Source organism: Hyaena hyaena, unplaced genomic scaffold (assembly GCF_003009895.1).
Source record: "Hyaena hyaena isolate Hyena2069 unplaced genomic scaffold, ASM300989v1 scaffold_3, whole genome shotgun sequence".
Lineage (NCBI taxonomy): Eukaryota > Metazoa > Chordata > Mammalia > Carnivora > Hyaenidae > Hyaena > Hyaena hyaena.
In genome coordinates, this window is record NW_024080635.1 from 5,545,947 (window position 1) to 5,618,035 (window position 72,089).

The following is a 72,089-nucleotide window of genomic DNA, read 5'->3' on the forward strand; positions in this document are numbered from 1 at the left end:
AGTTCCAACCCCACCTTGGGCTCTGCTTGGGATTCCCTCCTCTGGCCCTCCTCAGCTTGTGCATGAACACACTTACCCCCCCAACCTCTCTCTCAAAACTAAATAAACAGACATAAGAGAAAAAAAAAGAATGTGACATCTTAACCTAGTACCGTATATACACATATGTAGAAAATGAAAGCTTCCTGTAATAATATTACCCTTTATTACATGGCATACATGTAATTTTTTAAATGTTTTTATTTATTTGTTTGTTTTTAAGTGTTTATTTATTTTTGTGAGAGAGAGCACAAGGGAGGGGCAGAGAGAGAGAGACAGAGACAGAGAATCTGAAGCAGGCTCTGCACTGACAGCAGAGAGCCTGATGCGGGGCTCGAATTCAAAAACCGTGAAATCATGACCTGAGTAAAGCTGGAAGCTTAAGTGACTGAGCCACCCAGGTGCCTGTTTCATTTTTTTAAATGATGATCACAGCACATTAAAATTATTTCATGTCCCTCCTAGCCACAACTCAGAATGAAAAACAATCCAGAATAGGGAAGTTGTAGGTCTCATCTTTAGAGCCATCAGAGATAGAACATCATAAAAAAATTCAATAATAAAAAGCAGAATAAGCCAAGTGCTCCCAGGGACGGTACAGAAGCTAAAAGCAAAATGGAATCACAGTAGGCTAAAGCAGATGGAGGTTTTTCTTCCTGGAAGAGAGGATCTGAGGCAGACCATGAATGACAGGTAAGAACAGGTCAAACCACAAGAAAGAAGGAGGTGCACTGACTGCAGGGATGTGTGAAGAAAAGGCCTGGCACTTCAAGGGAACAATGAACTCCAGTAAAAAGTATGTGTGTTTTTGTTTTGTTTTGTTTTATTTATTTCTAGGAGAGAGAGAGAGACAGCGTGAGCAGGGGAGGGTCAGAGAGAGAGGGAGTCACAGACTGAAACAGGATCCAGGCTCTGAACTGGCAGTCAGCACAGAGCCCGACGCAGGGCTCGAACCCACGAACCGCGAGATCATGACCTAAGCGAAAGTCGGACGCTTAACCGACTAAGCCACCCAGGCGCCCCAAAAGTATGTGTGTTTTAAAGGATTTCAATGACCACTGAATAAAATAACTTGAAAAGAGACATCGTTTCCCCTGAGCATTTCTTCAACCTGAGACCTATCAGTGACTTATGATGGGACATGAAAGTCACTGCAAAATATAAAGGAAAAACATTCGATTGAAATCTACAGAGACTGAATACAAAACAAACTGGGATCACCAAACGTAAAGCCACCAGCTAAACCCCAGAGATGCAAACACTGAGATTCTTTTTCAGTTAAGCTGATGTTATCAATATATTCATATTATTATCAAAAATAGCAGCAGACATTGAGTACCTACTAATCTCCAGGCACTCCACAGATCTGGTGCATACATTCTTCCTACCGTCACAAAAATCCCATAACCCCATTTTACAGATAAGGAAACTGAGGGTCAGAGAAGGTCTACCTAGCACCAAAGGCCAAGTCATTTTTGTTTCACACACTGCCTTCCCATTAAAACAAAGTCCTTTCCTGTTCAACACACACACACACACACACACACATAGCAGAAAGTACCTACCTGTTCCGAAGCAGATAAGGGAAGAGGCAAGGCCCCTAACTCCTTCAGTAACTCATTCGTTTCCTTGGCAAGCTGATTCGTGGAGTGCTGTAACTGCTGCCTGAGAGAGAACAGACACGATTCAGGGTATTTCCACTGTTTGAGAGCTGTCACACTTAGTACCAGCTTGTGCTCACAGCGCCTCGCGATGCAGGGAATGGAACGGTACTCAAAGGAATGGGTTCCTAGAGGCCCAGGTTCACACACACACACACACACACACAAATTCCACAAATACAACTCAGTCAAAAACCCACTTCATGTCACTCAGGAGAAAGAACGTGCCTCAGTGAAACCTACTGATCAGGTATTTTAACTCTTTCTGGAGACAAGGAAAGCCTTGGCAGTTCTGATGGAAATTTAAGAAGAGCAGCTGCCCGCACACCTCAGTCGAACAGCCGAACACATTAGCTCTCGCAAAACTCTAATGCTGACCTGCCGGGCAGTGCCGTGCAGCTGCTGCCTGTCACAGGCCTCTGCCTGGAGACAGAAGCCAGACGTTGGGGGCCAGAGGAAATATGCACTAACAGCACAGCTTCCATCCTAGAGAGCAACCTCCAAAGATCTACTCCCACGTTCTTGCTTAAAGCTGGTGCTTTTTCAGCTTTGTACTTGGCTCCCTACTGTCCTTCATGCTTGAGTCTCTGGCTCTTCCCTCCAAAACAAAGAAGCCCTGGACTGGGTAAAAACACATATGTGTAAGAGGAGGGAAATTAAAAAGGGAAGAATATGCATCATATTAAGTGGGACTGGAGAGTAGTGGAAACCCAAAAAGAGCTCCTTTGAGTCATGGTTTCCTCTACTCTCTCGCCATTTCTACAAAGGTTTTGAGGGAGGACAGAGAAACCACACTACTAATCAGTACTGCCTTTTCACTGCAAAGGGACCTCCAAGATTAAAAAACAAGGGAGTCAAAAACAAGAGGCAGTCAATCAGGAGCCTGAACCTCACAGACATGACTAACACATCCCAGATTTTTCACATCTCCCTGGAAAAAAGCTCAAAGTAGTAAGTCAGTCTCTCACTTCATACCTTCAAGGACAGGAAGCAAAGAATATCCTTCAGTATATCTTAAACATGAAGAATAAAACTTCTGAAAGCAGAAACGGGGTCAAGAAGGATATAATAAAAAGATTCATGAGGTCCTACTACCAGTCCGTTCTCGTCTGCCTCAGATGCCCCTCCGGTCATTCCGAACACATTTTTCTAGTGTTTATAGGTAGACATCCCACGAGACTGGATGACCTCTGCAGAATTTCTGGGGTCCTGTGCCAACAAGGAGGCTCACTTAGGCAGAATAAAGTTTAATAGTGGTAGGAGTTCCCTTCTCTCCTTCCTCAAATTCCTAAACTCCCCAAGGAAGAAAGAATCAGAGTTCAAGGATTTTGAAAGGCAGTGGAGACAACAAACCATGAATATATGTTGTTGCCCCTCTTCTAGATCCAACTCTTACATCATGTCCCACTGCCTGTCATTCTGACTGCACACACCTGAAACCTAAGTAAGGTGTCACACAGTAAGGATAGTAAGTGCATCCTCAAAGGGCCCTCACCAAACCCAACCTTGTTAGGAAGCTACTCACAGATTTTCCTGTAGTTTGCTGGAGTCCTGCTTAGTTCCTAGTTGGCTCATCAAATTCTTTATCTGAGCAGCTGGGGAAAGGGGAAAAAGATTTATTTAAAAGAAAAATACACTCATCATGAGCAGCACCCTACTTCTCAGATCGCTGGTCTCTCTCCACATCCTGAATAACTTCATGCAATTAACAAAAGCATGCTGTGATCAAAACTTTGGCATATACATTCCCTTCTAAAACTAATTACAAGGGTCGCCTTTCTCCTAAGGAGTAACTAGGTCACCAAGTAGAGGGTGGTAGCTTGGTTCATTATTCCCAAAGAACTTCCAACATTTCCAAGGTTTTCCATGGCACTGGTTTAAAATTTCAACAGCTTTGGAAGGGGCCGTAACACCAAATATCAACTCAGAACAATTAAAAATTTAAATTCATAATACAAGAAGTTTTCTATAGCAAACATTTTGGAAAACACAGTATACATTTGTTATCAATAATAAACTACCATCAGGGCACCTGGGTGGCTCAGTCGGTTAAGCATCCGACTTCAGCTCAGGTCATGATCTCACAGTTCGTGGGTCCGAGCCCCACGTTGGGCTCTGTGCTGACAGCTAGCTCAGAGCCTGGAGCCTATTTCAGATTCTGTGTCTTCCTCTCTCTTTGACCTTCCCCTGCTCATGCTGTCTTTCTCTCTCTCAGAAAGAAATAAAAAACATTAAAATTAAAAAAAAAAATAAATAAACTACCATCATCTGAGCACCTCTATGTGCCAGGCACTGTATCAGGAGCTTTGTATACATTATTTTATTAATTTTTATAGCAATGGTCTGAAATAAATTTATCTTCATTTTGCAGATGAGGAAATACAATTAGGTAAGTTATATCAGTTAAATTTACAGAATTATGTTGAGACACAAAATAAATGTTAGGGCAAAAAATTCACTTGCAGGTACACTGAACTCCAAAGCCTATCTATGTTCTTTTAACTATGTTGTCTATAGTCAAATATGTGTTTTTGTTCAGATAACATTCTCTATCTTTTCCTGGATATTTTGTCAACACTAGCTCATGTTTGAGTTCTAGATGTTTAGGCCTCTAACCCAGCAGAAGTCCAGAGGAAGTGATCATCTATCAATAAAAAAATACACTCTAACACAAGCCTGCCTGGGAATGTGAATAGTTCTGTATACCTTACCGATTCGTGTAACAGAAATAGAGCATTGTTCTTTTTTTTTATTCTAAATATTTTTAGAATAAGAATATTTTCATTTTTGGGGTGTTTTTTGAAGTGTAGTTGACCCTTTGATTTCTTTTTTATCCTGCTCTCTGTTCTTTTTCTGGTTGGTAGGGAGGATAAAGAAGATAGACTGGTTTGGGGCACCTGGGTGGCTCAGTTGGTGAAGCGTCCACCTTCGGCTCAGGTCATGATCTCACAGTCCGTGGGTTCAAGCCCCGCATCAGGCTCTGTGCTGACAGCAGCCTGGAGCCTGCTTCAGATTCTGTGTCTCCCTTTCTTTCTGCCCCTCCTCCGCTCACTCTCTGTCTCTCAAAATAAAATAAACACATAAAAAAGAAGATAGACTAATTGATTCATTCATTCATTCATGTGGAGAGACTGGAATTTTGTTGTATGTGTTTTTTGTTGTTTGCTTGCTTACTTTTTTTTTTTTTTTAATTTTTTTTTAATGTTTTATTTATTTCTAAGAGAGAGAGAGAGAGACAGTGTGAGCAGGGGAGGGTCAGAGAGAGAGGGAGTCATAGACTGAAACAGGCTCTAGGCTCTGAGCTGGCAGTCAGCACAGAACCTGACGCGGGGCTCGAACCCACGAACCGCGAGATCATGACCCAAGCGAAAGTCGGACGCTTAACCGACTAAGCCACCCAGGTGCCCCGCTTACTTTTTTTTTTTTTAATGTTTATTTGCTTTTGAGAGACAGAGAGACACAGAGTGCAAGTGAGGAAGAGGCAGAGAGAAAGGGAGACAATCTGAAGTATGATCCAGGCTCTGAGCTGTCAGTACAGAGCCCAATGTGGGGCTCAAACTCACCAGCTGTGAGATCATGACCTGACCTGAAGCAGGACGCTTAACCGACTGAGCCCCCCAGGCACCTCTTGTTTGCTTGCTTCTTAAGAGTATTCACTATCTTCTATTCCAAGTTGCTGGAACATAATAATAGTGTATTCTTTGCCCAGAGGAATCATAGTTATCTTCAAGTTTCACCAGAACTTTAAGAGATAACATAAGAGATATATGACTCCTTCAACCAAAACACAGTCTCCTTTGTGAGGGGCTTTCCCATTCTCTCAGTATTAATGCCAAAGTTTCACTTGTGAGATATCAGACTGCTGAATGACTTAGAGGAGATGAGGAGGAAGTATATTACATCATTTGTATATATTATAGGGGCAACGTATACAATGCTTCTATATCCGGTAAGAAAGAACCTTCACTTACTAGAACGTTGAATTTTAAAAATTGGTAGTTCCTGGGGCACTTGGATGGCTCAGTTGGTTAAGTGCCCAACTTCAGCTCAGGTCATGATCTCATGGTTCATGAATTTGAGCCCCACATCGGGCTCTCTGCTCCTCCCCCTTCCTCTCTCTCTCCCTCTCTCTCAAAAATAAACATTTAAAAATAAAAAATAAATTAGTAGTTCCTGGAGTGCCTGCGTGGCTCAGATGGTTAAGTGTCTGACTCTTTACTAGAATTTTTAAAAAAAGGATTTTTTTGTATATGGCCCTCCATAACCACCAACACCAGGGGTTTATTAAAAAATAATGACTCAAGGTGCCTGAATGGCTCAGTCTATTAAGGCTCTGACTCTTGATTTCAGCTCATGTCATGATCTCACCGTCCATGAGTTCAAGCCCCATAGTGGGCTCTGCACTGACAATGTAGAGCCTGCTTGGGATTCTCTCTCTCTCTCTCTCTCTCTCTCTCTCTCTCTCTGTCTCTCTCTCCCTCCCCCTCTCTCACCCCCCCTCCCTCCCCCTCTCTCTCCCCCCTCCCTCCACCCCCCTCTCAAAATAAATAAAATGAACATACATTCATCTGTCTGTCCATTCATTCAGAGTACCTACTTTATACTATCCTATGCTCTAGTAGAATCTGCTCTTAAGAAGCTAACATTTTAGGAGCGCCTGGGTGCCTCAGTCTGTTAAGCCTCCGGACTCTTAATTTTAGCTCATGCTCTCAGGGTTTGTGAGATCGAGCCCCATATCAGGCTCTGTGCTGACAGCGTGGAGCCTGCTTGGGATTCTCTCTCTCTCTCTCTCTCTCTCTCTCTCTGCCTTTCACCCACTCTTGCTCTTGATCTCTCTCTCACAAAATAAATAAACATTTTTAAAAAAGAAATTAAAAAATAAAACTAACACCTTAAAGAGATAGACAATAAGTATACATCTGGTGGTGATAAGTACTATAAAGAAAAATAAATTCAGGCAAGGGCTGGAAAGACAGGGCAGGGAGAGGGTACTAGTTTACATTGGGTGGTTAGAGAAAACCTCTCAGAGAAGGTGACACTGAGAAGAGAGCTAAAGGAAGTGAAAGATCAAGCTACACAAATATATGGCAGAGAAGCTTTCTAACAAAGGGAGAGCAGTAAGTCAAAGTCCCAAGGCAAGAGTGCTTCTTGTGAAGGAGGAACAGTGAGGAGACCATTGTGGCTAAAGTAGAGCAAGCAAGAGAGAGGTAAGAAAAGTGGCCAAAGAGGCAGAGGCCAGATTATATGGGGCCTTGTAAACTAGAGCAAGGACTTCAACTTGTAATGAAATGGGAGCAAACGGCATATCATAATAACCAGAACTCAAGCCCAGGACAAATCCGATGGCTATATTCTTCATGCCACATTATGTTTTTTTCAAAAGGCTGACACTTAAAGGAAATAGAATGGAGTAACACAGGGCAGGCCTCAATTCCAGTGTTCCACTTAGCCCCACCCTGCTTATCTGATAACTCCCTAAGTTAATAGCTCTCTGCTCCAGGTAGGCTGATGTCCTTGCTCTCTAACCTGTTCTCTTCTCAACCCCCTCCCACCTTGGGGAACATTCCTGTGTACTCACCAGAGTCCAGCAGAGTGCCAGGCACCCAGTGGGTACATAAGTCATTGCTGGCTGAGTTAATCTCCTTTTTATATCATGACACTTTATTTAAGACAAAAGATATGAATGAACATGAGGTAGGAATAATTGAGACCTGACCTCTAAGCCAGATGTGACCACTAACTAGATGTATGGCACCAACTAAGTCATTTCATGTAGCTGGGTTTCTTTTCACCAAGTGTACGTGATATTTAGGTTTGACTCGTATATACTGAGTACTAATGTTTGTTATAATACTATTTGTGGGGGTGAGGTATTTTTTTCCTCATAAAATCTTGTTTTTTCTTTATTTTCTTTCTTTTTTTTAAATGGTTTGTTGTTGTTTTTTTTTTAATTTTTGAGAGAGAGAGAGACAGAGTGTGAGCAGGGGAGGGGCAGAGAGTGAGGGAGACACAAAATCTGAAGCAGGCTCCAGGCTTTGAGCTGTTAGCACAGAACCCAATGCAGGGCTCAAACTCATGAACCATGAGATCATGACCTGAGTTGAAGTCAGATGCTTAATCGACTGAACAACACAGGCACTTCTTTTTTCTTTTTGTTTAAGTTTATTTATTTATTTTGAGAGAGAAAGAGAGAGTACTAGTGGGGTAGGGACAGAGAAAGAGGGGCAGACAGAGAATCCAAGCAGGCTCCGTGCTCTCAGGGTAGAGCCCGATGTGGGCCTCAGACCCCTGAACTGTGAGATCATGACCTGAGCCAAAACCAACTTTAAGTTGGTCACTTAACCAACTGAGCCACCCGGGCGCCCCTCTTCATAAAATCTTTACAACTATGTGAGGACAGAATGATCTCTGAGTACTCCCATCACTCCTCAGTGCTAAAATTCAACAACACGAATAAGCTGTGGTCCCAGAACGATGCTATGTAACCAAGGAGTGCTTTCGGCAAGCCAGAGTTTGGCTTAGAAAGTTTCCACATGTGTACAAATGAGACTGGATGGAGTATGTGCCTCAGGAGGGCAGGGACCACCTTCTACTCATTTCTGTATTTGTAACCACACACACACACACACACACACACACACCTCCAGAAAATAGTTGATTGAATATATGATGACACATTGAGGTAGATCTTACAAAAAGTTCAAGGAAACCGAGCTCATATCGTTGACTGTCTTTATAAAGTAGAGCACTCTCTTAGAAACTCTAGAGATATGTCAAAGTATCAAGTTATTAATCATCTATCAAAACTTCTTAGGGGCGCCTGGGTGGCTCAGTTGGTTAAGCATCTGACTTCAGCTCAGGTCATGATCTCATGGTTTGTGGGTTCAAGCCCTGCATTGGGCTTTGTGCTCAGCCAGCTCAGAGCCTGGAGCCTGTTTTGGATTCTGTGTCTCCCTCTCTCTTTCTGACCCTCCCCTGCTCGCGCTGTCTCTCTCTCTCTCTCAGAAATAAATAAAACATTTAAAAAAAAAAAAAAAAAAAAAACTTCTTAAAAACCCAGGGCGCCTGGATGGCTTAGAAGAACATGCACGCAACTCTTGATCTCAGAGTTGTAAGTTTGAGCACCATGTTGGGTGTACAGATTACTAAAAAATAAAGTAAACTTTCAACATTTTATTAAATACCCTAGAGAGCATTGGGAATTTTATAAAACATAGGGAAAATACCAATTAAAAATCAGCTGTTCTTTGTGTATTCTCAGCTGAGAACTTTTTCACCTAGATTTCCCTGACTTCTTTTGTTTGTTGGGGTTACCTGAATTTGTTGGGGGAGGAGGACTTTTATAAGGCCATTTGCTAGCTAAGCACCAGAATTAATCTATGCCTCAATCAACTCTTTCTAAATTCTTGAATATCAAGATATTTTCCTAAAAGTTTCCAGCAAGACTTGGGTATCAGATAACCCACACTCAATTCATAAGGAGTAGGGTCTTACTTTACTAGAATCCAAAGAAACTGAATTTTTTTGTACATTGCCCTTCATAACCACCAACACCAGGGGTTTATTAAAAAATAATGACTCAGGGCGCCTGGGTGGCTCAGTCAGTTGAGGCTTCAACTCTTGATTTCAGCTCAGGTCATGATCTCATGTTTCATGAGTTTGAGCCCCATACTGGGCTCTGCACTGACAATGTAGAGCCTGCTTGGGATTCTCTCTCTCTCCCTATTTCTCCTCCCCTCTTGCTCTCTCTCTCTCTCTCTCTCTTTCTCTCAAAATAAATAAAAAGAACATTTTAAAAGTTTTTTTTTTTTTTTTTTTTTAAATAATGACTCAATGAGGGGTGTCAGGGTAGCTCAGTTGTTTGAGCATCTGACTCTTGGTTTTGGCTCAGGTCGTGATCTCATGGTTTGTGAGCTGGAGCCCTGCATTGGGCTTTCCGCTTTGGGGATCCTGCTTGGAACTGTCTCCCTCTCTCTTTCTCAAAAATAAATAAATAAACATTAAAACAAAAATAATCATTCAATGAGCCATCTATTTTACACTGAAGAATTTCATCCCTTATGAGCCTAAAGCACAAAAAGGAACAGAATGTTCACATACATAGTTATTTTCACTGGAGTGTATTTAAAATGTCAAAAAAGAAAGTGATGCCTTTGGAAAGATTTTTATAAAAATGGAGTGAATCTAAAAGGGTTTCCTGGCCATCTTGGCTAACGAGAAAACCCCTTTTCTAAGCATTTTAATAAATAAAAGTTTTACCTTAGATTGACATGCTACAACCTTTTGGATGATAAGAATCCTCTATGAAATGCTATATTATTCTGAAAACCAAATGACTCGGCCAAATGTAAAGACAAGTCCTTCAGTTCTGTGTAAGCAATTTTGTTATTTTTAAAACAAGACCTCAATTTCCATCACTGACATCTTATTTTTAAAAGCATGTCCTGGCTAAAACTTTTATGAAGACTACAAAACACATCAATTTATTATACATTACAGCTGATATCCACACTATGAACTACTCTAAACTGAACACTCTTTATGTAGTTTCAGCTGGTATCAGCTTTAAGCACAATCTGAATCTCTCAATGAACCTTAATCCAAATCAAGGTGTAGTCATATCAAAGAAACTATTGTCATAGTATATTAAATATATATGTATGTATGTGTGTGTGTATATATATGTGTATGTGTATACATATGTGTATATATATATATATATATATATATATATAAATTCAAAGAGAAAACATTATTTACACCAAATGAGAAAATGATGGTCAATGTGGTGACTATGACAATAAAGTCATCTCAGTGTCTTACTCTGAAAACTAGGTTTGTATTCTGTTTCCATACAATGAAAATGACCTGACTTTAAAAAAGTAGCCACTCAAAATGAACGAATCAGGAGACTCTAGATGCCGGCGAGGATATGGAGAAACGGGCACCCTCCTATAGTGCTGGTGGGAATGCAAACTGGTACAGCCCCTCTGGAAAACAGTGTGGAGGTTCCTCAGAAAATTAACAATAGAACTCCCCTATGACCCAGCTATAGCACTGCTAGGGATTTACCCAAGGGATACAGGAGTGCTGATGCACAGGGGCACACGTACCCCAATGTTCATAGCAGCACTTTCAACAATAGCCAAATCATGGAAAGAGCCTAAATGTCCATCAACTGACGAATGGATTAAGAAGATGTGGTTTATCTATACAATGGAATACTCCATGGCTATGAGAAAGAATGAAATCAGGCCATTTGTAGCAGCGTGGATGGAACTTGAGGGTATTATGCTGAGTGAAATAAGTCAGGCAGAGAAAGAGAGATACCATATGTTTTCACTCATATGTGGAACAGGAGAAACTTAACAGAGGACCATGGGTGAGGGGAAGTGGAAACAATAGTTAAGGAGAGGGAGGGAGGCAAACCATAAGAGACTCTTAAAAACTGAGAACAAACTGAGGGTGGATGGGGGTTGGGGGAGAGGGGAAAATAGGTGCTGGGCATGGAGGAGGGCATTTATGATGAGCACTGGGTTTTATATGGAAACCAACTTGACAATAAACTATAATAAAAAAAATTTTTAATAATAAATAATAAAAAAATAGCCACTCTATTATGATAGGACAGCTCTAAACCAAACTGAACATGAGCACTAAATATCAAAGGTCAGAATATGTAATGGTTAATTAAGAGCACAGACTCTGAATCAAGACTGCCTGTGTGCTACTCCTGGCTCCACCACTTCTTCGTGTTATGATCTTTTCTTTTCTTTCTTTTTTTTTTAAGTGAGCTCTATGCCCAATGTGGAGCTTGAATTCATGATGCTAAGATCAGGAGTCACATGCTCCACCGACTGAGCCAGCCAGGCACCCAACTCAGTTTTATTATCTTGAGCCAAAGACTTCATTCTTCTGTGCCTCAGTTTCCTCGCCTAAAAAACGGGAATAACAAGAGAACTCTCATACAGTTTTTGAGGGGATAAAATGAAATAATATGGGGCTAAATTTAGAACAGTGTCTGGCACATAAAAGAACTCAATTAAGGACAGCTATTATTATCAAACTCAAGACCAAAAACAACGTACTCAGCACTGATAACATCAATTAAGTACATACTGAATGCCAACAACATAACATTGCTGTGCCAGACACTGGAGCTAAAGAGAACTATACACTGTATGCTGCCTCTATACCCAGAAAACTAAAAGTAATCTCTCTAATTAGAATGACAAGGTCAAAAAAAAATGAACTAAAGAATACTGAATATAAGTAAGTGCTAAACTGTGAAAGAAAAGTGCCTGTAAATTCAAAACAACAACAACATAAAAGCATAGTTAATATTTCTAAACATTTACTATGCTGCAGGTGCTGTTTTAAGCAATTTTCCTAATTACCTCATTCAATCCTCAAAGCTCTATGAATATTTTCCACTCTGCTTTATAGATGAGGAGATTGAGAAATGAGAGGGAAAGCAGTATGTCTACACAGGTAAAGAGATCTAGGATTCGAACCCGGGCCGTGTGACTCCTGAAACTGCTCACCTAGCTACTAAAGTAGAGTGGGGCAGGAGACTCGACCAATCGTGTCACCATTTACTGAGTGTCTACTATGTGCCAGGCACTCTACTTTCAAACACCTCATTTTAACAATTCCATTCATTTTACACGTGAGGTTACAGACAAAAAGGGGAAATAAGCTGCCCAAGGTTAACAGTGCATAGAAGGGCTAGGACTCAGTTACAGAGCTGCTGATCCTAAAGCTCATGCCCCTTCTGACTTCACTTTCTTTCAAAAGCAAAGGAAGGCTTGGTTGGCTATAGGGGCAGGATTTAAGCACAACTCAGAGGATTTATATAATTTAGATAGTGAGGTAGGGAAAGATATTAAAGAAAGGAGGGACAGAATGTACAAAACCTTGGAACAAAAACAAGTGTTTAAAGATGTTAAGAAAAATAGCCTGCCTATAGCAAAGAGTGAAGATAAGCAGACAATATGGCTAATTTGGATTAAGATGACACAGTGAGGGGTGCCTGACTGGTTCAGCTGGTACAGCAAATGACTCTCTTTTTAAAAAAAAAATTTTTTTAATGTTTGTTTATTTTTGAAGAAGAGAGAGACAGAGCATGAGCAGAGAGAGAAGAAGACACAGAATCTGAAGCAGGCTCCAAGCTCTGGGCTCTCAGCACAGAGCCTGACACAGGGCTTGAACTCACCATGAGATCATGACCAGAGCAGAAGTCGGATGCTCAACCCACGGAGCCACCCAGGCGCCCCTATAGCAAATGACTCTTGATCTTGGGGTTGTAGGGCTCAAGCTCCACATTGGGTGCAGAGATTACTTAAAAATAAAATCTTAAAAAAAAAAAAAAAAAGATGACAGAGAGTGAAAACAAAGAAAGTTAAGATCTGATGCAGCAGGGAGGGAGGCAAACCAGGAGAGACTCTTGAATACTGAGAACTGAGGGATGATCAGGGGGTGGAGAGGGGAAGGGAGGTGATGGGCACGGAGGAAGGCACTTGTTGGGATGAGCACTGGGTGTTATATGGAATCCAACTTGACAATACACTATGTAAAAAGAAAAGATCTGATGCAGCAGACAACAGAGAGGCTCACACACCACAGGCTCTTGAGGAGGTAGTGGTATAATCAAAACAGGATTTTAGGGGCACCTGGGTGGCTTGATTAGTTAAGCCTCCGACTCAGTTTCAGCTCAGATCATGATCTCAGTTTGTGAGTTTGAGACCTGAATGGGGCTCTGTGCTGACAGTGTAGAGGCTGCTTGGGATTCTCCATCTTCCTCTGTCTCTGCCCCTCCCCCACTCACACTGTCTCTCTTTCTCTCAAAATAAATATACTTTAAATACGTTATTAGGATGAACAAGAATGGAAACAGACCCTGAGCGTATGCTGTGATACAGATGCTAACGTCATGAAGATTTAAGAGATGGCAATGAAATAAAAAGTAAATGGCAAATAAGAAAATAACTTTGAAGGACAACCCATGGGACTTCACAATAATTGGCTTTAAAACTTCAACTGCCTTTTTTTTTTTTTTAGTTAAAAAAACCGTACCAATAAATAAGCAAAGTTAACTTGAAGGCTACTAGGTTTTTTCCTATATCTGACACAGCAATACTTGCCCGGACCCTTTACTCCATAATACGCAGAGTTAAGTATATTTCTTCTGCACCCCACACATACTGATAACAACCCTTTTTGTACCAGGCAGTCAACCTTAGCTGTATCTATCACAACCCATGTGGTGGCCTGCCATATTTCAGCTGATAAGCTCAGTAATTCCAAACCCACATCTGTGGCTGAACAGTTGAGAAACAAGAATAGCCATTCTCTCAAATTTTCAATGTGTAGAGTCCTTGCAGGGCCATGTGGACATGGGTATAGGTCTGTGAGCTCACGTCCAGAGTGTATAGTTCATGTGTCTGCCATGTCTGGGAAGGATTTGGGGAAAGTCATTAACCTCATAACAGGGTAGAAGCAATGTCACCCTACTGATTTCAAATTCCCAATTCCTCATCAAACAACGCCAAGGGAAGAATTCCAACACACACTGCCTAGGGCCAGAAGATGTGGTAGGTCCCACACAGTACGAGGAAACTGAGGGAGCAAGAGTTCAAAGATGGTAGAAAAACCTCATTCACTTTAAATGTACTATTTATTATGCATCGAGATCCTAAATGATATGATGTTTAGCTACGTCCCTGACTTCTTTTCTTACTATGCTCCCCTTCTTTAATAACTGCAGCCCAGCCACACGAACTTCCTTGCTATTCTTTGAACACACTAAGGTCTTTGCTCTTGCTATTCCCTCTGTCTGGAATGCCTTCCCCCGGCTACTCACATGGCTCTCTCCCTTACTTCATTCACGTGTCTACTCAAATATCACCTCCTCACAGAGCCCTTCCTTAACCATCTGATCTAAAACATAGCACACCCACCCTCTTTCTCTCTCCATTCTCCATCCCCTTACCCTATTTTCTTCATGGCACTTAATCATTACTGGATATTTATATATGTATATACACACACATATGTACACACTCTCAGAGCAGCAATTTTGTCTGTCTGGCTCACCACTCCAATCCCAGCGCACAGAGCGTGCTCAAAGAATATTTGTTGGACAGTATATGTATGAATCTATCATATATTTGGGACTGAGATAAGTACTAGAAATATAAAGATGAATAAGTCATGCCCCTCGCTTCTTCAAAGGAGCTAATACTCTAGCAAGGGAGGTTAGACACACCACGTGAGAAAGTTCTACAGCCTCAAGTATTCCCCACTTTCCTATGGAGAGTAAAAAAAAAAAAAAAGTCACTTGTAACTTGAACTGCTGCTACAAAACTGTAAAATTAATGAAAAATTATAAAAAAGCTAATTACTGGTTATAAGAGACAGATGTGGTTTCAAATTCAGGTTATTGCCATTTGTTAGCTCAGTAATTATTTACACTTTCTCAGCCTGCTTCCTAACCCATACAAAGAAATAATATTGGTAATTACTTCATAGAACTGTTAAAAATTTAAGATAATGCATGTAAAGCACTTTTCACATTGCCTGGCACACAGTATGTACTCAAACTTTACCTATTAGTGTTATTAATAGTCGACTCCAATGATCCCTTGAGCCCAACACTCAACCAACAGCTAAATTCTGTCAAGTTTATTACCAAAGAAGCCTATCCTTTCCTTCCTTTTCATTTTCAAGGCTCCTAATTGTCTCTAATTCCAGTCTCTCCCTTCCAGTTCAAGTTATACACTCCTAAAGAATTAAATTCAAGCCCCCTTAGTTTAACTTTCCAACCCAATTTTCCTCTACTTTCTGGAGTCCACCCCTGCCCCCAGACAAATTAAATCACTCTACTTTTCTATATATACCCCATACTTTCCCACTATCATGCCTTGTTCATTTTATTCCCTCCTATTCTCTTCTTTACTATCTAAAGTTCGAATCCTTTCCACCACTTTCTGGACCTAGCTCAAATGCTATAATGCCTTCCCAGGTCCCTCCCAAGTGAAAATGGTATCTTTCTTCCCTGAACACCTATACAATGTTATTATATACCTCTTCTGTAGTACTGATCACTTTCAACTTTGTACCTATCAGGTGTTATGAACTCCACAGGCTCTCTGTTGACAGAATCCATGCCAGTTCCTATACTTACTACATGCCTAACACTCAAAAAAACAAATACATGTAGAATAAATATTTTATATACTAAGATTAGACTTAGCCTCCACAATAAACTTTCAGCCTTGAACCAGACTCTTCTGACCTAACTGGTATTACAGCTCCCTCACAAAACGAGGAATTGGAACACAAAACACTATAGTTTCTAACCAGTGGTCATATTGCTTTTTTTAAATTTCTATATTATACAGGCCACAGAGTCTTCCTTCCACTTCCATATCACCCAATCGCACACTCTTTTCACCAGAAACTTACCCCTCTTTATATAGAACATAATTATAATTCAGGACCCACTGAGTTCTACCTACTAAAAGAATATAGCCAGCTCACAAAAACAAAATAAATGAGGATGATGATCACCATTCCTTCCATGTCAAGTCATGCTGCTGACCTGTTTATAAGGCTCTGAGATGATTTTCAGGCACAAGAAACAGGTTGTATTTGACTCAATCAGCTCAGTCTTACTCAGAACCTAATGATGGGGAGATGGTTTTAAGACAAGCAATGGCATTCTCAAATTCACCACCAACTCTACCATGTCTTACTTGCTGTATGAATGTGGCCAAGTCCCTGAGCTTCTCTGTGTATGAGATTTGTTGAAAAAAGTGGCTAAATAGGGAAGGAATGCAAAAACTTCATCGGCTTGAAATCCAAAAATACGTGTGCATCTCTTGCCACAAAAGACAAAATCGTGTAAGTCAAAATGTTTTCGGTGAATTCTCTTTATTAAAACAGAAGACATCTCGCCCCTCAAATACAAGTTATTGTATCTGATTTCCAAATTCATCACAGGAAGAGCCGGGTATTAAGTCACCCAAACACATGCACTCTCCACTTCCCTTAATTGAAAGCTGCTGATTCCCAAGGAGCACGAGGCTGAGCAGAATGTAAATCTAAAATCTACATCAGTAAACAACTCCCGATCCAAACTGGCCAAAGAGGAAAGAGAGGTGGGTGGGGGGGAAGGCGGATGACAGGAAAAACTCGGCTGAGCATGGCGCCAAGTCAACTCAGTCACTGTTCCCGAGGTGACACACATACCCCTCCCGCCTTAGGGCTGTCAGGACTGCTGTTTTGGCCCCAATACCAGGAGAGGAGAACAGCAGAGAAGAAACTCAAGCTTCAGCTGGGGCTCGGGACTCTCGGGGAGGCTGGGCCTGATGGGCTCGGGAATGGCAACCCGCCGCCCCCACAATGGAGAACCCGAGACGGCCTCAGGTGTGGCCTTGGCCGTAGGCTCGGCCGGACTCCGCGTCCCGGCACCACCTCACCCAGGCCTGTCTCTGGGACGGCCCCTGCCCCCCAGCCCGGTACCGCAGCTCACTGGCTTGGCTGATCCGCTGGATGTTGCCGCTGCACGTCTGTATGATGCTGTTGAAGTCCCGGTGCTGGGGCCCGGAAGACCCCGGTGTCCGATACATGTCTAAGGGACCGTAGGACATGATGAAGAACTGAGACCGACTCGACCTGCAACGCGCTCCTACCGGAAGCAGCCGCCAGACTGGACCCGCAGCCTGACGGGGAAACCGAGAAGAGAAAGGGCGGAGAAGGGGCGAGTGCTGCGTGCGCACTAACCCCACCTCCACGCAGCGCGCATGCGTCGGTCCCGCCCCAGCCCACAGTGCGCGGGCGGCGCTGCATCTGGTGCCCTGGACTGTAGCTTAGAGACAGGACGCAGCCGCCTGGAGAAATGGGGCGGGGCGATGACGTCACACGGTTGGGGCTCTGATTGGAGGAGCTGGTGTGACAGTGTTGTTGCTCGCCAGAGCACGGTGACAGGAGGCAAGAATTTTCGATTAGCATAAAATTGTACCGATGATCTCAGCCCTAACATCCTATTCTGTTCTATTCTGAGAATTCAGGCCCAAATATGGGAGAATTCGACAACCATGAAACTCAGATCCATAACCAAACTCCTGAAATCCCTCACTCTACCTCCATCCTCTTGGGCTTTGGTAGTATTTGCGGAGCACTTTTATGGTTTGCAGACCGCTTTTGTTTCCTCCTCCATCCCTCTTCTAATCTAAACAATAAAGCGATGATAATAATAATTTTTATTGAGCACATACTATGTATGAATCTCCACTGCAATTCGCTTGCTCGTAAGTTCTATCATAGCAAAAGACAATGTTCTAACTATATTTTTACCTTCAGAAGAGGTTTTTTTCAATGTTGAAGTAAAGTAATTCGATAAAGTAGATTATTTTCTTTTGCAAAACTTGGAAAATTAAGACCACAGCAGTCAATTTGCTTTTCTGAGGTTTGACTGCAAAACCTGAGCACTGAGGTAACTCCATCCTCATCTCCCTACTTCCCTGAAATGCATTCTCATATTCCTAAACTCATTCTCTATCTAAATCCTTCCCAAATAGCCTCTTCATTTACTGTATATTCCAAACCAGGATTTTTTGGAGAACTAGACTCAAATTTTCAAAATCATTCCCTAAGTAACTTGCAATGTGTGACCTCAATGTTCCCATAGAAGACTGCATTTTGTGAGCTTATCATAAATGGACAGATGTGGGTAGGATTTTGGTTTGGGAAGAGATCAAAATAGGGAGAAGTGAAGGGGGAACTGACAGTGTTTATTTCCTGTGTCCTCCACCCATCCCTACCCCAACCTATTTTGCAATGTCTGGGAAATGGCAAAGGGAGGAAGCTGTTTGCCTGTTTGGGAGGAGACCCCAAATGAGGGAATAAGCCTGCATTAGAGATTTTGTAACCAAAGCTGTTTCTGTGCAGCATTTATAAGAACATTTCTTTCTATACAAAAATGGACAGATGACATTTGGGGGCTCTCATTCTGGTTATTAAAATGCTACCATTTTTTAGAATCCATATGTGAAATCTTATAGCAAATCATGTAAACTGTACTCTTTTACCTATACAATAGTCTTGAGTATTTTTCATTTACATTTGACTCTATTTAAGGTGAACTTCAGTAAGGGTATTTTTATCCTAGGAACTGAAGACATAGGATTTTGTTATTGTTGTTTCTTTTTTTTTAATGTTTTACTTATTTTTGAGAGAGAAAGAGAGTGCTAGCGGGGGAGGAGCAGAGGAGGTGTAGCAGAGGATCAGAAGCAGGCTCTGTGCTGATAGCAGCCAGTCCCCTGCGGGCCTCCAACTCAAAAACTGTGAGATCACGACCTGAGCTGAAGTTGGATGCTCAACTGATTGAGCCACCCAGGCGCCCATATTTTCTCCATCTCAATAAGAAGTGGTTTTCCATCTGTGTTTTGTGCTATCATGTGCTACCCGCCATAGCAATACATTTGTGTTTTGTGAATACTAGATGTCAAATGAACACTTATACTTATACGTGAATAATAAAAAATAACTACCATTTCTTAAATACCTATCTAGGCAATGTGAACACCTTTTACAAGTCTTATCGGTAAGCCTCAAGACAAAGCCTATCTGATAAAGACCACCTGTGGTCTGACAAACTTAGGCTTATTAACTTTGCTGCAAGGGAGACTGCACACCAGAGGTATCATGGGGCATCTCACCAAGCACAGGAGGAGATAGAGTTATTCTAGGATTTGGGGAAAAGACGGAGTGTAGGTAAAATTTAAAAGAAGCAGTGTTTGGTAGCCTCAAAGCACAGCAGGCTACATGTAAGGGGATTATCATCAGGCCTGAGCTAACAAGGGGACTCAGGATCTTGTTTCCTTGGAAACTACAACGTGAAGATAAATGTGGAATGTTGTATCTGGAAACCCCTTATCTGAAGCTCTGCACCTGGGCTGGAAATTGAGGCTGCTCCTCTGTGTCAAAGTAACTCAACTCCCCCAGGCAGGAGTGGAATAGACCATTCTTACTGATATTTCAAATAGCAAATGTCCTGAAAATCTGTGATTTTTCTCAGCATTATGTCCTTTTGTTAATGGACAAAAACAATTTTCATGGTTTGCACCCATTAATGCGAGATTAGCTCCTTGGTAACAGATAAGGAATCTGGTGTTCTCTAGAGGTTCTGGGTACTTGCCCAATGCAATACAGCTATTAAGTTCAGAGCTGTGATTCATACATATTCTATGATGCAACAAATCTACCCCTAACTAAACACTCAACAGATATGAATACCTATGTGTTCCAAAAACCAAGCATGGGAATATTCATAACAGCATTTTTTGGGACGAAGCATTTTTCTGAATTGATTTTTATTGAGTTATAACTGACATACAATACAATGTCCTGTACAGATATTAAGTGTTCAAATCAATGAATTTTGACGTTTGTATACATCCATGGAACTAGCACCCATATCAAGATATAGAATATTTCATCATCACACAGGGAAGTTTCCTTGATCTGTGCTCCTTTCTATTCCATATTTTATTGGGGGGGGATGTAGTAAATGGATCAGAGTTGTACAAAAACAGAAGCATCAAAAAACTGCAGGTTTGTACATGTTGCTCTGTCAAGTTGTACTCCTTTCTAATCAATTTCCCTCATCCCCAGAAATCACGTTCTAATTTTTATCACTACAGATTTCTTTTCCCTATTCTTGGACTTTGTAGAGATGGAATTATATTTTATGTATTGTTTAGGGTTAGGCTTATTTCAATTAACATAGATTTTTGAGACATATCCATGATATTTCATACGTCAGTGGTTTGGTCTTTTTTATTACTGGGTACTATTTTATCATACGAATATACTACAATTTGATTATCCCTTCTCTTATTCATGGATACTTGGACAGTTTCCAGGGTTTTTTTAATGTTTTATTTATTTCTGAGAGAGAGACAGACAGACAGACAGCATGAGCAGGGAAGGGTCAGAGAGAAAGGGAGACACAGAATCTGAAGCAGGCTCCAGGCTCTGAGCTAGCTGTCAGCACAGAGCCCGACGCAGAGCTTGAACCCACGAACCGTGAGGTTATGACCTGAGCAGTAGTCCGGCGCTTAACTGACTGAGCTACCCAGGTGCCCCTGGACTGCTTCCAGTTTGAGGCTATTAGGAAGAAGACGAGAGCAGTATTTATTTTTACTACTTCCAACCTGGGAATCATCTGAATGTCCATCAACATAGGATGGTTAAATTGTGGTAGTATTAGAGAACACAAAAATAAATGTCCTACTGCTATGTGAGCAATGTGGGTGAACTCATCCAAACATAATACATAGTGGGGCACCTGGCTGGCTCAGTCAGTGAAGCATGCAACTCTTGGTCTCAGGGTCGTGAGTTCATTCCTCACGTTGGGTGTGGAACCTACTTTAAAAAAATCAAAAATAACAAACATAATGCATAGTAAAAGAAGCCAGACAAAAATGAGTACATTCTCTATTAATCCATTTTTCTTAGATTCAAAACCATCAAAATTATATTATTAAAAGTCAGGATGGTATGTAGTTAGTTTTGAGAAAGAGAGGGAGTACTAAGAAGAGGCACATGAGGTGAACTTCTAAGATGCTGGTAGCAGTCTGTCTTGATCTGGGTGGTGATTATATAGGTGTGTTTGCTTTGTGAAAATTCATCAAGTCATATATGTGTGATGAGTCCTCTTCTGAAGTACACTATGCTTCAGTAAATAAGTTTCATATTTTAAAAATAGAGTGTCATTATCACCAATACGGCAAACTTTCTGGAAAATGGCAGGGAAGTGTCAGTGAAGATACAGTATTCACTTAGGTTGCAATGAAGGCTGCATTCAGATTAGGACTCATCATACATCGCTAGTGGGAATGCAAATTCTTATAGCCTTTTGGAGAAACTGTTTGGTAGTTTTTTAGATAATGAAACAAATTTACCATACAATCCAGCAATGCCACTCCTAGGTGTTTAACCAAGAGAAATGAAATATAAAGACCTGTACATAAATATGTAAAAGAGCTTTATTCATAATAACCCAAAGCTGGAAATAACTCAAGTTTCCATCAGCTACTGAACAGATAAACAAACTGTGGCACACTCATGCAATGGAAAGCAATTCAGCTATAAAAAGGAACGGACTACTGAAACATGGAATGAATTAAGTTAGACACGCAACAACATGGACGAATCTCAAAAGCATATGCTAAATGAAGGAAGTCAGGCACAAAAGGCTTCATATTGTGTGACTCCATTTATGAGACATTCTGGCAAAGGCAAAGCTCTAGGGGATAGAAATCAAATGAATGGTTGCCAGGGGATGGAGTTGGGGGCAGGGGATTAACTGCCAAGGGGCATAAGGGAAGTTTTGAGGTTAATAGAAATGTTTTATATCTTGATTGTGGTGATTACACAACTGTATACATCCATCAGAACTCCTTGATCTATATACTAAGATGGCATACAGTAAATTTTACTGTATGCAAATTGTAGTTATTAAACTTAAAAAAAAAAAGGCACTCTAAGAACTAGAGCGATGAAGTGGCATGCATTAGGTAGATAGTGTGGAGTTGAAAAACTGATATACAAGTTGTGGGTTGCATGAATGTTCTGAGGGCCTAATAGCGATCTTGGGATAAGGTAACAATGGAAGCAAAAAACAAGAGAACATCCATGTTTATTCTAATGTGTGACTCTATTACTTACCGTCTCGGGAGACAGAATATTCTGTAGAAGGCACTCATAATAAGTGCTTACAAAATCTAGTGCATACTATGTGCCAAGTACTATCCTAATGACTTCTACTTATATTATTTAATCCTCACAACCCTAAGTAGAGACAGAACTCAAAGCCAGGCAGTCTGACTTCAGAGCTAACCATAACCTGACACGATGTCACTTTCCAAGTAGAATTGATAATCTGTTGCAGCGACAGCCTGGCAAATGGTGGCAGGCAAAGTAGTTGTTGATTCCAGTAACAGCTAAGGAATATGAATGGCTTTCCCCAAACTGACAACTTTCATTTCTGGCTTCAAAATCTAGAGGTTTTATTCAATCATATAGGCCAAAGGGCAATATGGCAGCCAGCCTACAAGATGGACCCCAATGATTCTTACCTCCTGGTATGTACCCACGTGGGTGACACCATCCCACATTGAACAGTGTCAATAATATGACCTCTTTAACCAGTAAGTTATTGCAGAAGTGATGGAAAGTGACATCTGAAGCTAGATCATGAACGACATTGCAGCTTCGGCCTCGCTCTCTTGGATTTAGTTTGGCTTCAAAATCTATTCCCTTTTTTGGCTGATTACATTCAAAAAATTTTTTTAATGTTTTATTTACTTCTGAGAGGGAGACAGCATGAGCACGGGAGGGTCAGAGAGGGGGGAGAGACAGAATCTGAAGATAGGCTCCGGGCTCTGGGCTAGCTATCAGCACAAAGCCCGATGCAGAGCTTGAACCCACGAGCCGTGAGATCATGACCTGAACCGAAGTCGGACACTTAACCGACTGAGCCACCCAGGCGCCCCTGATTATATTTTTTAAGATAGCCACCCCAATAGCTTCCATTCAACATGCTCTTCTACTTTGTCATCTTCTCATTAAGAGAAGGGATTTATGTCCCCTGCCCTCAAGTCTCGAAGGACTTCTGACTGTTTGACCAATAGAGTACTGAAGAAGTAAGGTAATGCGACTTCTGAGGGCAGGTCAGAAAATGTGTGCATCTGCAGCTTTGTTTACCGGATCCCGTCACTTGTGTTTGAAAGTCTGGAGCCACCATGGAAGAAGTCTGATTACCTTGACCCACCATGCTGGGAAAGGCCAAGCTATATATGCAGGGCCCCGTGTAAGTGCTCCAGTCAGCATTACTGGACTCTCAGCCCAGGCACTAAATATACAAGTAAACAGCCTTTAGAGATGATTCCAGCCCCAGAAAGTATCCCTCAGCTTTTGAATCTTCCCAACTGAGGACCCAGACATTGTAGAATAAAGACCACTCATCCGCACAGTGCCCTGTCCAATTTCTTGACCAACAGGGTCTGTGGGCATATTTAAATGATTGCTTTAAGCCACCATATTTTGGGGGTAGTTTGTTATATAGAAACTATAACCAAGATATCTTGCAACTCTTGACAGTTGTAGCCTTTCCGAAAATGGCCCCTCCTTCAAGACCCTTGAGGTGGCTGTTAATTGAAGACAGCTATACTGCAGGTAACATATGATCTTGAATTGCAAAGAATGGAACCCAAGTCCTAAACTTTGAGGGTTATTTTGAGTGGCTGAAGACCTTCCTGAAGAACTAAATGATGTTTCTGTTTATACTATATACTTCCCCTACAGTGGTTTTTAAGGCTAAGAAAATGGATAAATGAATTTATATAATGAAGATGGTCATAAACATAGCCTACCGCCTTCATCTTTTTGGGCTGCTGGAATAGAATATCACAGGCTGCATAGCTTGTAAAATGACAAAATAGTCGCTGAGCCTACAGAATGTCCAAGATGTGACAGTGACCATGGCTAGGAGGCACCTGTTATTAAATTAAAAAATTAACAGCACCAAAGATTCAAACTAATACGATCCTCTCTTTCTTGAGATGGTATCTCAAAATCCTCTCACTCCTACCTTATAAAGACTCATCTTGGGGATGCCTGGGTGGCTCAGTCAGTTAAGCATCTGACTTCAGCTCAGTTCATGATCTCATGATTTGTGTATTCGAGCCCCACATCGGGCTCTGTGCTGACAGCTCAGAGCCTGGAGCCTGCTTCAGATTCTGTGTCTCCCTCTCTCTCTGCCCCTCCTCTGCTCACTCTCTGTCTCTGTCTCTCAGAAATGAATAAACGTTAAAAAATTTTTTTTTAATTCATCCTGTATTGGATTTTGACTAATAACGGTGAATATAAAATCAAGGAACAGTGATAGTGTCCGATATTTCACCAAACACAAGCCCCATGAGGACGGTAATTGTCCGTTTTCTTTGCTTCTGTATTCTCATTGCCTCGCATAGTGTTTGTAACAAATCTGTATTCTCATTGCCTCGCATAGTGTTTGTAACAAAGCAAGCACTTAAACCAGAAACTAAAATCACAGAAGGAAAAAGAGAATGGGTTTATTCTCTGATGGATATGAAGGTCCCTATTACCACAGTTAGGCTTTTAATTGTTTAAGTCAACAAGCAAGACAGACTGTTTTCAGGGCTGAAGGGCATAATGGGATATGCCTATTGGTAAACTGGCAATCAATCAATCAATCAATCACCCAACAATAGCACTTGAGTCAATTTGAATTTTTATTAACACACATTTTTCAAAGTTTGTACAAACCAAAACATTCCTGTGTTTCAAAGTGTCCATTATACAAACATACAAATAAACAAAAGGTGTTACCAAAAGTTACCTACTCAATTTCATGGTAAAACAGTGTCATGATTTTTAAAAACCAAAACTTCAAGACTGAGGTTTCTTCCTTCACTGTTTGGAACTTGTGGAAAGTTAGAAAATGTGTGAATCTGCTTCGTATTAAATGCCAACACTTTAAAAAAAGATTTAGTATAAAACTAAGTATGTGGTTTTATATTGTTGTTTCATGAAACAGAATTTCTCAAGTCTTCCAAATTAAAAAAAAAGCAAAACCCAAAACCATGACTTATAACTTTTTTCACAATCTTTTGAAATGTAAATGCATCTGAAAAATATTATCTGACAGTTTATCTTTACCTAAAAGTTTCTCATTCAAAAAGTTACAAAACTATGTAGCACTGCCGTTTCCCTTGCTTGGAAGGGAATATGACCTCCCCTGCTAGAGTGAGAGACGAGCAACCTGGTCCATTGTTTCTTTTATCAGAAAGAAACCACCCATTTCCACATTTCTGCCCAATTCCGTGCATGGGTCTGCTTGTGAGAATGTTATCATGGATTATAAACACTGGCTTCTAGGAAATGCCTAGCAAGTTAAACTGACTTGCTTACAATTTTGGTGCACTGAGGTACAAAGTTCATCTGTCCTCGGGGTCACCTCAAACCGCAGGACCCCTCTGCACAAATGGTTCCAACATAGTTGATTCTACTGTGTTACACGGCACATCACACACCTCTCATTTCTTTCACGAACATCCCACGGAGGACCTGAGAGAACGGCGAGCAGTGCAAATCTACCTCCTCTCCCGGAAAAGTAAACCCATGTGCCTACTCGGTCAAGAAGGGAAAGGAGGACACAAACGATTCTGGCAGGGGCCATGCTGCTTCTGACCAGCACCTGTATTCTAGAAACTCCCTTTTCCCACCAAAAGCAGGGAGTGTGCAGGCTGGGGTGGATGAGGAGGAACGGGGAGAAGGTACAGTGACAGCATGTCTCCCAATCAGACTTAGAGTCCATACTTGAGCAGCTCGTACTAACTCCCAAAATGCTCTGTAGTTCAAATATTATCCATTTTGAATCTGCTCATTAAAAAAGAAGCTCTCTGACAATGGCTCAATGGAACGACTGATACAAAGGTATTTTTTTTTCTTTAAAAAGAAGTGGCAGTGTGAGAATTTAAAATCAGTCACATAAAACAATCAAGAAAGGGGTGGGGGAGGGAAATGTCCAGTAAAACCTGGACAACCTTTCTTTCTGCCCTTATTTAAAAAGACAGACTGTTCAAATCGTTGCTACCTCCCCTAAGTATCTCCTTAAACGCTCTTCCAGGAAGTCCTCCAAAAGGCACTTAACTCCACACTGATGCACTGAATTGTCGCACCATAGCAATCAGTTTTTAAGACTCCAAGGTAACCAGAAAAGGTCTTATTCCTTTACTAAAAGGTAGAGAGTAGGGTTTTTTTTTCTTTAAAGAGGCATCACTTTTACAAGAACAAGAAGCTAGGCTACCATTATTCCTTTATCAAGAAAAAGTTTCTTTTTTTAAAAAATAAATAAAACTCTGGCTATACATAGTACAAAGTTCATACATAATATACCTGGAAAAAAACCCAAGAGTATACCCTGAAGCAAAAGGTTTACTGGAGAGAGAAAGCCTCTTCCATTGTACCAAGTCTTAAGGTGGCAGTTTTCAAAGTTCAGAGGGTGGCAGTGATATGTATGTAATTAATGCCAAACTGTTTGCTCATGGGTACGGCAGGATGCGATGAACCAGAAACAAATAAACAAACAAACACCATTCTGCACTTAACACTAAACAGTGACTCACTCATACACACGCACACACGCACGCACACAGAGAGTAGTACCAAAAGAAAGAGAGGCAGGGAGGAGTAGTCAGGGCGGGGTTGGGGGGAGTGAGAGTATAAGACAAGAGCTTGGAACCCCAAACACCCAAGCATGCAGTCATGACACGGCATAAACCAGGTGTTTCCACTCAGCCCGCTGCAATTCCACAAAGAAGGAACTGTAATAAAATAGAGATTTCTTAAGAAAGCTTGCAATTCACAGAGAACAGCCAGGTCACCAACCCTAACCCAGGAACCCCTCTGCTGTTGGCTGGAGCCTCCTGATGGTCTTTCACGGAGAGGTTATAGCTCCTGACTTCTCAGACTTCTTGCTCTTGGACAAGGCAGCTGCCTGCTTCAGGAGCTCTCGGTTTTTGGCCTGAACAAAAAAATCAGTGTAAGAAGGATATTTTAACAGGACAGAACACGCTTTTTAATGCAGATGTTAAGGCAGATGATGTAAAAGGTCGGGAAGAGAACAAATTCTAAAGGCAGAAAACAACAGAAAGCCCCAGGGCTTGGTTCATGGGAAGAAAGTATTTGCTGGAGGTTAATCAGCTCACTGCAATCTCCTGGGATCCACTGTTACAAAAGGGTGCTTTATGCAACACAAACAAACGGTGGAGTGCCTTCATGTGCTGGATAAACAGAATTTATAATCCAGACATCTGGAATCACATCTGGCTTATCCAAAAATCAAAACACACATTTATGAATTCCAGTTTCTGAGGGAAAAAGATCAGAGCACACCCAACAATGAAAGAGTAAAAGACAGCTATAAGGTAGATTAAATACGATTTTGTCAATACTTTGAGAACAAAAAAAATCTAAGAGATAAATCACTTAAAATATAATCAGCTAAATACACCAGGGCTATCACATAAAAGACAAGCAAACGGGGCACCTGGGTGGCTCAGTTGGTTAAACATCCAACTTTGATTCAAGTCATGATTTCGTGGTTCGTGAGTTCAAGCCCCGTGTCGGGCTCTGTGCTGACAGCTCGGAGCCTGGAGCCTGCTTCAGATGCTGTGTATCCCTCTCTCTCTGCCCCTCCCCTGCTCATGCTCTTGCTCTCTCAAAAATAAACAAACATTAAAACAAACAAATAAGCAGACTCACCTGTAATTGCTCTGTGACCTCTTTGTGGGTCTTCTCCATCTGGTTCATTTTGGCTCTCATCTGAGATTCTTGGTACTGAAAATCAGCCTTCAACTCTGTGATCTGAGGGGGGAGAAAAGGCAGACTGACTGAAGAAATCTCTGTGCAGTGCAATGATTAATGTTCTGGCAGCAAAGGGCTAAATGGCTTCTCGAATTAATGAAATCCAGGGCTCTTCGGAAGAGCCATAACAAAACCAAAGCCAGGGAATTCTGTATCCTATTTATCCTAAAGATTTCTTGAAAATCACACAAAATCCTGACATAGCCATTTCTGATACCACGTCATTGACAGGTTTTAAAGATTTTATGCATTTATTAATACATGCCAATAATCCTCCAAATAAATCAGTGATTATAATACAATATGAGTGACTGAGAGAAGCCAGGAGAATAACAGCTATTGCCATTTACTAATTTTTTAACCCTGTTCCAGGTAAACTGTTTGGTATTTTATTTGTACACACACACACACAATTTTTTTTCTTTTCTTTTCTTTTTTTTTTTCTAGTAATCTCTACACCCAAGATGGGGCTTTAACTCACAACCCCGAGATCAAGAGTTGCATGCTCTTCCGAGTCAGCCAGGCGCCCCCTAACTGTTTGATTATACTATTTCATTCAACCTATGATAAGCCTGTGGGGGGCAATATTATTTTTCCCATTTTATAGATGGAAAAACCATGGCTTAGAAAGGGTTAAATAACATGGCCATGATCATACATGTTAGCAAGAGCCAGAGCTAGAATTCAAACCTCAGGCCTTCTTCTATTGACTGTGCTATTCAAGGAATAGGGAGGAGATATCTAAGTCAGGGATATGATGTGTGAGCTGAGCGTCGAGGGACATGAACTACAGTTGGGACACAAGGTACAGACAAGGACATCCAGGCACAGGAAACTGTACGGGCACAGCCAGAGAGTGCAAGGTAACTGACAGCCTGCTAGAATGACTGAAGAGCAGGGAGAGTGGTAGGAGATGATGCTACAGATAGGCAGGTATGTTGTAGAAGGGCCTGTGTTCCAAGCCAAGGAGTGTGACCTTGATCTTGAAAGTGATGAGAAACAATCTACTATTTGTCTTTGATCCTTTTAAAACCCTAACTTTGCAAAGCAGTGGAAACAAGTATTCACTTTGTCTCTCTTTTGTAAAAACGCTTTTATTATGTGCCATCCTGATGTAGTCTATAAAGAAAATATACTTGAGTCTGTTTTCATAAGACAGTCCTGTTGGAAAGTGCAGAGTATACTGGTCTCGAACTTCCCATAAATCTCCACCTTACTGGCAGAAGAAAGCATAGCCTAGTAGAAAGAATGGTAGAGTCAGAAAGACTTGTCATTTACTTTACTAACTGTGTGATTTGGTATGTCATTTAACATCTTTAGGTCTGTTTCTTCACCTACAAAATGGAAGTTGAAATTAGATGGAAAGAATGCATGTAAATATTTTAACAATATATATGCCTTTGTCAGCCATTCAGAATGAGTCCTAGCACTCCAAACTTGACATAAGAAAACATACAGCCTCAAGGAAAAAAACAAAACTAAGAGAAGGATTGGAACCCTAAGAGGAAAAAAATTGGGAGGATACTCTTCATCTACAAAATGATGACAAAAGTAATTTCTATCTTAAAGGGCTGTTATGAGGATAAATGGATTAATACACAGAGAGCACTCAGAATAGAATCCAGCACAGACTTAAGTATCCAACAGAAGTTAGTTATTATTGTTATTAATAGATTAAGACAAAAAAAAGATACTCTTTAGGAACCTAAAAATAAGAGGGGCACCTGGCTGGCTCGGCTGGGTGTCCAACTCTTGCTTTTGGCTCAGGCAATGACCCCAGGGTTATGGGATCAAGCCCAATCTTGGGCTCCACACTGAGCATGGAACCTGCTTGGGATTCATTCTGTCTCTCTTTTCCCTCCTCCCTCCCTCTGCTCCTCTCCCCTGCTCTCTATGTCTGTCTTCTCTCTCTAAAAACAAAAAGAAAAAAAGAAAAAGAACCTAAAAATAAGAGAAATAGACCTGAATCAGAGGAAGAATGTAAAAAGTTCCCTAAAGGAGGGAGGATGGCTGTTAGACCAGAGTAAGACTTAATTGAGGATGTTAATGTGTTTAAAGAATGGGTCACTCAGGGACTTGTCAGTAACGGAAGCAAAGTGATGTAAGAGTCACAGAGGAAGGCCTACCTGACCACTGTCCAGGAAGCAGGGTGACCTGGCCCACATATTTTGAGTATTACTGTCCCACGGACATGGCCATCCCAATAATAGAGATGGAGGGATCAGGTTCTCTTAGCCTGAGAGCATTAAATATTCCAATTATATAACCATGTCCTCTGGTCCCAACTCCGTGCTCATTCGGCACCTTCTGATCACAACTTTCCAAGGTAGCTCGTGCTGAGAAGCGCAGCAGTCAGTTACGCCCTACTGTGACTTAAGGGGAGCACTGCAGTTTTATACATCACCTCTGTAAGCCTGGTAAACGCAAGTCCTCCCTGAGAAGTGAAGCTCCCTCCAAATGCTGAGAAAAAGCAACTTTCTAAACGCACCTGAGCGAGGTAGAGTGAGGATTCTCTCTCGAGGTAATACCAGATCATGAGTCATCTTAGCAGACAGGAAGGCTGTCCCACGATACCCCAACCTTGACACTGGATCTCTCAAAGCATCCATGGTCAGTACCACATAAATATCTGTTAAATAGAGTCAGCACCATGCCCTGTGGTACCACATGCTTACCCCTGCAACATTCTGGTCTGACAGGCATTAACAGAACTGTACCTTCTTCTCTTTCTCTAAGATCATTTGATCCTTCTGATGCAGCATCTTCTTCAGAGTGGCCACTTCTTCCTTCAGTTGGGCAATGATGACAAAGTGGTCAGTGCCTGGTGAGTCCAGGGCCAGGTCTGGGGAAAAGCTGAGTAGAACAATAGAGGGGGAAAAAATCACAACTTGGAGGGATAAACCTTTTTCTACTTGAGGACACACCAGAGGCCACCTGAGTATAAGCCCCAGAGTAAGGGCAACTACTTGAGTTCCCAGCAGTGAGTACAGTGCCCCACACATGCTGGACTCAGTAACATTTGCTAAACTGCACAGGTAAGGAGATCATCAGATCGTGGTTCTTTATTTCCTGCTCCAAAGCACTGTGTATGGTGCAGCTGTTAAGAAGCTGCTGCATCCCATCCCAGGCGCAGTCAGTCCCTTTTAAAACTTAGAAAAAGATCAAAGGAGTAGGAAGGAAACTGACTTCCCCTACACTGCCACTGGCCTGTTGACTACCACTTCGAATATCAAGAATTCAGTGATAATCAGGAAAGAAACAGGCAGCAACCCCCAGGGTCACACCATAACCTGGGGTTTCAACGAATTCTTCTCAGTAACAGTAGCTGAGCACTTCCTTTTGCTACAGTGCCAGGTGAGCTCTGTCTTTGTTGGAGAGTCTTGTAACCGGGCCCAGTCCCAGGGAACCTGTGAGCCATGGAAGTTGCGTGTATAATTCGTGTCTGCGTAACAATGGGTGGTTTCTAGTGTGAGGATCCATAGTTTTCCCCGGTTGGTCAGAGATGTCTTAGACCCAAATCAAGTTAAGAAATCCCTGCCATGAGAGTCAAGTCCTGCCCTTCTCTAGAGACTTTCCAAAGAAACCTCCTTACCCTTCCCAGGACAACCTTTAAAGTAAAGCACAGCATAACACCCTCAAGGTCCATCCATGTTGCTACACATGGCCAGATTTCATTGTTTCTCATTGCCATGTAGTATTCCATGGTATAGATAAACGAAATAAGTCAGGCAGAGAAGGACAAATATCATATGTTTGCACGGATAGGAGGATTAGGAGGAACTTGACGGAGGAACAAGCGGGAGAAGAAGGGCGGAAATGGTGGGGGAAAGGGAGAGAGGCAAACCATGAGAGACTCTTGAATGCTGACAAAAACTGAGGACTGATGGATGTGGGGGGGAGGGGGGGATGGGCATGGAGGAGGGCACTTTGGGGATGAGCACTGAGTGTTATGTAGAAACTAATTTGACAATAAGCTATTTGTAAAAAAAAAAAAATAAATAAAGTAAAGCACAAACCTGTTTTTCCTAAGCAGTCACTGGCATATTGGTTCGCGACTCCCTAGATCAATATGGCAACAGCTTTAGTTCATCTTGAACTATAGCTAATAACCAGACCAGCATTTCTCTACATGGATAGACACTCCAAATAGCAAGTGGAATCACTGGACAGCCTCATAGCTACCAAGTCACAACATTTCTATGGCTAGAAGACACGGTCCATTGATAAGAATATTCTCTCTTGGTCGACATGAGGCATATAAGAAGAATGTCAGAAGAATGGACCAATGCTTTCATAACTGACGAATATGCAGAATTACTGGGTGACAAAAAGTAAAAGCAATATATTAAAACAAGGTATGCAGGAGAAAATGCTGAAAGGACCCCATCAAAGCCTATACCAGTTTTAACCTCTGAGGGACTGTCATCCCTCAATCCAAAAGAATTTCTTTAAACCCATAACTAGAGTAACAAATGAAACAGTGTAATAGGCTAGTATAAACCCTGAGCTCCCCAGAGCTTCTAATGCTATGCTCCACCTGTTTCTCAAGAGAGGATTGTTCCATACCAGTACATTGACAACAAAACCAGTCATTTCTGTCCTGTTAGGGCCTGACTTTTCTAACTCTCTAAATTCTGACTAATAAGAATCACTGGAAATCAAATGAAAACAGATGGTTAGGTTAGCAAGGCAGAAAATCAGATCCAGTCTCTTTCCACATATCTCCAATGAAAGGGTAAAGCCACAAAAGTAAGTTTAATCTTTCAGGAATATTTCAAATGTAGAATAAAATAAAACTATGAGGAGGGGCACCTGGCTGGCTGGCTGAATTGGTGGAGCATGTGACCCTTGTTCTCGGGGTTGTAAATTTGTGCCCACATTGGGTGTAGAGATTACTTAAAAAATAAAATCTTAAAAAAACCCTATGAATAAAGGAAAGAAATGTCCTTTAGAAACAACCAACAAGGTATACCTGGGGATACCCACTGTTGAGAGTGTTTTTTAATTGCCAGTGGAATCAACAAAAAGTAGCTGGTGCATTTTCTCAGGGAAGAAAAGCTAGAAATGAACTCAGATCTTTCTCAATTTGAAAAGTTCTTGCTATGAACCACCTGGGTAACTCAGTCAGTTAAGTATCTGACTCTTGATCCTGTCTCAGGTCAAGGTCTTCGAGTTAGAGGGGAACCTGGGTGGCTCAGTCAGTTAAGCATCTGACTGTGACTCAGGTCATGATCTCACGGTTTGTGGGTTCAAGTCCCATGTCAGGCTCTGTGCCTACAGCTCAGATCCTGGAGCCTGTTTCAGATTCTGTGTGTATGTGTCTCTCTCTCTGCCCCTCCCCTGCTTCTTCCCTGCCTCTGTCCTTCAAAAATAAACATTAAAGGGGCGCCTGGGTGGCTCAGTCAGTTAAGCATCCAACTTCGGCTCAGGTCATGATCTCACAGTTCATGGGTTCGAGCACCGCGTCAGGCTCTGTGCTGACAGCTCAGAGCCTGGAGCCTGCTTCTAATTCTGTGTCTCCCTCTCTCTGACCCTCCCCTGCTCACGCTGCCTCTCTCTCTCTGAGGTAAATCAAACATTAAAAAATAAATAAATAAACATTAAATTTTTTTTTTTTTTAAATCTTACAATTTGTGAGATAGAGCCCTATGTCAGGGTCTGCACTGACAGTGTGGAGCCTGCTTGGGATTCTCTCTCTGTCTCTCTCTCTCTCTGCCTCCCCGCATATGCGCACTCTCTCTCTCAAAACAAATACATAAACTTAAAAAAAGTTTTTGCTACAATTTCAGCAAACTAGAAAATATGAGAATGAGGCTGTGAATTTTGTGGGATCCTAAAAAAAAAAAAAAGACCTAGGCATTTAAAGTTTTTTTTTTTCAGTTTATATATTTATTTTGAGAGAGAAAGCATGCGCCCACACAAGTGGGGGAGGGACAGAGAGGCAGGTAAAGAGAGCAAATCCCAAGCAGACTCCACACTGTCAGCACAGAGCACAATGTGGGTCTCAAATCCATGAGCTGTGAGATCATGACCTGAGCCAAAGTCAGCCGCTTAACCGACTGACCCACTCAGGTGCCCCCAGAGGCATTTTAGAAGTATAAAACTATTTGAGAAAAGGTTTCATAAAAAACCTAAAGAGATGCATTCTCTCCGTACAATATGGAAGGCTAACGGAGAAAGATAAAGAGGAGTAAAAAATCAAATATGCCTCAACGTTTAAAAACTAAGAGTGGAGAATGCGGTAGAAATGAAAGGAAAATGGAAGGCTGTTAGAGAGCAGCATGCAGAAGAGGAAACGATGAAAACACAGGAGCTTATAGAGATATTTTCAAAGTGGGGCCAGGAAAGGGGGCTGCGATCAACTGAAAGCTGAGAGGCAGCTACAATAGATAGTTCAGAAACAAGACTGGTAACCTTTAGTACAGAACTGAATTCAAGATAGATATTCAGTGGGAAAAAAAAAAAGAAATGGACAAAAGGGCCATCAAAAAAAGTTGGTCAGAATGTTTTCAAAGTGAGGGAAAAGGAAGAAAAAACTCCACAAAAGTAAAAAGAAAATGGAAAATGTAATTTAACTTCTGCTATGAACTTTTAAAAGAAATACAAACAAGCGGAATCGATAGTTAAGACTGCTAATGCAGGAACATTCAAATGGAACTGGTATGTGTATGAAAATAATTTTTGTAGAAGCAGAAAAGTTTTCCAAATTTTCAAGTTATTAGGGTAAGTTATTTTAACAACTGGTATCTACATTTCAAGAAAAAAAAAAAGATCTTTTAGATGTTTTCCAGATGAGACTGTTAAAGACCATGTTAAGGATCAGCATTTCCTACTTGAGGAAAACAATCATTGCTGGTGACTGGATGCAAAAAACTACTCCCAACAGGGGCACCTGGGTGGTTCAGCTGGGTAAGCATCTGGCTCTGGATTCCCAGGTCATGATTCCCAGTCGTGGGACTGAGCCCCGTGTCAGGCTCTGTGCTGACAGGGAGGAGCCTGCTTAGGATTCTCTCTCTCACTCTCTCTCTGCTCCTCCCCAACTCATGCTCTCTCTCCCAAAATAAACAAATAAATATTTTTTTAAAAATCACTCTGAACAGAAAACTTTAAAGTTTTTAGTTTTGTATGTCCAGAGCAATGGACAGCAAGAATAATGGCAGTATCTTAAGAACAAATAATCTGAAAGAAGGTAAGTTTTAAGGACTGGCTGGTTAAACTAAGTTTATGAATGAGCTTTTCCCAGGTCATTCAAATACAGGCTGGGTCATAAGCGAGCACAAAACAGAAACGAATCTGAAGACTGTGAGTCTTGGCTTGGACCTTTATAAAGGCAGGGAACTCAGAAAGGTTCACTCCTTGCCATGGTTTTTATAGGATCAGGCACGCTGGTAGGGGTGGTGGAGCAATCTTCACAATGGTCAGAGTATCTGCTCAAAGACCAGTGAACCCAATGATCTCTACGGTTCCTTCATCCATAATTTGAACATCTAAGTTAAACATTTCCAGAAGGCTCAATTTAAGAAGCATAAAATCAATGATACTAGTTGATAGAAGGTACCTTGTAGAATCTGAAATCAAGCTAATAAAAAAAGTAACAGGAAAGAAGAAACTCCATTGATGCTCTGTGCTCCCCTAAATGAAATTCGGCCCTAGTAAGCCTATATGCTAGCCTACTCCCATACCCACCACTGCCTGGGAGGGAGAATTGACACTGGGAGTTTTCAGAATGGAAAGGGTTCCAAGGATTTGGAGGAAGAGTATGTCAGTGTCTCACTTCAGGATGCCCGGGTCTGGAGAAACAGGAAAATGGTCGGCCCCAAGGCTCAGCCGGAAGCAGCCACTGCACCAACACAGACGGGGCACTCTGGATATTAAGACAAAGCACTGGCAAGAGGAAGCATCATTCAGATGGAAAGAGGAAAGCCAGGAATAAATACATGTGTTTAGACAGGCTTAAAATGAAGTAAAAATATTTAAGTGCATCCCATTCTCTGCTGATTCAGTATCTGCGGTAGGCTTTCTGCACACTACTTAGGAAGCATGAATTGGACTGAGAAGACTGTCTTAACTCCCAACTTGTCTCTACTCCACATCTCAGTACCAACTCTTGCCCCGCATGGAGGCCACAGGCACAGGACACAGTGAAAAGCACATAGCTCCTGACTTCCTAGAATTAGTGTGGGAGAGTTATATGTGGACTGCAGAATTCAGTTGCTATTAAGTCTGGTTACCTGTGATTGTCTTTTAACGAAAAGATTAGAGTTATAAACAAATAGCAGCACTGCTTATTCATAAGACATTAAGTGGCTAATGGAGTGACCCTCAGAGGCTCAGTAACAACCCTAGACTAGGTCCAAGGCACACCCTGGAATGTATTCCAGTCTCAGGAACCGTATATGCAGTCACTCAAATGGAAGCATGCCCACATACCAATTGGCTTACCTGTCTCCATTGGTCGTGATTGACTCAAACTTGGATTTTTTCTTTGGGATTTCATTTTGAATTGAAGATGTAGAAAGTGTTTTCTGGCTTTTAATGGCAAAAACAGAGAAACACACATTAGAAATCATAGATTTATAAAACATCACAACAAAAGTTTGCCAAACAGGACCAATGTAATATCACAACTCTTCCACGCGAGAGCTAATGATTCTTTATTATTAAATCCCAACAAGGTGTTGATTTCATAGATCCTGGATGCATGGGTAGCTCCCTTCCATAGGCTCCCAAAATTCTTAGCTTTAATTAAATATTACCTGCTTTATTGACAACTATGGGAACAGAGTCAATAAAATTTTAATAAGAAGTGGGGTGCCTGGGTGGCTCAGTCGTTTAAGTGTCAGACTTTAGCTCAGGTCATGATCTCATGGTTTGTGAGTTTGAGCCCCATGTTTCAACGTGTCTCCCTCTCTCTCTCTGCTCCTCCCCTGCTCATGCTCTGTCTCTCAAAAATAAACAAACATAAAAAACTTTTTTAAAATTTTTTAAAAAGAAGTAAAATCTACCTTACAATTTAAAAAGTACATTTAATGTTTCATTCGCATCTTCCAAGTCTGTGAGGTATATATGAGGCACTATTTCTACTCTGCAGAAACTCAGGCTCAAGTTTAACTGACCTACCCAAGGATATATAGCCAGTCAATAGTGAAGCTAGGACTAGATACCAGGTTGAACTCCGGGTCCAGTTCTTCTTCAGTACAGTTCTGTGAATCTACTGATATGTGAATCCCACAAATCACTAAAAATCAGCTACAGACTCAATGAGTTCACCCTCAAGTAAGACCCTTTCTTACCTGATCTCTTTAATATTTGATACCACTGCCATCCTTCCCCCCTTCCAACTTTATTGAGAAATAATTGACAAACCATATACACATAAGGTGTACAATGTATCAGTTTGATATAGATATGTTATGAAATGATCACCAAGATTAAGGTAATTAACACATCCATCACCTCACATAGCTAACTTTTTTTTTATGGCAAGGATGTTTAAAATCTACTCTCAGCAATTTTCAAGTATATAATATCATATTAAGAAGAGCCACTCTGCTGTATATCAGATCCTCAGAACTTACTCTTCTTATAACTGAAAGTTTATACCCTTTGACCTAAATCTCCTCATTTCCTCCTTCCCCAGCCCCTGACAACCACCATTCTAGTCTTTCTATGAAATTGGCTTTTTAAAAAGATTCCTCACCTGACGTGGGACTCAAACTTACAGACTGTGAGATCATGACCTGAGCTGAAGTCAGACACTTAACCAATTGAGCCACCAAGGCCCCCACTGAATCTGCCTCTTTGATCTCTGGTGCTATGGCCTCAGTTGAGATTCTGATATTAATATCTCTTATTGTGGTCTCTTATAAAACAGTTCTTAACTAGCCTCCAGTCTCTTTTTCTTCCAATGTTTTCTCCACAATAATCAGGGTAAATTTTTTTTTACTGGCTCCAGGGTCAGGTTCACACTCCTTAACATTTTCAGAATCCATTCCTCTCCCATTCCCTGACTCCCAAACATAAGCGTCAGCCACATAAAAGGACCTGCCAACTCCTCAGGGCCGTGTGGTCTCATGCCCTCTCTATTTCTCTGCACATGCTACCCCCTCAGCCTAGGAAGCTTCTGCCCATCCCCGATCTGATGATTCCAACTCATCCGAAAATCCAGCCCCAACCCCAGCTCTTCTCTGAGCCTCTCTTGCCTGGCCCCCCAAGGCAGTTAATTACTACTCCCTCTCATGTCTGCATCTTGATGTTTCTACTGTGGTGCTCATCGAATTATAATGCAATCATTTGATTACAGGTCTGTCTCCCTATCAGCCTATATACTCTTGGTGAGCAGCATGATTCTTTTATTCATCTCTGCCTTCCTAGCAGAGTCACTGGCCCATGAGAGTACTTAATAATGTTTGCTTAATGAACAAACAACATCATAATGGTAACAATAGCAAACAGTAACTAAAATATATTGAATGCTTCCTATATGCCAATTATAAAACAAATCACTATTCATGCACTATATAATTTATCTCCACAACTATTCCATGAGGTAATGTTATTATTTCCCTATTTTAAAGATGAACAAGCTTGCCCAAGATCCCACACAGAGAACCTGGCAGAGTCAGGATTCAATCCAAAGCCAGAACTCTTAACACCACTACAGATACTCTGAAAGGAAGCTTCAGACAACAGTGAAAGGCCATCTTTTTTGACTGGATCCCACCAGGACAAACCTAGAACACCTCTCAACCTCCTGGCCAACTATGCATTAAAAAAAAGCTGCAACCTTGAGAAAGTGACATGCCCAGTCTTCTAAGGAAAAAACTCACCCCAAGGGTGAGGAGAGTATTACAGTGAAAGCAGAACAAGTTCCACAAACTTTCCAGACACAAGACGAACCAACTCAGGAAATCCTAATACCTTACAGAAATCTCTCTGGCACTTGGAAGATACACGAACTGTGAAATGGGACAAAGGAGATTCCTTCTAAGGCTAGTAACGAGAGAGAAAAGAATAGGAAAATTTATATCAAATGGTGTCTTCCATGGCTAACTTATGTAATCCTTCTGACCAATCAGTACCTCCAGTCCTAGCTCATGCATCTTGGGGTTACCTGTTATAATGGCCGCCACCACCCAGTCGACTATACTGTTCCTTCTCTTGGTGGCTGGCACGGGAAGAGCTGCTCAGGTGTCTCCTCTGCTCTTTGGTCTTCTGAAGGACCCGTTTGTAGGACAACGTGCACAGCCAGCACAGCAGTTTCCCATCTACCTGAAAGACAAGGAGACAAAGATGAAGAAGAGAGAATGTAGTACACAGGTACTACAGACTACAGGTACCGGGAGCTCGGACCCCTGGGTTAAGTCCCAATTCGGCCATTTATGAGGTATGGGAACTTAGGCCGGTCCTCAACCTCAATTAAACCTCTCTATGTCTTTGTGAAGCAGCTACTGCCCCTCCCCCTGGAAAGGTGATGAAATTGATGCGTAAGAAGAGTAAGTAACTTGTCCAGGATTGTCCAGCTGGCCCAGGTCAGGGGGACTGCAAAGCTTATACTCCAGCTACCTCGTGACTCCTAATTCAGCTTCTCCAGTATCTTGATTCAGGGAAAAGGTGCTCAGGTTGGCAGGCAGGAGTATTCTGGTCACTGGAGAGTTATATCCACCCACTATAAACTAATGAATTTGTTCATAAGAGTCAGCTCTCATGAGCCTAAGCATCTCTGAAAAGTACTTCTGGACACCTCTGCAAAAGTTACTGTACTGCATTCCTTCATTAAAAAAATATTTACTGAAGAGAAGAGATTGATAGTTGCCAGAGGTGGGGCCTGGGGGGTAGGTGAAATGGGTGAAAGTAGTCAAAAGATATAAACTTCTAGTTAAAGAATAAAGTCATGGGGATGTAATGTACAGTATGGTGACTATAGTTAGTACCACTGTATTGCATATTTGAAAGTTGCTAAGAGAGTAGATCTTAAAAGTTCTCATCACAAGAAAAAAAAATCCTTAACTGTATGTGGTGATGGATATTTACTGGACTTAGTGTGGTGATCACTTTCCAGTATACACATATATCAAATCATTATGCTGCGCATATAAAATTGATATGTGTTGATTCTATCTCAATTTAAAATATATATAATCACTTCAGTTTTTAAAATTAATTCATTGGGGCGCCTGGGTGGCTTAGTCGGTTAGGCATCCGACTTTCGCTTAGGTCATGATCTTGTGGTTCGTGGGTTCGAGCCCCGCGTCGGACTCTGTGCTGACAGCTAGCTCAGAGCCTGGAGCCTGTTTCAGTCTGTGACTCCCTCTCTCTCTGACCCTCCCCTGCTCACGCTGTCTCTCTCTCCTAGAAATAAATAAAACATTAAAAAAAAATTTTTTTTAAATAAAATTAATTCATTAATTCTTTATTTATTTGANTTATTATTTCCCTATTTTAAAGATGAACAAGCTTGCCCAAGATCCCACACAGAGAACCTGGCAGAGTCAGGATTCAATCCAAAGCCAGAACTCTTAACACCACTACAGATACTCTGAAAGGAAGCTTCAGACAACAGTGAAAGGCCATCTTTTTTGACTGGATCCCACCAGGACAAACCTAGAACACCTCTCAACCTCCTGGCCAACTATGCATTAAAAAAAAGCTGCAACCTTGAGAAAGTGACATGCCCAGTCTTCTAAGGAAAAAACTCACCCCAAGGGTGAGGAGAGTATTACAGTGAAAGCAGAACAAGTTCCACAAACTTTCCAGACACAAGACGAACCAACTCAGGAAATCCTAATACCTTACAGAAATCTCTCTGGCACTTGGAAGATACACGAACTGTGAAATGGGACAAAGGAGATTCCTTCTAAGGCTAGTAACGAGAGAGAAAAGAATAGGAAAATTTATATCAAATGGTGTCTTCCATGGCTAACTTATGTAATCCTTCTGACCAATCAGTACCTCCAGTCCTAGCTCATGCATCTTGGGGTTACCTGTTATAATGGCCGCCACCACCCAGTCGACTATACTGTTCCTTCTCTTGGTGGCTGGCACGGGAAGAGCTGCTCAGGTGTCTCCTCTGCTCTTTGGTCTTCTGAAGGACCCGTTTGTAGGACAACGTGCACAGCCAGCACAGCAGTTTCCCATCTACCTGAAAGACAAGGAGACAAAGATGAAGAAGAGAGAATGTAGTACACAGGTACTACAGACTACAGGTACCGGGAGCTCGGACCCCTGGGTTAAGTCCCAATTCGGCCATTTATGAGGTATGGGAACTTAGGCCGGTCCTCAACCTCAATTAAACCTCTCTATGTCTTTGTGAAGCAGCTACTGCCCCTCCCCCTGGAAAGGTGATGAAATTGATGCGTAAGAAGAGTAAGTAACTTGTCCAGGATTGTCCAGCTGGCCCAGGTCAGGGGGACTGCAAAGCTTATACTCCAGCTACCTCGTGACTCCTAATTCAGCTTCTCCAGTATCTTGATTCAGGGAAAAGGTGCTCAGGTTGGCAGGCAGGAGTATTCTGGTCACTGGAGAGTTATATCCACCCACTATAAACTAATGAATTTGTTCATAAGAGTCAGCTCTCATGAGCCTAAGCATCTCTGAAAAGTACTTCTGGACACCTCTGCAAAAGTTACTGTACTGCATTCCTTCATTAAAAAAATATTTACTGAAGAGAAGAGATTGATAGTTGCCAGAGGTGGGGCCTGGGGGGTAGGTGAAATGGGTGAAAGTAGTCAAAAGATATAAACTTCTAGTTAAAGAATAAAGTCATGGGGATGTAATGTACAGTATGGTGACTATAGTTAGTACCACTGTATTGCATATTTGAAAGTTGCTAAGAGAGTAGATCTTAAAAGTTCTCATCACAAGAAAAAAAAATCCTTAACTGTATGTGGTGATGGATATTTACTGGACTTAGTGTGGTGATCACTTTCCAGTATACACATATATCAAATCATTATGCTGCGCATATAAAATTGATATGTGTTGATTCTATCTCAATTTAAAATATATATAATCACTTCAGTTTTTAAAATTAATTCATTGGGGCGCCTGGGTGGCTTAGTCGGTTAGGCATCCGACTTTCGCTTAGGTCATGATCTTGTGGTTCGTGGGTTCGAGCCCCGCGTCGGACTCTGTGCTGACAGCTAGCTCAGAGCCTGGAGCCTGTTTCAGTCTGTGACTCCCTCTCTCTCTGACCCTCCCCTGCTCACGCTGTCTCTCTCTCCTAGAAATAAATAAAACATTAAAAAAAAATTTTTTTTAAATAAAATTAATTCATTAATTCTTTATTTATTTGAGAGAGAGAGAGAGAGAGAGAGAGAGAGAGAGAGAGAATTCCACACAGGCTCCACACTGTCAGTCCAGAGCCCAAAGCAGGGCTCAAGCTCACCTGGCCATGGAGCTTGAACTCATGAACTATGAGATCATGAGATCATGACCTGAGCCAAAGTCAGATGCTTAACCAACTGAGTAACCCAGGTGCCCCACTTCACTCACTTTTTAAAAAGTAGAAAATGAGAAGCATAATTTTTCTCAATAAAAAACAGTAAGCTGGAGAGATATTTCAGATTAATATTTTGGCCGTGTCAGGTAAGACAACTAAAAGGGAGAGGAAATAGTTCTCAATAAAGCATGACTCTTATCAAAACAAGTAAACATATACATACGTGTGTGTGTGTGTGTGTGTGTGTGTATACATATATGTATGTGTATATATGTATGTTTGCTTGTTTTGGGCACTTCCTATGTTCCGGACCACTGGAAATGTGGCAGAGAACAAGATAGACAAAGAGCCTGTGTTCTAGTGAAGGTGGACAAACACATAAGCAAACAAACAAGATAATTTCTCACAACGTTACATGCTGTGAAGACAACAAAACAGGGGTGAGTGAGTTAATAAAAGGTCTCTGTGAGGAAGCAGCATCTGCGCATGAGGAATCAGCTAAGACTGAAAGGTGTTATCAGGCAAAATGACAGCCAGTGCACAGGTAGGAATGAAACCGGCACATGTGAAGGGCTGAAAGGTGGCCAGTGTGACTGAAACAAGGTGACGGGTGGGAGGTGTAATGTCAGGACAGACTGAGAGGCAGGTACAGGCCATGTAGGCCATGGAAGGTGTTTGAGTATTGGTCAAAGTGCAGCTGGAAGCCACTGGAGGGTTTTAAACAGAACAAATCTAAACCATTTTTATTCTACCAAGGTACCATCACTCTACATAGAGCTCTCCTCTATGTCATCTTGGGATGTTAACTTCAACAGATAGAAACACTTAAAAAAGAGTCAGATACGACTGTATCTTAAGTCACAATCTCTCCCTTCTTTACAGAGTTCTATAGAATTTTGCCAGTCATCACCTCACTTATACAGGGCACAGATCACTGTTAATTAAGATTCTCATGAAATACTAACTCATGCAATATTAGAACATAATGGTCTAGGGGGCACCTGGCTGGCTCAGCCAGAACATGGGACTCTTGAGCTCAGGGTCAGGAGGTTAAGCCCCACGTTGGGTTTATTTTTATTTAAAAAAAACATAAAAAAATGTATACACATATACATTTTTTTTTTAAAAGAATATAATGGTCCACATTTGGTCAATGAAGAAAACAAAGGCCGAAAAAATCTTCAGGGTCAAGAACAACTAGGACAGGAACTGAGAATTCATTTCTTTGTTGTATTTCTTTTTTTTTTTTTTTTTTAATTTAAGTCATTTCTACACCCAACATGGGGCCCAAATCCACAACCCCGAGATCCAGAGTCACATGCTCTATTGACTGAGCCAGCCAGCCACCCATTGTAATGTCTTTTTGACACAATTGACCAAACTTGATTTCTCAGAAAGAAAAAAAAGTCAACAGAAACACAGAGATTTACCTTCTTTCTATCATCCTTCCTGTCAAATGCACACTGCTGCTTACACTGTTCACATGAATAGGGTGGTCCGTACTTCTTCTCTGAATTTGTGCAGCGCTGGCATTTGTTGCCAATAAATGCTGCAATTATGTTGCAATACTGACAAGGTTTGGGCTTAAAAAGAGAGGGAAAAAAAAACCAGGGTCAGCTAAGTATATTATAAAATACCAGTGCATTTTTTAAAGCAATAATTCCTATAATACAGTTCGTCGGTATCGTAAAAATGTATTCCCCACTTCATAAATTCCCTCCTACGCTGATCAAATGAAGCCCAAGTCCTAACACTATGTAAAGCGTTTTTCTGCATAGGACGATTGATTTTAAAACAAATAAATTAACAAAAAGGAAAAGCCCATTAGTGTAGATGCTGGAACTTCTGCAAGAAATTCAATAGAAACAGCTCTTTGAAGAGACCAGTAAGTGCTTCCAAATTTCTGAAAAGGCCTCTCTGCCATTATCACTGTATAAACAGGCTGGGAGAATGCCTGAAAGGACACAGTATAGAACCCTAACACTGAGAGACCAAAAAAAAAAAAAAAAATCATCAAATGAACAGTCAACTGCTACTTAACACATAGTACGATTCGTCTTTCCCTTCCTCTTTCCATACTGGTTACTGAAGCTCTCAAGGAAAATTATAACGACAATCCTGCCATCATGGCTATAAACACAGAGCTTTTCAAGAAGTATTAACTAAGACTGAAAGCTCAAATGCTAGATAAACTTTTCTGAGAAGTATTTACACATAAGATGTTCTAATAAAAATATGGTAATTGTATTAACCATCCACAGAATGTAAGATTCCAAGAGACCCGGGTACTCACTGTTAGGTACAGAGAAACTCTACTTACCGTTCCATATAACTGCACATTCTGAGCACACTTCTTGCATATTGTATTGGTTTTACTGTTAGGAAAAAAGAAACAAGGTGCTTTTATAAGAAAAAGGTTGCTTCACTTACAATATCTGAAAAACGATTCATACCTAAGCCCACAGGGTTTGCTCATTGCTAAGTGTCAAGGCGATATTTGGTCTGGACACTTGGTTAACTGAAGGCTGGGTATTTGGCCAATAACTCTTTTATTTATTAATTATTGTATGGTTATTAATTTTATGAGCTCAGATAAAATGAGGTTTTGGTTAAAGTGGAGAGTGAGTTAATTCTGAGTATCACATTTCTAAGTATCACTAAACAAAGTTAACAAATGTGGACAGGACCCTCAAAAGAATATTATGTTAGACCAAAATGGACTAGCAGTAATTCTCAATTTAGATGAACATGTGAGAAACTTGAGATGAGGAATAAAGTATATGTGTTTGGGATACAAACTCAGAGATTCTATTCATGTTGACTTTACTCTGTCTACACCCTCCTCTGTAACTAAAAGCACATGAAAATCCGAGATGTGAGGAAATGGATGCTATAATCAAATATTTTGTCAATATTTCCAATTTCTCTAAGAACTAATCACGGACAAAAATAAAAGTGTCTTCTGTCTTGTGAAGGTCCAGAGACCTATATCATCTAAATAATCTGAACTGATAAACTGCCTTGGGGGGAAAAATCATCTTCAAATAAAGTCTAATTGTTCACAAAGGGAGGTACAAACAAATGCTTAATGTGCAAGAAGAGTTTAAACAATATTCTGGGGCTGAAAATAAAGTCACACAAAAATACAGTCTATTAGCTATTTTGTGATTATTTTTCCCATAAAGTCCTATAAAAGTGACCATAAAGTTAAAACAAAGAAAGACCTTAAAGTAGAAAACATTTAAATTAAAATGAAATATTCAAATAAAATATTTTCCAGGGCGATTTTCTGCCATTTTAAAGAGGCAGTACAAGATGTGAGGTGCACTGAAAGAAACCTCTAGAAAGAGGATTCACATCGGTGATTCTAGGATGTTGAGCATTTTTGTTTATATTTAGATTTATTACCAAAGAAGGAGGATTTATATGTCTCAATATATACAAATGTTCCTGACATCTTAGAAATAGAAAACATACAAAGAAAAGTTATTTTGGACCGCATGGGTGGCTCAGTCTGGCTCCTGATTTCGCAGTTTCTTGAGTTCGAACCCCATGTCGGGCTCTGCACACTGACTGAGCCAGAGCCTGCTTTGGATTCTCTCCCTCCCTCTCTTTGTCCTTCCTCAACTTGTTCTCTCTCTCTCAAAATAAATAAATAAGCTTAAAAAAGAAAAACTATTCCTATGATCCATCTTGAATCATTTTTTTTAAGATTTTCTTTTTCTTTTTTTTAAATTTTTAATGTTTTACTTATTTCTGAGAGAGAGAGAGAGACAGCGTAAGCAGGGGAGGGTCAGAGAGAGAGGGAGATACAGAATCTGAAGCAGCAGGCTCTGAGCTGTCAGCACCGAGTCCGAAGCGGGGCTCAAACCCACGAACCATGAGATCATGACCTGAGCCGAAGTCGGATACTTAACTGATTGAGTCACCTAGGAGCCCCTAAGATTTTATTTTTCTAAGTAATCTCTACACCCAATCTGGGACTCAAACTTACAACCCCGGGATCAAAAGTTGCATGCTCCAACAACTGCACCAGCCAGGTGCCTCCATCTTTAATCAATTTTTACGTACAGTGTAAATTAAGGGTCCAACTTCATATCTCACCCTACACCCAAAAATTAATTCAAGGTGGATCACAGATCCAAATATAAAAGCTAAAACATAAAGCTTCTAGATTATGTTTTATGTTTCCATTTCTATGAAGGGCTAAAACAGGTAAAACTGCTCTATGGTGGGGAAAAAAAATCAGCACAGTAGTTGTACGGGGGAAGCAAGAAGGGTAGAGACTGAGTGGGATGAAGGATGAGAGGACTCTCGGGGGTGATGGGAATGTTCTATATTTTGAAAGGGCTGATGGGGCGCCTGGGTGGCTCAGTTGGTTAAGCGTCCGACTTCAGCTCAGGTCTTGATCTTATGTCTCGTGGGTTCAAGCCCCACGTCGGGCTCTGTGCTGACAGCTAGCTCAGTGCCTGGAGCCTGTTTCAGATTCTGTATCTCCCTCTCTTTCTGACCCTCCCCGGCTCACGCTGTCTCTCTCTCTCTCTCTCAGAAATAAATAAAAAACATTAAAAAAAATCTTAAAAAAATAAAAAAGAAAGGGTTGAGGGTTACAGATATATGCTGTTTGCAAAACTCATCGAACGATGTACTTAAGATTTGAGCACTTCACTGTGCGGAAATTTTACCTCTAAAAAAATAAAGGACCGTAAACAAAATATCAAGCTTTGTTAACAAAATGCATGCTTAAGTGTTCAGGACCAAGTATACTGATGTCCACAACTTTAAAATGAATCGTAAATAAGATGGATTAACACCATCTTATAAGGGGCACCTGGGTGGTCCAATTGGTTGAGCACCCAACTCTTGATTTCAGCTCAGGTCACAAACCCAGGGTCTTGGGATCAAGCCGTGCATAGGGCTCCACACTGCACGTAGAGTCTACTTGGAATTCTCTCTCTCTCTCTTTCTCCCTCTGCCCTCCCCCCTGCTCACTCTCTCTCTCTAAAATTTAAAAAAAAAAAAATTGATGGATAGATGCAAGTACAATAAATGTAAACTGTAGAATTGAAGTGGTAGGTATGTGAGTGTTCACTGTTAAATTCTTTCAACTTTTTCTCGTTTGAAAACATCCATAATAAAATGTTGGGGAAAATGTTGTCCTAGAATTGAAATAAGGCTGATTAAAATTGGGTTTCCAGGTCTATGTGTGAGCTAGCAAATAGACCCCACCCTGCTTTAAGGAACTATGATCTACAGGTACAGTCCCACAGAACTTAACTATACCAATAAACGACTTTGCTGCTATTGAAAACCAACAAACTACTCTGCTGCTGTTAAAAAGTCTCCCGGGGCGCCTGGGTGGCTCAGTCGGTTGAGCATCTGACTTCAGCTCAGGTCATGATCTCACAGTTCGTGTGTTCGAGCCCCGCATCAGGCTCTGTGCTGACAGCCAGCTCAAAGCCTGGAGCCTGCTTAAGATTCTGTGTCTCCCTCTCTCTCTGACCTTCCCTGCTCATGCTGTCTCTCTCTCTCTCTCTCTCTCGGAAATAAATAAAACATTAAAAAACTTTGAAAAAAAAAAAAAAGTCTCCCAAAGATGTGTGCTCACTTACACCTAGATGTTTTTCACATTTTTAAAAATGAGATTTACATAAGGCAAGTAAATTTCAAATGTGGCTAAGGCTAACAAACCCTTTATCAGAATAGTCATATTTCCAAAAGTCTCTTCTTTTGGCTTAGAAATTCTTCAAGCTTTGAACGTAAGCATTCTGAAACATAAGGCTCATGTTTTACTGTTGTGGTTTCTTAGTGTCATAAAGATCATAACCACGATATAAAATGGTCAAGGATCTGAAAACTAACTCTAAAAATTTAAGCTAGGGGCACCTGTTTGGCTCAGTCAGTGGAGCGTGCGACTCAGTCTTGGGGTTGAGAGTTCGAGCCCCTGTTGGGTGTAGAGATTATTTTTAAAAAGTCATTAAAAAAAATTTAAGCAGTCAATGGATAACTAGGGAACAAGATGCTTTTTATATGCGTCAATGTGTTACAATAAAAAGCCCTGCAGAATCTGTGTATAATGCAATCAATTACAGATCTGTACACTGAAAAGCAACTAATTAAGAGGAAAAAGCCTATTAACATCTTTCATGGTCAACAGAAACTGTACCTCTCCTGCTGGTACTCAGTCCTACAGTAGGTGCACTTCACAACAGGGTGTGCAATCCGACATTCCTGAAATGAAATGAGGATATAATTTTAAAAGGCAGTCAGAAATGGAAATAGCCTTTAGTAGGAGGTAGAAGACCTGGGTACTATTTCCAGCATAGCCGCTGTGCTTGAGTGAGTCACTTGAACTTTCTGGGCCTTAGTTTTCTCTTCTGTAATATTGGCATCACTGCCCTGCATTGATGTGGAAGTTAAGAAAGAATTTACATGGAATTAGTCATAAATTGTAAGACAAAAGTATGCTTGAATAAGTCTCAGACTAGGAATCAGAAGCCCTGGATTCTAGTTCCTGTTCTGCCACTCCCACTGTTTGATTTTTGACCAGGTCCACTTGTGAAATGAAATGCTAAATTAAAATCGTTATTGCTGACCTATATGAAACTTCCTTAAAATCAGCATATATATTTCAAATGCATACATATTTTTATTTATATAAAGACCCTCCAAAAAAGGCACCCAAACATTTGAGTTCTCTCCTACCCGGTAGAGTGACAAAGTCATGGCCATTTGAGGCAACGGTGACATGAGTTACCCATACCAGAGACAAACTCTGGATTAGCTGAGAATATCTCAAATCACTCGCAGGACGGCTTCGTGACTTTTAACTGTCACCTCACAGCACTTCTATTAATTTAAATAGGCAAAGCAGGATGAAAGCAACTCAAATTAAAAAAAAAAAAAAAAAAAAGAACTTGGACCTTCAAGGGTAAAAACTGAATAGTAGCTGATTAGGACCAGGACTGAAGGTCACCAACTGTATGCCGAAAAATTATTTTACTTCGTGCGCTTAATTTTGGGGCTTTTCTATAAAGCCTCGCTACCTCCGTCTCTGAAACTGGCCGTAAAGTGCCCGTGAGGCGCCCGAGTTGGAGGCTCTCGTCCTAGGCAGCACCCAACTCTGGAGTTCAGTCCCAGGCGAGGCAAGGTCCCTCAGTGTGCAACCAGCGGCAGGGAAGCCAGCCCGGGAGGGAGGGATCTCGGTTCGGCTGGTCCGGGTCAAGCAGGGGACCCGCTGACCCCTCCCCAGACTTCACGGGGTCCGAGAACAATCCCTCGCGGTTGCTAAGCACCCGGACACGCCGCCCGCGGGGGCCGTCCGCCCGGGACTCCCCCACGTGCCCCGCTGGCCCCCAGCGGGGCGGGTGCGGCGCCTCAGCTAGGCGGGCCTGCCACGCCCTGCCCGGGGGACGCCGCCGGGCGGCCCCGCAGAACAGGGGGCTCCGGGCCGAGCCTCTAGCGTCCCAGTTCCCGGCCGCCGCCCCAGCCCGCGCACCTTGCACAGCTGCTGCCCCTGAGACAGCGCCTCGAAGGGGAAGCGCTGGTGGCACTTGGTGCAGGCGTAGAGCGCCGCCATGTCCGGCCCGGGCCGTGCTCAGCGCCCAACCGGCCGGCTCGCCGCTTTATCTGACAGTCTAAGGGACAAGCTGGCGGCGGCGGCAGCAAGCTGCGGGCTGCGGCAGGCGGGCGGGTCGGCGAGTGCGGGCGGCTCTGGGCGGGCACGGCGGCGCTGGTCGCCCGTTCACTGGTTTATTTCGACGTCCATCAAGCATGAAGGGGCGGAACACAGAGCTTGGGAAGATTCTGATTCGGTCTGAACTGGAGTACGCCACTTATGACGTGCGCGGCCTCGATTATGTAAAGCGCAGTCACGCGGGGGCGCCACTAGGAGGTACCTTCTCCCGCCCGGGACCTCGGAAGCGCCCAGACTCCTCCCACTTCGCTCTTTGTTCCCGCCCTCGCTCCGCCTCTCCCCTGCTGCGGCCGCAACGGCGCTTCTCGCGATACCTCCGCGGAGTTGTGATGTTTTGGTTTCCATGGAGCTGCCCTCTGGGAGCCGGGAGGGGTGCGGCTGCTCCAGGAGTTGCGCATTGTTGAACTAGAACTCGAGCACGATCCCGAGCCTCAGAAAGGTGGGGGGCTTGTGAGAGAACTCTACCATCATCAGGACAGGAGGGGCCCGCACTAGGGAGGGAGAAGAGGAAACCATGAGAACGTAAAAGGGGTGCCCTCTGAGATCCCTAAAAAGAGGGGGGAACTGTAGGATCGTTGACTTCCAGAGAGAAAGGGGGAAGCCCCAGAGAGAAGACGCCTGTGTTGAGAAAGAGGGATGCTAGAGTGATACCCGCCCCAGCACGAAGTAGAAGACTAAGGCGAGGCTCTTCCACCCCTGAGAGTTCTGCTCTGGTGGCCTCCCTCAAAGCGGGATGCAATTGGCCTGAGGCCTGCTTCGTACTTTGTGTTCCCAGTTGCACGCCCAGCTTCTCTTGCAGTCACCAGGGGTTTCATGGCTGCCCCTGCCTCCACCCCTACCCCAAGGCAAGCCACGCCCTCCTGGCTACTCTGCCTCTCTGAAGCTCTCAGCTTGGCACACATAGGGGCTGCCCAAGAAATTATGAGCTTCTTGTTCTTGAGACTTTGGCAAAGCTTCCTGCAGTGCTGACCTTTCCAAGTCCCTGCCTCGTAGATGCTTCTGGGCTTAGATTATTTTTGGTTCTGCCAACCACCTATGCAGTACTAATTGCACTTTTCCTTCAACGTGCATTTTTCTACAATTAAGGACGCACTTAACGGTTTCTAAATCCCTGTCCCGACAAAATTTACTGTCTCTGAAACTCAAATCCATCCCCTTTCTTGGGGGGGTGCCGAAAGATGCGTATTAATCAAAGATTTAGGCTCTGGGGTCAGAAAACTAAGGTTTAAAATCACTGTCCCACATTTACTAGTTATACAACCTTGGACTTAACCGCTGAATTTCTCAGAGCCTCACTTCCCTCAGTTGTACAACCAGATCATTGTGAGGATGAAAAACAGTACATGAAGGGTAATGGGAAACTACTTAATAACTATGGTGTGTTACTTTGGAGGGATGGAAACGTTTTGGAACTCAATAGAGAACAATGTTGGGGTACGGGAGAAGGTGAGGGGAGTCACCAGGGTAGAGAAGGCCAGGGAAAAATTTTCTGAGGAGGTGCCAAGATGTCAAGGTCAAGAAGAACTTAACCATATGACTTAGCCAAGAATGTTCTGAGCAGAGGGAAAGGTGAACAGCCTGAAGTAGAATAAAGCTTGGCGTGTTTAAGAGTGAAGAAGAAGCTGCTATAGCTGGAAATTAGCAAGACAGAGGCAAGTAGAGAGGTCAGCAGGAGGTGGCTGGGGCCAGATGTACAGACCCTGGTACATTTTTTTTTCCCCCAAAGGACAATGTATGTAGTATAATGCGGAAGAGGCCATTGGCCATTTTTTTTTTTAAATATTTTTATTTATTTCTAGGAGAGAGAGAGACAGACAGCGTGAGCAGGGGAGGGTCAGAGAGAGAGGGAGACACAGACTCTGAAATAGGCTCCAGGCTCTGAGCTGGCAGTCAGCACAGAGCCCGACGCGGGGCTCGAACCCACGAACTGCGAGATCATGACCTAAGCGAAAGTCGGACGCTTAACCGACTAAGCCACCCAGGCGCCCCCCATTGGCCATTTTTAAGCAGACAAGTGACAGATTTGTATTTTTAAGATTTGTCTGAGTGCTATGAGGAAAATAGAGTGTAGGGGGGCAGTGTAAATGCATAGAGACCGGTGAGGAGTCTATTGCAGTCCTCCAGGTGAGAGGTGACCATTAAAATGTTACAGTGAGGGAGGGGCGCCTGGGTGGCTCAGTCGGTTAAGCATCCCATTTCAGCTTAGAGCATGGTCTCAAAGTTTGTGGGTTTGAGTCCCACATTGGGATCTACACTAACAGTGTGGAGCCTGCTTATGGTTCTCCTTCTCTCTCTGTCTCTCTCCTTCTGTTTGCCCCTCCTCTGCTCACACACACACTCTCTCCCCAACTAAATAAATTTTAAAAAATAAAACAAGATGTTGCAGTGAGAGAAGTGGACAGATTCAAGATATACTTTGGAGAGCGAGTCAACAGGATTTAGAGATGGATTCGATTTAGAAGGTGGAAAGGGAAAGAAAGAAATGTATCCAGCTCTGTGGATAGTGGTATCATTTCCAGCAAAAGGGAAGATTAGAAAGACAGGTTTCAGAAAACCGAGAGTTTTATTTTTGACATACAGGCACACATCATTTTATTGAGCTTGGCTTTATTGCACTTTGCAGAGATTACATTTGTACACATTGAAAGTTTGGGGCAACGCTGCGTCAAGCAAGTCTGCACCATTTTCCCAACAACATTTGTTTACTTGTCTCTGTCACATTTTGGTAATTCTTGCAATAGTTCAAATCTATTGTATTTGTTATGGTGATCTGTGCTCAATGATCTTTGATGGTATTATTGTAATTATTCTGGGGTGCCATGAACCACGCTCATATAAGACAGTAAACTTGATTGAAAGATGTGTGTGTTCTGACTGCTCTATGAACCAGCTGTTTCCTCCTCAGACCTCGCTATTCTCTGAGACACAGGGAACAGTATCGGAAGTAGGCCCATTTATAACGCTACAATGGCCTCTAAATGTTCAAGTGAAAGGAAGAGCCAAATGTCTTTCACTTTAAATCAAAAGCTAGAGGGACGCCTGGGTGGCTTGGTCGGTTAAGTGGTTAAGCGTCTGACCTTGGCTCAGGTCATGATCTCACGGTTCTTGAGTTTGAGCCTTATGTCCAGCTCTATGCTGACTGTTCAGAGCCTGGAGGCTGCTTCAAATTCTATGTGTGTGTGTGTCTCTGTGCCCCTCCCCCAGTTGTGCTCTGTCTGTCTTTGTCACTCAAAAATAAATAAACATTTAAAAAAATAAATCAACGGCTAGAAATGATTGAGCTTAGTGAGGAAGGCTTGTCAATAGCTGAGATGGGCCGAAAGCTAGGCCTGTTGTGCTAGTGAGCCAAGTTGTGAATGCAAAGGAAAAGTTCTTGAAGGGAATTAAAAAGTGCTACTCCAGTGAGCACATGAATGATAAGAAAGCAAAATAGCCTCATTGCAGATATGAAGAAAGTTTGAGTGGTCTGGATAGGAGACCAAACCCACCACAACATTCCCTTAAGCCAAGGCCTAATCTAGAGCAAGGCCCTCACTCTTCAATTCTATGAAGGCTGAGAGAGGGAAGGAAGCTGCAGAAGAAAAGTCTGAAGCCAGCAGAGCTTGGTTCATGAGGTTTAGGGAAAGAAGCCATCTCCATAGCAAAAAATGCAAGGTGAGGGGCCCCTGGGTGGTTGAGTCGTTTAAGCGTCAGACTTGGGCTCAGGTCACAAACTCACAGTCCATGAGTTCAGCCCCGCATTGGGCTCTGTGCTGACAGCTCAGAGCCTGGAGCCTGCTTCAGATTCTGTGTCTCCCTCTCTCTCTCTGTCCCTCCCTGATTCCCGCTCTGCCTATCTCTCTCACAAATACATAAACATTAAAAATTTAAAAAAATAAAAATAAAAAATGCAAGGTGAAGCACCAAGTGCTGATGTAGAGGTTGCAGCAAGCTCTCCAGGAGATCTCGCTGAGATAACTGATGAAGGTGGCTACTCTAAGCAACATATTCTCAGTGTAGATGAAACAGCCCTCTATTGGAAGAAGAAGCTGTCTAGGACTTTCATAGCTAGAGAAGAGAAATCAATGATCGGCTTTGAAGCTTCAAAGGACAGGCTGACTCTCCTGTTAGGGGCTAATGCAGCTGATGACTTTAAGTTGAAGCCAATGTTCATTTCCATTCCCAAAATCCTTAAAAACTATGCCAAATCTACTCTGCCTGTGCTGTATAAATGGCAAAACAAAGCCTGGATGAAGTTTACGATGTGGTTTACTGAATATATATTTTTTAATGTTTTTTTTTAATTTTTTAAGTGTTTTATTTATTTTTGAGAGAGATAGACACAGCATGAGCAGGGGAGGGTCAGAGAGAGAGGGAGACATAGAATCTGAAGCAGGCTCCAGACTCTGAGCCAGCTGTCAGCACAGAGCCCGACGCGGGGCTCGAACCCACGAACCATGAGATCATGACCTGAGCTGAAGTCGGACGCTTAACTGACTGAGCCACCCAGGCGCCCCTAATGTTTATTTTTGAGACGGAGGGAGAGAGGGGGAGAGAGAGAGAGAGAGAGACCAAGAGGGGGGAGGGGCAGAAAGAGAGGGGGACAGAGGATCCAAAGTGGGCTCTGAGGTGACAGCAGTGAGCCCGATGTAGGGCTCGAACCCATAAGAACCCACAAACCAGGAGATCAGGACCTGAGCCAAAAATGGACGCTCAACTGACTGAGCCACCCAGACACCCCTGTTTACTGAATATTTTAAGCCCACTGTTGAGACCTACTGCCAGAAAAAAGATTCCTTTCAAAATATTACTGCTCATTGACAATGAACCTGGTCACCCAAGCTCTGATGTAGATGTTCAATGAGATTCATGTTGTTTTCGTGCCTGCTAACACATCATCCATGCTGAAGCCCGTGGATCAAGGAGTAATTTTAACCTGAAGTGTTATTATTTAAGAAATATATTTCTTGAGGGGCACCTGGGTGGCTCAGTTGGTTAAGCGTCCAACTTCAGCTCAGGTCATGATCTCACAGTTTGTGAGTTTGAGCCCCGTCTTGGGCTCTGTGCTGACAGCTCAGAGCCTGGAGCTTGCTTCAGATTCTGTTTCTCTCTCTCTCTCTGCTCCTCCCCCATTTGTGCTCTGTCTCTCAAAACTAAATAAACCTAAAAAAATTAATAAAAATTTTAAAATAAGAAATACATTTCTTGGGGCACTTGAGTGGCTCACTCGGTTAAGTCTCTGACTCTTGGTTTCAGCTCAGGTCATGATCTCACAGTTGGTGGGTTTGAGCCCTGCTTTAGGCTCTGTGCTTACAGCATAGAGGGGGATAGAGGACCTGAGGCAGGCTCTGTACTGACAGCAGAGAGCCCAATGTGGGGCTTGAACATACAGACCATGAGATCATGACCTGAGCCAAAGTTGGATGCTCACCTGACTGAGCCACCCAGGTGTCCCAAGAAATACATTTCTTAAGCTCCCATAGAGAGTGATACCTCTGGTGGATCTGGGAAAAGTACATTGAAAACCTTCAGGAAAGGAGTCACCATTCTACTTGCCATTAAGAACATTCATGATTCATAGGAAGAGGTCAAAATACCGATGTTGATAGGAGTTTAGAAAAAGTTGATTCCCACCCACGTGGATGACTGTGAGGGATTCAAGACTTCAGTGGAAGAAGTCCCTGCAGATGGGGTGGAAACAAAGAGAACTAGAATGAGAAGTGGAGCCTGAAGATGTGACTGACTGGCTGCGATCTCATGATACGACTTGAACAGGTGAGGAGTTGCTTCTTATGGATGAGTAACGAAAGGGGTCTCTTGAGATGGAATCTCCTTGTGTGAAGATTGTCAAAATGACACAAAGCCTTTAGAATATTAAATAAACTGAGCTGAGAAAGAAGCAACAAAGTTTGAGAGGGTTGACTGTAATTTGAAGGAAGTTCTACTGTGGGTAACATGCTATCAAATGGCATTGCTGGTTTCAGAGAGATCATTTCTGAAAGGAAGAGGCAATCAATGCAGCAAACTTCATTGTTTTAGAAATTGCCACAGCCACCCAACCTTCAGCACCCACCATCCTGATCAGTCAGCAAATGTGAACATCAAAGTGAGACCATTTGTGACTCTATGGATGGACCAGGGGGTAGGATACTGAGTAAAATAAGTTAGAGAGAGAAAGACAAACATCATGTGATTTCACCTATATGTGGAATCTAAAAACAAAACAACACAAACAAATAAACAAAAAAGCAAAAACAAAAGCACAAATACAGAGAACAAATTGGTGGTTGCCAGAGGGGAGGGGCTTGGGGGAATGGACAAAATAGGTGAAGGGAATTAAGAGGTACAAACTTCCAGTTATAAATAAGTCAGGGGATGAAAGGTACAGCATAGGGAATACAGTCAATAATATTGTAATAACATTATATGATGACAGATGGTAACTACATTTATCATAGTGAGCATAGCATAATGTATAGAATTGTCAAATCATTATGTTGTACACCTGAAACTAATATAACATTGTATGTCACTTATACTTCAATTAAAAAAAAAGAAGTGAGGGGTGTCTGGGTGGCTTAGTCAGTTAAGCATCTGACTTTCGCTTAGGTCATGATCTCGCGGTTCGTGGGTTCGAGCCCCGCGTCGGGCTCTGTGCTGACTGCCAGCTCAGAGCCTGGAGCCTGTTTCAGTCTGTGACTCCCTCTCTCTCTGACCCTCCCCTGCTCACTCTGTCTCTCTCTCTCCTAGAAATAAATAAAAATATTAAAAAAAAAAAGAAGTGAGAAGGGGTAAATAACTATTGAAACAGGAGAAATTTAATAAATTGTAAGATATTAAAACAAAAACTCCACCAGCAAAAAGATTACAACTCACTGCAACCTCAGATGATGGTTAGCATTTGTTATCAAAATATTTTGTAATGTTTATTTCTTTCTTAGAGAGAAAGCGAGCAGAGGAGTGGCAGAGAGACAGGAAAACACAGAATCCAAAAGCAGGCTCCAGGCTCTGAGCTGTCAGCACAGAGCCCAGCACAGGGCTCAAACTCATGAATAGCAAAATCATGACCTGAGCCGAAGTTGGACGCTTACCCAACTAAGCCACCCAGGCACCCCTCAATAAAATATTTTTATTAAGATATGTACATTGTATTTTTAGATATAATGATATTGCACACTTAATAGACCACAACATAGTGTAAATGTAACTTTTACATGCATTAGGAAACCAACAAATTCATTTGTCTCACTTTATTGCGATATTCACTTTACTGTGGAGGTCTGGACTCAAACTGGCAATATCTCCAAGGTATGCCTGTATTAAGTTCTAGATGCCTATGGCACATCCAGGAGGAGACATTATGCAGGCAGTGGACTCTAATCCGTATATCTCTTCTAGTAGAGGTCTGGGACAAAGAGTTTGGGGGACATTATCAGTATATATGTAGTATTTAATACCCTAAGAGTGGATGATATTACCTTGGAGGCCCATAGAGAGAGGGGAGCAGTGCCCCCCTCCTAAGTCAAGAGGAAGCCCATCCAACAGAGGTCTGGTCTGAAGGAGAGGCCAGCAGAGGAGTCAGGAGCCAGCGACAGCAGAGAGGAGAGAGTGGTTTCACAGAAGTCAAGAGAAGAGTGAGAGACATTAATCAATAGTGTCATCAGCTGCTGGGAGATTGAAGTGAGGACATTGATGGATGTTTCTTAACTGACCTGGACACACCTGTGTTTGCTGAATATCTACCTGTCAAAATCTGTCCCTCTTCCCTTCCCTCTTCAGAGCCTTATCAAGTCTTCATGTGTCTTCTGTGGCAGCAGGGTGTGCCCTGGAGGGAGCAATAGAAGAGAATTTTCTAGCAGTATTGTTCATAGTATCAAAAAGAAAGAGGATGGGGCACCTGGGTGGTTCAGTTGGTTGAGCATCTGACTCTTGATTTAGGCTCAGGTCGATATCTTACAGTTCCATGAGTTCCAGCCCTGCGTCCCACTCTGCACTGATAGCATGGAGACTGCTTGGGATTCTCTCTCTCTCTCTCTCTCTGCCCCTCCCCCACTTGTGTGTGCTTTCTCACACAAAAAATAAACAAAAAATTTCAAGAATAAAAAAACGTTTCTTAAAAAGGGGGAGAAAAGGAAATAACTATTGACAGAATAATGGACAAATAAATTGTGCTGTGTTTAGGGTACCATGAAGTCCTGAGAGGGGACACTTAGCTTTAACTGGATCACTCTCCCAGGGTGTCACTGCCTACCTTCTATTCGCAATCTCCAGAAAATCTTTCTGTGAAGATGATGGTATAGGTCTGGGGTGAAGGCGAGGGAGTTGACAAAAAGTAGGACTGGCTTCTATAACAGGTATGAATCCTTGGTCCACAAATTCAGAAAGAAAACTTTAGAAAAACAAATGTAATTTATTTTTCTGCCTTAAAACATTATTTTTCTGGATTTTTTTTTTTTTATTTCTAGGAGAGAGAGAGAGAGACAGTGTGAGCAGGGGAGGGTCAGAGAGAGAGGGAGTCACAGACTGACACAGGCTCCAGGCTCTGAGCTGGCAGTCAGCACAGAGCCCGACGCAGGGCTCGAACCCACGAACCGCGAGATCATGACCTAAGCGAAAGGTGGACGCTTAACCGACTAAGCCACCCAGGCGCCCCTATTTTTCTGGATTTTTGAGATACAATTGACATATAACTGGATTTGATTTCTATGTTATTCATTCGGTAGATTGCACTGACAATCTAGTAAGTATCAGGCAAAGTGCTAGGCCTTAAAAGTTCTAGACACAGCAAAGGATGCCTGGCTGGCTCAGTCAGTAGAGCATGTGACTCTCGATCTTGGAGTCATGAGTTCGAGCCCCACCTTGGGAGTGGGAATTGCTTTAAAAAATTACAGCAGCAAATATGACCAAGTCCTTGCTGTCACGAAGCTTCCATTCTAGGGGTGAGGGAGACAGGTGATAAATGAGTAAACAAATGGATAATATAATCGTGGGTGATGCTAAGGACTCAGAAAAAATAAAACAGGGAAAAAGGAGAGAGAATAATGGGAGAAGCTCTATTTTAGATGAAATGATCAGGGACGACTTCCCTGAGAAGGCAGCACATGAGCCAGCACCTAAATGCAGGATGGAGTGGAGGAGGGAGGGAGTGGTAATCCAGCAAATGAGACTCAGAAGATACAGTGAGGTCAGAGAGAAAACCAAGAGAATGTTAAGTCTCAGAAGCCAAGTGAAGAAAGGGCTTCAAGAAAGACATGATCATTGGGGCGCCTGGCTGGCTCAGTTGGAAGAGCGAGTGACTCTTCATCTCAGGGTCGTGAGTTGGAGACCCACAGTGGGTATAAGGATTGCTTGAATAAATAAGTAAAATTTAAGAAAAAAGAGAGAAAGAAGTGATCATTTGTGGTCATGGCTGCTAAGAGCTTTGGCAGGATGGATGTTTGGTAACCCAGACAAGAGTTGCACTGGGTTGGCATGAGGAGAAGCCTGACTGAGGTAATGCTAAAGCCAGAGGGGGCAGGAGAAAAGACGAGAAAGAGGAAAGAGGGGCCCCTGGTGGCTCAGTCAGTTACGAGTCCAACTCTTGATTTCAGGTCAGGTCATTATCTCACACTTTGTGAGATCAAACCCTGAGTGGGACTCTGCACTGACAGCTCAGAGCCTGTTTGGGATTCTCTCTCCTCCTCCTCCTCCTCCTCCTCCTCCTCCTCCTCCTCCTCCTCCGCTTGTGTGTGCTCTCTTTCTCTCCCAAAATAAACAAACTCTCAAAAATAAATAAACATTTTTTAAAGAGCGGGGGACACCTGGGTGGCTCAGTTGGTTAAGCGTCCGACTTCAGCTCAGGTCATGATGTCACAGTTTGTGAGTTCGAGCCCCATGTCGGGCTCTGTGCTGATGGTTCACAGCCTGGGTCCTGCTTCGAATTCTGTGTCTCCTTCTCTCGCTGCCCCTCTCCTGCTTGCGCGCTCTCTCTCTCTCTCAAAAATAAACAAACATTAAGCAAATAAACTATAAAAAAATAAAAGCACAAACTATGAAAATAAAGGAGAAAGAGAATGGGAGGTGAGGAAGTGGAGTCAGTGAGATTACGGAAGCATTTAGACGATTTGGAACACAACAACAATAAAAGGATAATTTAAAAAGGTTTTGGGAATCAAGAGAAGATTTACCTTTTTTTCCTCTATGGGGGCTCTTACAGTAAAGGGGAGAATTGATGATGCAAGAGAAACTTGCAGGAACAAAGCCTTTGAGAAGGTGAGTAGGGATGGGACCCAGCATACACGTTGAAAGTTGGCTGTGAACAGTAGCAGCAGGAATGATTTAGAGTCTGCCCCACACATTCCCCAGGGGCTCCCTCTAAGTTCTAGGAGTTTGTTTGTTTTTTACGTTTATTTTTCAGAGAGACAGTGCAAGTGGGGGTCGGGCAGAGAGAGAGAAAGAGAGAATCCCAAGCAGGCTCCACATTATCAACGCAGAGCCCAATGTGGGGCTTGAACTCCCAAAACTATGAGATCGTGGCCTGAGCTGGAACGAAGAGTCAGACACTTAGCCAACTGAGCCACCCAGGTGCCTCTTGGGAGGTTTTTTTTTTTTTTTTTAATTTTTTTTAACGTTTTATTTATATCTAGGAGAGAGAGAGAGAGACAGCGTGAGCAGGGGAGGGTCAGAGAGAGAGGGAGTCACAGACTGAAACAGGCTCCAGGCACAGAGCAGGCAGTCAGCACAGAGCCCGAAGAGGGGCTAGAACCCACAAACCGCGAGATCATGACCTAAGCGAAAGTCGGACGCTTAACCGACTAAGCCACCCAGGCGCCCCCTCTTGGGAGGTTTTTAAGCCACAGACACAGGTTGGATGGAGCACAGTAAGGATTATCTAGTCCTGGTCATCTGTACCTACTGACATTCTCTTTTCCATCTGGTGTCAAGTCATTTGTCCCTGTGGCTCGCTGCCATGTCCTTCTCATCTAGGCCACAGGGCTCTTCATGTCTGCCAGCAATATGTACCATACCTGCTCTGCTCAAGGTGACTGGGGAGAATGTTCTACTGCCCCCTGCATCCCCTCAACCATGAGGAGCCACACCCTTCAACCATTCCTGTCTATTGCGCCCGGACTATGTTGGGTATAGGGATCTCCTCATGAGGTTTGCCACCCAGGGTAAGACTAGACTTCTGCAACAATGAGAATGAACAAATTATTCAGTGGCTTGAGCAAGGTACAAGTTTCTTTTTCTCTGATATAATTACAATGGACAATGTTTATGTCCTCCCCAAATTCACAAGTTGAAACCTAATCCCCAATGTGATCATATTTGGAAGTGGAGCCTTTGAGACATGATTAGTTCCTGAATGAGATTTGGGGTATTTTGTTTTGTTTTGTTTTGTTTTTTATAAAAGAGGCCTTAGAGAGCTGCCTTCTGCCTCCACCAAGTGAGGACACAGTGGGAAGACAGGCATCAGGAAGCTGCTTCTAACCAGACACCAAATCTGCTGGTGCCTTGATCTTGGACTTTCCAGTTTCCAGAACTGTGAGAAATACATCTCTGTTGTTTAAAAGCCACACAGTTTATGGAATTCTGTTACCGCAGCTGAAACTGACAATAATGGTCTAAGGACTAATGCTCTGGGTCACCTGATGGCTATGCTCTGTGTTGTCATCCAGGCACCCAGATGTCTTCTAGTGAGTTGCCATACTGTGTGCATGGTTGAGGCTAGTTCATGTGGGGTACAACTGGTGGGGAATGTAAAAAGCCCTTGGACTTCTTTTTCTCGACGTATCCTATGAGATCTCATGTAGCTCTTGGCTTTTCTACCACTGGTGACTTTGAGATTTGTCTCTAGTCTGGCCTCTCCCCTGAACCTGACATCTCTCCTTGGATGTCCAATAAGCATCTCAGACTTGGTATCTCCAAAAAATATCCAGATCCTTCTGCAGTACTCTTGCTTTCAGTTAATGACAGTTTCATTTTTCCAGTTGTTTGGGTCAAAAACCTTGGTGTCCACCTTGACTCCTCTCTTTCTTATATCACATCTGGTCTATCAGTAAATGCTATTGATTGGTTTTTTTATTGACATACCACAAATCCCTCATTCCTGTGATCTAAACTCAGAAACCAAAGAGACACAAATAAAATTTTTGAAATATCCTTCAAAATCTGAGATCTTCCTACTACTACCATCTTTAGATCTAAGCCCTGTGTTTTAGAGTGCCCTGCATATCACAAACACATGTCAGATGAAGAACACATGAGTGCTTCCATTGCTCAGGATCTGAAGCTCAGTACTGGCACAGCACAACCAAAAGCATAAACACTAGGATGAGCACCATTCAGGCCCCAGGGAATGCTTCTAAAATCTTGTGTCCTGTGTTTCCAAAACAAAAGTGAATTGTGTTGATTGCGGCAAAGGTTTACAGGTGCGTCACTGCCAACGTCAGTGCCAACATCTCTTCTGCTTCAGAGTCTGCAGAAGACTGAAAGATAGAGCTTAGGTAAGAGCCGACAAATTCATTGCTGTGCCAAAACTTTTCTCTCTGATAGCATGAATGTAATAAATTATGGCACTACAAAATATCATTTTCCAGGAGTGCCTAGTGTCCATTCTCTTGTTTCTCTTTCAGTTTCAATTCGCAACTGGAGACACTCATAAATTACCTTGGCAGTCACAACAGTTAAACATAGCAGCTGAGGGATGTTTTCCAACTGAACAAATCTTATTACTCATCTGGGCATGCGTAGATCTACACATAACACGTGTGAAGCACAGTACCAGTTTTTTCTAGCAGCATTTAGTTGGATACTGAAGACTAACTTAAAAAATGAGTAAGATTTGATAAAATTTTCAAAAACAAAATATATCAGCTTTAAAATTTCATTTTAAATGTTATATTAATGTGTATAGCTTGCTTTTTAAATTTTTATTCTTTTTATTATTGTTTTTATTTTAGAGATGAGCGAGGAGACTGGGGGGAGAGAGAGAGAGAGAGAGAGAAAGAGAGAATCTTAAGCAGGTTCACGTTTAGCACAAGCCTGACATGGAGCTTGATCCCACCACCCTGGGATCATGACCTAGTTGGTCGCTCAACTGACTGTGTCTCCCAGGCTTTTTTTTCTTATTTTTTAAATTTATTTTTATTTTTCTAATTTTTTTTAAATGTTTATTTATCTTTGAGAGACAGAGCATGAGAGGAGGAGGAGCAGAGGAAGAGAGACAGAATCCGAAGCAGATTCCAGGCTCTGAGCTGGCTGTCAGCATAGAGCCCGATGTGGGGCTTGAACCCATGAACCATGAGATCATGACCTGAACCGAAGTCAGACACTTAACCAACTGAGCCACCCAGGCACCCCCAGGCTTTTTTATTTTTAATGAATGATTGAAATATTTTGGAGTGGGGCACCTGGGTGATGCAGTCGATTAAGCGATCCACTCTTGATCTCAGCTCAGGTTGTGATCTTGGCTCAGGTTGTGATCTCATGGCTCATGGGTTCAAGCCCCATACTGGGCTATGGGCTGATGGCTTGGAGCCTGCTTGGGATTCTGTCTCTCCTCTTCTCTGCTCCTCCCCTGCTTGTGCTTGCTCTTGCTCTCTCTCTCTCTCAAAATAAATAAGTAAACTTTTTAAAATAAATAAATATTTTGGAGTAATTTTTTGAATTTTGAAATATATATGAGATTTTTATTTTTAGTTTTTATATTTATTTTTACTTAATTTTTCATGAAAACATATTCAAATTTTGTGTCTTGAAAATAATTATAGGGCCTCCTGGGTGGCTCAGTCAGTTGAGCATCTGACTTCGGCTCAGGTCACAATCTCATGGTTCGTGAGTTCGAGCCCCGCGTCAGGCTCTGTGCTGACAGCTTGGAGCCTAGAGCCTGCTTCGAAACCTATGTGTTCCTCCCTCTCTCTCTGTCCCTCCCCTAGTGCGCTCTGTCTCTCTGTCTCTCAAAAACAAACATTAAAAACATTTTTTAAAGAAAGAAAATAATTTTACTTTTAAAATTTATTTATTTATTTTAAAGATTTTCTTTTTTTTTAAACATTTGTTATTTATTTCTGAGAGAGAGAGGCAGCATGAGAAGGGGAAGGTCAGAGAGAGAGAGGAAGACACAGAATCTGAAACAGGCTCCAGGCTCTGTCAGCACAGAGCCCGACGCGGGGCTCAAACCCATGAACTGTGAGATCATGACCTGAGCCAAAGTTGGCCGCCCAACCAACTGAGCCACCCAGCCACCCCTAAAGATATTCTTTTTAAGTGATCTCTACATCCAACGTGGGGCTCAAACTCACAAGATCAAGAGTCCCACGCTCCACAGCCAGGCGCCCTAGAAGATACATTTTAATTTTGATTTTTTAGACCAGATGTTGACAAACTTATCTGTAAAGGGAGAGACTCTAAATATTTTAAACACTGTGGGCCATTATGGCCTCTGTCACTACTCTGCGGTAGCGTGAAAGCAGCCATAGACAATACATAAATGAATGTGTCTGTGTTCCAATAAAACTTTGTTTACAAAAACAAGCAGCAGGGCTGAGTTGGCCTGTAGGCTATCATTTGCCAGTGCTGTGAAGGGAACACAAAATAGGGGCGCCTGGGTGGCTCGGTAGGTTAAGCGAACTCGATTTCCCCTGGGATCATGATCTTGAGATTCATGAGATCAGGGACAGAGAGGAGCTTGCTTGGCATTCTTTCTCTCCTTCTTTGTCTGTCTGCCCCTCCACCCCCATGAACAAATAAACATTTTTTTAAAAAGACACAAATTATGTGATAATGCTGATGATTAAGACATATTAGAATGCACTTCTGATGTGAGGCACCTGGGTGGCTCAGTCGTTAAGCCTCTGACTTCGGCTCAGAGCATAATCACACGGTTTGTGAGTTCGAGCCCCGTGTCTGGCTCTTTGCTGGTGGCTCAGAGCCCAGAGCCTGTTTCAGATTCTGTGTCTCCCTCTCTCTCTGCCCCTCACCCACTCATGGTCTGTCTCTCTCCGTTTCAAAAAAAAAAAATGCACTTGTGATGAGCGCCAGGTATTGTATGTATGGAAGTGTTGAATCACTATATTGTACACCTGAAACTAATAATGTTAGGCAGCTAGTTAGGCATGAGCCAGGAGAGATAAAGCAGACCCTGGCCCTGACCTAAGAGCCACCCTGAGGGTTAACAGCCGCATCTTCAGAGCAACCTCTAAGGGCTAACAGAACAGGAAAGGCCTAGCCACAGAGCTGGCTCAAAAGCCACAAGGGGACTTCCAGGAGCTAAGCATGAGCACAAACAGTGCAACGACACTGTATGTTAAGTGACTAGAATTTAAATAAAAAGTTTAAAAAAAGAAAGTGTAGTAATTTTGATGAAGAAAAAATTAAGAAAAACATATTCTGAGTATATGAACGCTCTTCAGCCAAAGACCGCCAGACACACCTATCGATAAACAAATTGGATCTATTTCTCATTGCAGTGAGAGAGAAGTGACACCACTGGGAATCATGGCATGTCTCACGGGGTATTGCAGGGGAGGGGCAGAGAGAGAAGAAGAGAATCCCAAGCAGGCTCCACGCTCAGCACAAAGCCCGATGTGGGGCTTGATCTCACAACCTGGGAGACGCTTAACTGACTGAGCCACCCAGGCACCCCTACAAGCAGCCTTTTGCAGGATCTGGCTTAGTGGTGAATGGCTTGGGGGAAAGTCTAACAATGTGAGGGATCCCACTCACGTTCTGGATGTTAAAAAGCAAGGGCAATTTATGATTAGGAATCCCAATACATAAATCTTATCCATAGGGATAGGAGACTAGCACACCTAGTTAAGATACCACCTGTTAAGAAGTAGCAGCAGTCATTCAGGGCGCGTGGGTAGCTCAGTCGGTTAAGCAGCACCGACTCTTGATTTCGACTCAGGTTCTGGTCTCATGGTTTATCATGAGGTGGAGCCTTGTATCGGGCTCTGTGCTGACAGCATGGAACATGCTTAGGATTCTCTCTCTTCCTCTCTCTCTCTCTCTGCCCTTCCCCTGCTCATGTTCCTTCTCTCTCTCAAAATAAATAAATAAGCATTCAAAAAACTTTTTAAAAAGATGCAGCAGTCACTCATTTCAGTGAAGAGGGAAAGGGTAGTTTGATATTTTGTGGAAGACACAGTGACTTTGTTGTCATCTGTGCTAAGATAAAATACAAAGTAGCCTTGTTTTGTCTCATTTTATCATGGTCTCAGAATAACATCTGAGACTGGTATTCTGTGAGATCATTCATGTTCAATAACACGGTCTAGCTATGAGCTATAGGCCAGCCCTATCTCTCTCTCTCTTTTATATGGAATAAATATAAAATAATTTATTAATTATGTATATGTTTTCTTTATTCCTTGTCCAAATATTTCCAGTCCATCACTAGAATGCCCAGATATGTAGTAGGATAATGAAAGGTGTTCATTTTGATAATACCAGCCCTCATAATTGTGTAAAGTTAAATACCTATAATAAGTCCCCAACTTCATATCACTCCTAATGGTCCCACTTCTCTGATACGACCCTGATCAACAGACTTGGACTTTTGCAATTGACTCTGTCCCTGCCCTCCTGGGCAGCCAGAGTCATCTTGTTAAAATTTGTCAGACATGTGACTCTGCTCAAATGCTTCCAGTAGCTTCCCATCTCATTCTAAGTAAATGCTTGTCTTTATTCTAGCTGTCCCAGACTCAGTTTAGATTTCTCCCAGTATCTAAAGGATCTAAATGTTCCTGCCTCATCTCCAGGCATTACCAGACGCCTCAGCATTACCAGAGGCAAATGCTAGGCTTTGGCATAAACTCAATTAAGCCTGCTACAGTGGAATCAGAGAAGCTTTGGCATTCACATCTGACCCAACTGGACCCATAATGGCTCTGGCTTGCCCAGAAACAGCCCAGTGGAATGAGTTCACACAATTCCAAAGCACAGACTGTTAAGACCCTGTTGGTGACCATGAGACTAGACAATGAAAAAATAAAAAATTGCTGAGAGATAAATTCCGTGCTATCCTTCCTTCTTATGGACTATTCTAAGACGGTGGCTCTGTGTGACCTCTTTGAAGAGATCCCATGTGACTGAGCAACTGGCTTTGATTTTTGTGGGACTCCGGCCAGCTTAGTAATGCACTAGCTTGTATTGCTTTCCTTCCTTCTCCATTTCACTTCTTTTTTTCCCCCCTGGCTTTGGGGACTGCAACTCCCAAGAAAGCATTAGTATACAATCTTCAATTCGGGCTTCAATTCATTTTCCAGGGAACGTAGGCTGACATTTAGTCTCAGAAGAGGTCCTAGAAAAAAAAGACCTTCAGAGTATGAGTCTGTGGTTGTTCTTCTCACTTACATGAAGGCAGTAGGGATCTCACTGCTGGTAGCAAGTGGAGTGGTAATAACCTTGGCCTTCAGGGGGCATCACAGTGACAAAAGCTTTCTCTTGTGGTGAAGGAAAGACGAGGTAAGAAACCACATCCAGGATCAGGCAGGTGACAAGTGGCACAGCTGCAAAGAAGTCTAAACGTGCAACTTTAGCTGCTCTCCTATGTCAGAGTCAAGGAAAGAGTAGGACCCTGAGACCTGGGATAGGATTAGGGTAGACAAATCTAAGAATCTTTATCTCATAAATTCTCCTGAATTTTCTTGGGTGGGAGAGCCATCCCTGCCCTCTTACCAAGGAAGGACAATTGCCCTTTCCCTTGAGACTCTGCAATGATCTCACATGAAGCAGGTGCCTCATAAGACGGCATTTAATCTCCTCCAGATCTGCTCCCACTACCTCCTCAAATAACTAGGGTCAGTTTCTGGCAAAGCCTGAGTGGGAAAACTTAAGTCCTGACCTGGGGAAAATAAGCCACACATCAAAGGAATCAAAAGATCTAGCTAATACAGGTGGGAGAGACCATGGGGGTTTTAGACACGGCAGTGAGGGACAGCACGGCAGAAGAGAAGACTGGCTAATAAGGAACACATCATCACGGACCACTGTCCCATAACTCAGGTTTCAATTTTTTTTTTAAAGATTATCTTTTGAAGTCATCTCTTCACCCAGTGCGGGGCTTAAGCCCACAAGGCCGAGATCAAGAGTTACATGTTCCACCAACTGAGCCAGACAGGTGCCGCTCAGTCTTCTTGTAAGGATAGCTAGAGCTGGTCTCTGGTAGATAGTTTCCAAACACAGTCAGCATCCGTTTCTTCCCTTCCTCTACATACATGCCATTCCTCACATCAAGAGACAGAGTCTGGTTTCCTCTTCTCCTTGAACTTGGATAGGCCTTGTAATTTGCCTTAACTAACAGAATATGGCAGCTCTTTCATCTGGGCTGCCATCCAGACTGAGGAAGACCCAGAAACTTTGGGGCCACGTGGGCCATGGCCACAGCCTCACTGGCAAGCACCAGAAGCACCCAGGAGGCCGGGGTAATGCTGGTGGCATGCATGACGACAGGATCAATCTTGACAAATATCATCCAGGCTACTTTGGTAAAGTTGGTAGGAGGCATTGTCATTTAGAGAGGAACCAGAGCTTCTGCCCAACTGTCAACTTTGATAAACTGTGGACGTTGGTCCGTGAGCAGACATGAGTACATGGTGCCAAAACCAAGACTGGAGCTGCTCCTCTTGTTGAGGTGGTGCGATCAGGCTACTACAAAGTTTTGGGAAAGGGAAGGCTCCCTAATAGCCTGTCGTTGTGAAGACCAGACTCTTCCGTAGAAGCACTGAGGACAAGATTAAGGGTGTGGAGGGGAGCCTGTGTCCTGGGAACTTAAAGTCACATGGAGGGAGGCTCATTAAATACTAATAAGTCCTTTAAAAAAGAGAGAGAGAGAAAGAGAGAGAGAGAGAATATGGTAGAAGTGACACTGTTCTAGCTCCAGACCTAAGCTTTAAGAATATTGGCAGCTTCCATTTCCTCCCTCTTAGAAGACAGCCACCATGTAAGAAATCCAACAGAGGATCCACAGAGAGCCTCATACTGTGAGGAAGTACATGCCAGCCATGTGAAGACACCATATTAAGAGAGATGACTGACTCGTGCCTGGGTGTTCCATCCATCCCGGTTGAAGTGCCATTTATGTAAGTGAAAAAGACACCTTTGACATTTCTTTTCCTACAAACACCTGTAAACACCACATGAAGCCTATGGACACCCAAGTAAGCCTCACCCAGATTGCAGAATTGTGAGAAATGATAAATTGCTGTTGTTTTATGCCTTTAAGTTGGGGGGAGTTTTGATTCAGCAATAAATAATTGAAATACGGCCTTAATACTTTGCAAGGATTGTTCCTTAAAGCAGGATGATGGCTTACAACAAATGAGGTCAAGATGCTAGAACTTCCATGGTAGAGTGTTTAAGAGGTCGGAAAGTTCAGGGAGAGGGGTGCCTGGCAGGCTCAGTGGGAATAGCTTGCGACTATTGATCATGAGTTCAAGCCCCACGTTGGATGTAGAGATTACTTAAATAAAACTTAAAAAAAAAAGAAAAAGAAAGGTCAAGGAGGTGGGAATGGAAGATCCAAGAGCTCAGCACCTGACTATGTTCTCTAGAGAGCCGAGAGGACACTCTTTACTAAGGCAATAAGGGGTTCACTGAGAAAGGTGACATCAGAAAACAGTGGTGTCTGTCTTTAGTAGGATGAGATGAAGACAGAGAGATGCTGCCATGGAACTGGGATCCCTAATATCAGTGGTCATAACTGATTCTGGGAGGCCTGATATGGGGCTTGAACTCACAAACTATGAGATCATGATCTGAGCCAAAGTCAGACGTTTTAACTGACTGAGCCACCCAGGCACCCCCTCCTTTCATTTTCTTTTCTTTTCTTTTTTTTCTTTCTTTAACATTTATTTATTTTTTAGAGACAGAGAGAGACAGGGCATGAGCAAGGGAGGGGAAGAGAGAGAAGGAGACACAGAATCTGAAGCAGACTCCAGGCTCTGAGCTGTCAGCACAGAACCCGACGCGGGGCTCGAACCCACGAACCGTGAGATCATGACCTGAGCTGAAGTCGTATGCTTAACCAACTGAGCCACCCAGATGCCCTTGATTTTATTTTTAAGTAATCTCTACAGACTGGGTAATTCTCAAGAATTAATTAATTATTAATTAATTCTCTATCCATATCTATATTTTTAAGTGGTCTCTACACCCAACATGAGGCTTGCACTTACAAACCCAAGATCAAGAGTCACATGCTCTAAAGACTGAGCCAGCAAGATGCCACTTTTTTTTTTAATGTTTATTTATTTTTGGGAGAGAGAGAGACAGAGCGTGAGTGGGGGAGGAGAAAAGAGAGAGGGAGAGACAGAATTTGAAGCAAGCTCCAGGCTCTGAGCTGTCAGCTCAAAGTAACATGCTGTGAAATCATGACCTGAGTCGAAGTCAGGTGCTTAACCGACTGAGCCACCCAGGTGCTCCTGCCAGATGCCCCTTTCATTTTTCATTTAAAAAAAAATCAAGAGCTGGGGAGCCTAGGTGGCTCAGCTGGTTAAGTGTCCAGCTCTTGATTTCAGCTCAGGTCATGATCTCATGGTTCATAAGATCTAGTCCCACATTGGGGTCTGTGCTGACAGCACAGAGCCTGCTTGGGATTCTCTCTCTCCCTCTCTCTGCCTCTCCCCCACTTGTGCAGTCTCTCTAAATAAATAAATTTAAAAAATATATATCAAGGGGCGCCTGGGTGGTTCAGTCAGTTGAGCGTCTGACTTCGGCTCAGGTCATGATCTCTCAGTTTGGGGGTTTGAGCCCCGCATCGGGCTCTGTGCTAGCAGCTAGCTCAGAGCCTGGAACTAGCTCAGAGCTCTAACCCTCCCCTGCTCACGCTGGCTCTCTCTCTCTCAAAAATAAATAAAACATTAACATTTTTTAAAAAATATATCAAGAGCTGGGGTGCTGGGTGGCTTATTCAGGTTGAGCATGTGACTCTTACCCCATTCAGGTCATGGTCCCAGGTCCCAGGTCATGGGATTGAGCCTTGCATCTGGCTCCCCACTAAGCACGGAACTTCTTAAGATTCTCTCTCTCTCTCTCTCTCTCTCTCCCTCTCTCCCCGACTTGTGCTCTCTCTAAAAAAAGGGGAGGGGGAATATTAAAAAAAATCAAGAGCTAATAAGCAGAAGACTGACATTAGTCACCACAATGGAAAATCACATTCCCTTATCCAGATCCTAGATCTAAGTTCACAGAACCAGAACCTCTTGACTATAGGCCCTGCCCCAATAAGGAACAACTCTGCAGTGACGGGTAGCACAGTTACGTAGAATCAGTGCTCCTCCAATCCTTCCCCAAAGGGGTCTGCTTCCACTTGCCGGGGCAATTGTGCATTAGGAAAAGAATATTCAGCATTGTCGAAGATTGCTAGACACGGAGTCGGAGCTGACACAGAAAGTCGGAGACACAAAACACCAACAGAGCTTTCTGGCGGGAGTAGGAACTCAGGCCAGGTGATAGATCGAGTCTAGCCTCAATCCGGTGGTTTACATGATCCTGCAGCTACAATGTGGCTGGTGGCGCCTGTGCTGGATAACGTTTCCGTAGGGAGTTTATGGAAGCTCAAAAAGGAGAGAGTTGCAGTGAGGAGCCCTGAGATTCTGGAGTAAACATACTCACCATGGTCCATTTGAACAAAAGGTCCTCTTTCTCCCCACTTTTTTTAAATGTTTACTTTTGAGAGAGAGACAGAGAGACAGAGCACGAGCGGGTGAGGGACACAGAGAGAGGGAGACACAGAATCCGAAGCAGGCTCCTGTTAGCAAAGAGCCTAACACCGGGCTCGAACTCACAAACTGAACCATGAGATCATGACCTGAGCCAAAGTTGGACACTT

The 72,089-nt window shown here is 42.5% G+C and overlaps 2 protein-coding genes and 1 pseudogene across 2 annotated transcripts in view; 1 reads left to right on the forward strand and 2 right to left on the reverse strand.

The window, feature by feature from the left end:
* STX12 (syntaxin 12) overlaps positions 1–17,468 on the reverse strand; it is a 36,305-nt gene extending 18,837 nt beyond the window's left edge. The window contains exons 1-3 of the mRNA XM_039232381.1: positions 17,236–17,468; positions 3,226–3,295; positions 1,605–1,704 (exon numbers count right to left, since the gene is read on the reverse strand). Of these exons, the coding sequence (XP_039088312.1) occupies positions 1,605–1,704; positions 3,226–3,295; positions 17,236–17,353 (288 nt within the window). The 5' untranslated portion in view covers positions 17,354–17,468. The remainder of the gene's footprint in view (positions 1–1,604; positions 1,705–3,225; positions 3,296–17,235) is intronic.
* Positions 17,469–26,502: 9,034 nt separating this feature from the next.
* Positions 26,503–50,271, reverse strand: FAM76A (family with sequence similarity 76 member A). The gene is made up of 9 exons (XM_039233335.1): positions 50,099–50,271; positions 48,767–48,831; positions 44,921–44,975; positions 44,031–44,183; positions 41,144–41,301; positions 36,603–36,689; positions 30,878–31,013; positions 28,059–28,160; positions 26,503–27,318 (listed from the first exon to the last, which is right to left on the reverse strand). Exons 1-9 carry the CDS (start codon positions 50,177–50,179, stop codon positions 27,232–27,234), a joined length of 924 nt encoding a protein of 307 aa, XP_039089266.1. The 5' UTR covers positions 50,180–50,271; the 3' UTR covers positions 26,503–27,231.
* Positions 50,272–68,564: 18,293 nt separating this feature from the next.
* On the forward strand, positions 68,565–69,064 carry LOC120230985 (annotated as a pseudogene).
* The last annotated feature ends 3,025 nt before the right edge of the window (positions 69,065–72,089 follow it).

Bases quoted from the DNA above. Each gene is read 5' to 3' on its own strand.
- FAM76A (XM_039233335.1), bottom strand. From the start codon at position 50,179: ATGGCGGCGCTCTACGCCTGCACCAAGTGCCACCAGCGCTTCCCCTTC. The intron at 41,302-44,030 runs GTAAATCTCTGT...CTTGTCTTTCAG, and splicing joins GGAAGGATGATAGAAAGAAG to GTAGATGGGAAACTGCTGTG. The intron at 27,319-28,058 runs GTGAGTCTGCTT...TTTTTTGTTCAG, and splicing joins AGGTCACAGAGCAATTACAG to GCCAAAAACCGAGAGCTCCT.